The sequence below is a fragment of the Lactuca saligna genome, chromosome 7, assembly GCF_052625555.1.
Source record: "Lactuca saligna cultivar CGN05327 chromosome 7, ASM5262555v1, whole genome shotgun sequence".
Classification (NCBI taxonomy): domain Eukaryota; kingdom Viridiplantae; phylum Streptophyta; class Magnoliopsida; order Asterales; family Asteraceae; genus Lactuca; species Lactuca saligna.
The window spans coordinates 157395838-157453839 of record NC_136423.1 but is presented as its reverse complement, the minus strand read 5'-3'; the positions used below and the strand labels follow the sequence as shown (position 1 = coordinate 157453839).

Sequence of the window (58002 nt, the reverse complement as noted above, 5' to 3'; positions counted from 1 at the left end):
ATTTTTTTACACATCATTTTTTTAGAGGAAACAATATCACTGTTCACCGTATATATACTTTGGTAATGTTGACATCTAATTGCATATTTTTGTTCAGAAAGGGACACGACTTTCGCATATGCAATCCAAATTCATCACTCAACAAATCCCAATCATGAAGGAGTGCATGCACACATGTATGTCGATTTCAGAAATATACATGCTGGTGCGGTCCTCTTTGAATCATGTTGGATAAGATTAAAACATATCTTTAGGTAATTATTTAAAGGATTAAGTATGAACCCATAACACTGTATATGTTTTCGGAGTTGGAAATTTGAAAACTTTTAAAAAATATCAAATGGTTATGTTTTCGACAAAGGAATAATGTAGAATGCTATTTTAAAAGGAGTTCCATTTTTTAATATACTGTCAAAATAACAAACATACTAAAAAATATGTCTAAATACCAAACCAGATACAAAAATCTGTCAAAATAGTAAAGTTTAAAATGATAATCTATCAATACCATGTAGGAAGCATATACCGAGTCTTGTAGTTTTATATTTATTCTGTTTATAGCTTTTATTAGTACATTATATTGATCAATACTCAGATTGCATTGTCCACTTCCCTAATAACTCTCTTATATTTTTGTGGATATGGAAGATGATCCGTGAAGGTTAGTTAAACACTTGTATATTTGTTTCACATTTTTTAAAGGGGTGTATAAAGTTGGAATGCATAAGTAAAATACTATATTATAGGGATCAATTCAAAAGATCATGTAAAAGGTTATATGTGCTCTGTCAGAGGTATTTTTAATGTATTTTAAATTATCGTTACTTGTAATAATTGGCCTATTTTCTTATTGTTGGTTGTAACTTCTGTAAAACAATAAAACTATGATCGATAGATTCTATAGTAAATAACATGAAATAAAGGACAAGAAAAATGATCAAAAGAGTGTCGAATGTTTTAATTATAATAAACCTAGAAGACTTCAATGAGAACTTTTCTGTAAGAGCTAAGTATGGTGACAAAGTGTTAACCTACTAGATACATGCATGCAATATATATATAGGCTAGACGGTAAGCATAAACACAAGAATGGACAGGCCCATATTGGATAAATAAACCTATACAAAAAGCATTTGACATAATACTAATAAGCCCTACAATCTCCTCCTTTGGGTTAAATAAGGAAATAGTTCTTCTATTGTTGTTGTCTTTTCTGTACCTTGAACAATTTCAGCATTAAATTCAGAAGGGTGGTTTGGACAATAATGTACCACTTGATCATATTTGAGAAGCATTTCTGATCACCAACATCATTCACTTTACAAGCTTCGGTTAATTCTGAAACATCCCAAAAATACAGTCCAAAAATTTCATTTTAAATCATTAATAAAACCATAGTAAACCAAACATCATATAAAAAAACCATAAGTTGTGTATCTCAAAATACCATAACATCAATCAAAGTATATATCAGTGTAAATATCCCAGGCTAAATAAATGGTGAGTGCACTGCAATCATCCCGAGCTCTTCCCCTGCCACCAAAAGTACCTAAAACCAAAACTAAAAATTATAAGTACGAAGCTTAGTGAGTCTCCCCAAACTACCACATACCATACACATAATCATGCTACTGAGAGATATGGGCCCCGCCCACACTCTAGGAGATACGGGCCCCGCCCACACTCTGCTCACTAGGAGATACGAGCCCTACCCACACTCTGCTGACTAGCAGATACGGACCTCGCTCACACTCCATTGACTAGGAGACACGAACCCTGACCACACTCTGTTGACTATGAGATACGAGCCCCACCCACACTCCGCTGACTATGAGATAAGGGCCCCGCCCACACTCACATACATAAATTAACACATACAAATATCACACAGACAACAAGTACACAATCTACCAACATAGCAATAACCATTGTCAGGTATTGATGAGATACGGGCCCCACCCACAGTCGAATAATAATGAGATACATGCCCCACACACACTCACATACATAAAAAAACATCAAAGTATCATACAGACAACAAGTATAGCAATCCAATAATCTGACTGATATCTATACTCTAATAATAATGAGATATGAGCCCCGCCCACACTGTGTTCCTATGAAGAACATATAAACTAAACGGGCCGACATTGGTGCCTTAGACCTGTTCATATTAAAGGAAACCTACCTCGCACTGCAGATGATCCCTGGCTACTGGCTGCTGGCTGACAGATTCCTGAACTGTCAACATCAAAGTAAACCCAATTAACAATTGGGTCCCACTGCACAACCATAAATCCATACTTGGGGGTAAAAGACTACTTCACCCCTAACTTAGCTTGATTCAAGCCCAAGGCCCATTCCAAAGGCCCCAAAATCAAACAATGAACCAAAGCTCAACATATGGCCCAATTTTCCAAATTGGGCCTAAACCTCTATAGGGTCTTACCTTAAGGCCTAACATTCTATTCTGGCCCAAACACTTGGCAGCCCATGATCCAATGTCTGATAATCATTAATGCCCAATTATGGTCCATATATGGCCTAATTTTCCCAATTGGACCTAAACCTATTCAATGGGCCTTATTCTAAAGCCCAATTCAATATTCTAGTCTATATACTTGTTCTTGGATGGCACATCAATAACCCAATCACCAAAGCCCAACAAAAGGTCGAAACCAAATTAGGGGTTTTACATAAAATGACAATTATGTTTAATTAGAAACGTTTAACCCATTAAGGACTTGATACATTAAGTCCACCAATCTACTAGGTCAATCATGCAGCGTAATTGGGCATAATCTATACATCAATCCACTAGCCCAAACGTGGGTCCTGACAGTCCAAAACTAACATCTCCCAAAATTAGGGTTTTCTAAACCCTAATTAGGGTTTCCTACCCAAACACAAGCCAACCAAGTCCCAAATTAAGTTTTTAGGTCCATTAGGGTTCTACTAGGCCGAGTACCACCCACTGCCACCTCGGGCAGCAGTGGTCGACGACGGCAGCCACCACCTCACTGTGGTGGTGCCAGTTTCCCTCGATCCATCCACCAAAATGCTTAAACTATTCCCATTTTCTACTAAAAACATTTACACACAACATCATACACGCAAAACCACCACTATACGATGTTGGTGGTGATGAAATGGTGGCAGCCACCACTATGAGGTGGTGGCAGTGGGTTTCTGGCCAAATAAGGCACGTATAATCCTTAAAAAAGCTGCAGCCGACATGTACACTCAATAATACAACATAAAACCACCGCCTAGGAGTCAGGTATCGCTAGAAAATCGCAACAACGACCCCCACGGTCACGGACGATGGCAATGATGATTCCAACGTTACACCCACAAAAGAGAGAGGGGGAGAGATAGAGAGATAGATAGATAGATAGAGAGAGAGAGAGAGAGAGAGAAAGAGAGAGAGAGAGAGAGAGAAAGAGAAAGAGAGAAAGAGAGTGAGAGAGAGAGAGAGGGGAAGGATGGGTTACAGGTGGACTTACAGATGGCTTCTTGTCGCTCTCAACCCACGTACGACAAACCAACTTCAAACTTCAATCTTGGTGGCTCTTCCGGCTGCCCATGACATCTCCGACCGATAACATTGTTGTAGTGGCGTTCCAATGGTGAGGTAGCCACTTGGTAGCCTTGTCTGATCGGAAAAACAAATGAGAAGGAGGGTGGCAGCTAAAATGGAACGCTAGGGTTAGGGTTTGCTCAATGAAATAGTTTCCACCAGGAATAGAGGCACATGTTAAAGTCCAGTGACTCCATTCAAACTATTAAGGATTTTGGCAACTCTAGTCCCTCCCCTTCACAATCTTCTCAATTCAAATCCAAAAATTACCATTTAGTAAATGCCTTGTAAAATCCTTTTCAAATCAAGTCAATACTTACCAAACACCCACTTCCTCTAAAAATCTTTACAAAATACATCCTGAAATTACACTTGAACCCCCAGATAATCCAAATTATAACATTTGGCTCCCTGAAGCCACACCCCACTAAAAATTATGGATTTTAGGACTACTATTCATTCACCCATTTTAATCTATTTATTTATTAAATAAACCAGTTGTTATAAATTCCATGATGTAGTTCAGAGCAGATTTTGAGTGTAAATTTTTTCCTAGCAAAAAGAACATACACCTTTGAACTTTTTGATCAGTCTTCCTTTGGTATACCACGCTCCAATTTTCCTTTTGGATTTTGCCTAGCGTCATATTGTTAAGATCCTTCGATTCCTCCTCAGGTTTTAGAATTGGGTTCTTTTTCAGAACATATGCTATTTCCATATCCATCTTTGTGATCTCATGAATGTAACAAACAAGCATATTCTTTAGATGAGCTATGATTGGATCGTACTTCTGTTCGTCTTTGGAAAAATCAGGAACAAGGAAATATAATCTTACAAATTCATGTAAGGTAACTCAGCAAGTGTAAATTCATCTTTCACACGACTTCTTCCTATAAATCCTTTAAACTTGATATTTATGATGTTTTCAGTCGGAATTAGAGCATAAACCTTCACATCAACAATCTTTTATAAACTCCATGTTTTGAATTGAGGCTTTCCATACTCAAGATAGAAAGAGAAAAACATATGATTAGCATCATTGTTAGGGAGTGGATCTTTCTCAATATTCTTAAAGCACTTGAACGGAAAATCCATAGGAGTGATCAGAAAGTCGAGTTGAGATTCAGCAGTATTATATAGATCGAAGGATACCAAATGCTTTAACCAATGAGTGCTCAGTTCATTGACTGCCTCCTTCTGAATTCTTTTCAATGTCCACGAAGGAAAGAGGGACTTCTGAGTTCTGATTTGCAAGAGTAGCTTTTTCAATCTCAGCTTCAGCCTCCTTAGCTTCTAAGTCTTGTCGAAGATTCAAAAGATTATCAAGTTCTTTATCGAGTTTCTTTCTCACAAGCTTTTCACCTTCTTCTTCTTCTTCTTCTTCTTCTTCTTCTTCTTCTTCTTCTTCTTCTTCTTCTTCTTCTTCTTATTCTTATTCTTCTTCTTCTTCATCAATTACTTTCTCTTTTCTTTTAGATCCAAAATCTTCATTATCCTTTTGATCCTTAGTGTTTGGTTTTGGTTTCGGTTTTTGCTTATTTCGTTAGTTGGTATGGAAGGCTTTTGCTTGGACTTGTTTTTTTTATCTCTCCCCTTATTTCAAAAGAGCATCACTCTCTGAAACACTTTTAATTTTATTGAGCATCAAAAAGATAGATTTGATTTTGTCTATAAGATGTTGTCGTACCAAGACAGTAAGCACTGAACCACATGTCTCTACCAGTCTTCGCAGATATTGATTGGCCTCCGAAACATACCTCTTGATAACAGTCTTCTCCGATTCCAAATTGTCTAAACGCTTGTTGGTGTAGTTCAACTTTCCTGAAAGGACATTAGCTTTTTTAGTCTTCTGAGCCAGTTTATCCATGAGGTTGTTCTCATTAACAAGGTCTTTCTGAAGTTTTTCAATCTTAGACACCAATGATGCATTGAACTCGGAATTATCAACATGGATTTCAGATCGAACTTGTGAAAGCGCCTCTTTTTTCGATTTGTAGGGTGGAGCCAAGTCATGCAATCACATTATTAACATTCTCAGTGTTCTCATCAGAAGAGCATCAAAACTCAGTCATGAACTTGGTCACTTCATCATGTAGTTTTTTTTGACTTTTTTGGTCACTTATGAGATAGTTTTCTCTGATGCTTGGATAATATTTGTAGATTCACCAAGGGCTTTTGTATTCTCCTTCATAAGCATCTCAATTGTGGCTCGGTGGAACTTCAACATAAACTTATAATTGGATGAGGATTTGGAGGACTCCAAAATCAAATCCAACTTTTCATTTAACTATTTGAATTGTCCTTTAGTCGTCGGTGTTTCATCATCATCACTATTTTGATTGGTGGTGAAAGGGCTGAAATTAAAATTTGGAAATTTCGTTGATCATTCCCAAACATAATATCTGGACTGTCATCACAGAATGGTGAAGTGGTAGACATGCCTTGATCTAGAATGACGCCCATATTGACATTAGCTCTCGTATCAGATACGTTAACGTGAATGTTAGAAGTGTGTACCTCCTCTGAAACGGATTTGGTTACATTGACTTCAGGTGCACTGGTAATTGTTGTTGCTGTTGTAGTGGATTCTGTAAAGAGTGGAGTGGAGAATGGAACAAAGATCTGAGGGAGTGAAACTCCAACAAAAAATTATACGGGTAGAGGAGCGATGGTGATCAGAATCGTGGTAGTTGTTAGAGAGGATGGTGGAGTATGCATCTGAAAGAAATTAGAAAATGGAGTAGAAGAAGTGGGTGGAGTGGATACCTTTGGAATATGTGTAGTTGTAGGTGGTTCTGAAGTGGCAGTTGTGTCTTCTAATTCATTATGAACTGGATCCTCTTGAACATCAGTGTGAGTTCTAGATTCCGAAGCCTCCTAAGCTACTGGAGAAAGTGACCTCGGTTTTCGAGTTGTCTTCTTGACTGTCTTCAGAGTTTTAACAACTTTAGAAGGGGTAGCTTTCAATTTTCACTTTCCTCCCCTCTTTGGTTTGTTAGCTTCTTCGAGTATCTTTCAGGATTCTTCTATTATGGGGCGAACACCCGATGAGGACTGTTTGCGATATTCAGTCACAATCACATTATCTTGTGGAACTCTTTCCAACATCACTCCAGGAATAAAACCAACAAGAGATGAATTTGGTTGGATTGGACATCATAAATGAATAAGTTTTCAGAATCGGAATAACAGTAATCACCGAATCTTCCAACAATGGAACCTGGTAGTCATTAAGAACACGCATAACAATAACAAACCAAAAACGAGTACATGAGATCTCAATGTTGCGTGTAAATGAAACTTTTGTCTGAATTAGTTGAATCCATAAAATAGAACCAAAGTTGAGATTTACTCCATGGTAAAGGGCATAAATAATAGTGTAGAACAGCCAACTTGCACTGTCAGAACCTACATCTCTTTCAGAGAAACCCTTAAACAGAAGAGTAAACAAATGATTCCACATGTGAGGTAGAAAAGTCTTCCTGAACTTTGACAATAAGGACAAATGCCCATTGTAACCCATTGTAACCTATCTGGAAAAGTATCTCGATGAGTGCAGATGTGGAAATTGATTCTGGGTCTACGATTTCTTCAGTTGTAGCAAGACCTAAAATTCTACAAAAACGAGATTTATAAATCGAGGTCTTGTGAGAAGCTACCTAAAAGTGAATAACCTGATCCTGTTGATTGTTGGTAGCAGACAAATATGCCTTAGAAAGATGAACCAAAGGAACATTGTCCGCCATGGTTAAGGCTTGAGCCAGTGGCGAGAACCTTAGGCACTCAATCACGGGTCTTAAGGTTTCATTGTAGTGAGATAATTCAAGATCGAGAATGAGATTCTGACTAGGCTTGACGTTCAACATGATGAAAGATATGGATTGATCGGCGAATGAAGTGGTTTCAGGTGATCCAGCCATTGAAACAACAAGGAAGATGATGAATAATAGAGAGAAAAGGGTTTTTGCCTTGGAGAGTTTTGATTATCGAGTGAGCGATGAGAGAAAATAAACCATCGAAAACCATTATATATATCATGAGTGGTGAGAGAAAATCGGCGCTTGACGTTCCTATATCCTATAAAAGTACACTCGGAAAGCATATCAGCTCGTCATGCGTTAGATGACGTGTAACTGACATGCATCATGTCAAGAATTTCAAAACAACACACTTAATTTTAAATCCTTATCTCCAATAAAGCACCTTTTCAGTGTCAATTTCGTAATAATCAGTCAACCAACCATAACTTGTTTTCTGAATAACAATAACCAACTGGAATTAGAACAAAACGTTGAAAAATCATAAAGATTTTTGTGCAAGAATGTGTTAAAGAAAAAGAAATAAGGCAAATTTAATTTTTTGGATTCATTGATGTCAAATAATATTGACATGGAAATTAGATGGATCCCGGGCAACGATCTCTTCCTTCGGAGTGAAGAGAGACTCGGAAGTGCTTGTGTGGTTTCCCGTAAATTACAATCATCTACTTATTAAGAAATAGTCAAAGGCTTCTTTTAAGTAGGCTATAAGGATGGCTTAAGCTTCAACAAAATTTTGAAATTCAACATAATTCTGAAGATCTGAAGACGTACTTGTTTGATCAATGTAGCTATAATAACAAGTAAGGTGTGGATATAATTTTAGTGACAAAATATGATAAAAATCTTAGGAAAAATAAAAACTGGATCTTGTTGGCAAGAAATGTCTTAGGTCTAGAACATTTCATTAAGATCACTAAAAAAGAAAAATGAGATTTCATACTTGTAGTGTCACAAACCAAAATGGTTGTATACATCAATTCATTGGTGAGAAATACTACAACACATGTGCTAGCTAAAAGGGATGAAGTAGAAGACGAGATAATAGGGTAGAGATCACCGAAACTCTCACATCACCGAAGGAAGTCACCTGTTTTAAAAGCCTTTACAGTGAGACCAAATGGGTCAAATGTAACAAAAATAGAATAATCAACAGTAAATTTGTGCATAGAGACGAGAGTTTTGACCATTTTATTTGAGAGTAGAACATCATTTAAAGTAAGACGGTTATGTGAGTGCGGATTTTTTTTTTGACCAATGTGAGTGACACGAAGTATAACACCATTACCAACCATAATAGATTTAGAGTTACAAGGTAGTAGGGAAAGCATGTTACCGGAATTAAAGGAAATATAAGAGCTCGCCCCGAAATCCATGTAAAAGTTGTTGTCAGTAAGTGGTTGAAATGACATAGCTTGAAACACCGATGCTAATTTTGTGAATTTTGGTGGTGTAGCTTGTACATGGTCCCCAAAGGAAGAAGACGAGGGTGATTGCTGTTGGAAATAACCCAAATGTGAAGCGGTAGAGAAGCGTGACGGTTTAACTCAGGTTGCTGGCCAGCAGTAGGCTACAAGGATTGTTGGCTGAGGTGCTATAGTGGTGATGGGCCGAAGCTGGAAGGCTGCTGATGTATAGCAGTCGCTAAAGCAGGTGGCAACGACAGGAAACACTATTGTTGGGGCATAGGTGGTGGAACAGCAGCATAAGAGAGTTGCGCATGTGGCGAAAAATAGCAACAACGAGTCCGAAAAATCCCTGATAAGGCGCTGATGCAGGTGCATTACTCAACACGCCAACAATGGTGTGTGGAGGATCTGGTTGCCAATTTGGATTGGAAGTTTTACTTGCATATTTTTTAGCATTTCGATTCTTGGACCACCTGTTTTTGTTTCTTCCATTTTTGAGGAAAAATACAAGGTAGACTTTGGGACATCATAAAATGAATAGCCGATTATTAGGCAACCTAACGTGATTCATGCAGGATAAGCATATTTTTGGCTTCCAAAAAAGATGGGAATGGCTTGGAATTGGTAATTACATCGATAATTATGTGATATGATGGAGGTAATTTTCTTAGTATTTACATTACCAATTCTATTTCAGTAATATGAGAGTCCACATCTTTAAGGTCATCAACATTATTTTTAAGAGTATAACAATACTCAGTGATAGAGTGAGAACTTTTCTTTGTTCTTCTAAACTAATCTTGGAGCTGCAGCATCCGAGACATTTTGTTGTTACAGAAAAACCCTTCAGTCTTATCCTAAAGTTCTTTGGCAGTGCAGTCATCGCTTTAAATAATTTGAAGTAGGCTGGGATCACATGTGCTGTAGAACCAAGACTTGATTTGGGAATCAACAGATAACCATTCTTCATCATCGTTTCCTGAAGGCTTAGATTTTTTTGAGATATACCCATAACACATAGTACCACGAAACATATTGGAGAAGATTTGTCTCCACAACTTGTATCTTGAACCATCCACATTTAATTTAAAGCTGAAGTGGTAGTACACGTTAGTAAGAGAATAAACCATGGTTAATGTAGATGGAACCGTTGTAGAGGAAGAAGCTGGAATAGTGGACATATATATATATATATATATATATATATATATATATATATATATATATATATATATATATATATATATATATATATATATATATATATGTCTATATATATATAATGATAAGGGACTGTACACAAAGTATCAAAATACATAATAAACTAACACAAACAAATAGATATTGTAGTTTCCTTTCTCTAATTAATGTTTAATTTGTATTACAATTTTAATGCAACCAACAACTCAACATTCCTAAGAAAGTACATTTTTTAATGAGATGGATGTTCCGTTTTGTAATGAACATAAAATATGGATTCTCATGTAGAGCGAGTACTTTTCAAATAGCTTTTCATTTTGTTTTATTCCAATTAGTTTTGTTTTGTCGATCAATAGTTTTGATTTTATTTGCAAGATAGCTTGGTAACCATTGGAATGACAACACTTTCTTTGAGAAAAAGATGTTAGTTTGGATCGTTGTTATGTGGGCTAGAGAGTTTCTGTATAAATATACGAGATACGACCTTCTAAAATGCATATATGGTTAGTTATTTATCTTTCCAACATCATAGTTTTAGTTTAATGATTGTTGACATTTTTCTTTCTTTGCATCGACCAACTTGGCAATCCTTTTCTTATCATTTGACATAGCTTTAACATGCCATTATGATGTAATTTCATGTGGTATAAGAGTACCATGATCTTGAAATTGTTTAAGTTCAAGTCTCTTGTAGTAGAAAAAATTCATTATTTATTGTGTTTGTTTTTTTAGTGATGACATGATAGATGATAGAGCTGCTATACTTGATGTTGGGGACAATATCTTTATAATGGAATCATGTACGTTACTTCTTTAACTCTTGTGCAAGTGTTATGTATTGAAAATTTCCAAACCAAGGGTTTTTTTTATCACTTGTTATTTCTTTGATATTGTTATTATCTATGTATATTATCATTGGGTTACAATAATTCTTATTCATATGTACAATACTTGTGCTTCTTGTTGAATGCAACAAAGATAGGTCTCTAAGAATGGTTATGGTAATGTTACCTAGTTTTTAGATTTAAAAAAAAATATATTTAAAAAAAAATTAATAAAAGGACCTGCTTGCATAATAAAAACATGGCTATATAGTCAAACAAGAATGTACTTAAAGTTGCAAATTAGAACCCAGTTGCATACATCAAAATCGAGATATACAATGGTACAAAAGAGATTGGGCTGAAAAGAAAAAACTCGGTTTTATGAGCTAAAACTGCGCTCTAATCTCCTTAAATGTACTGCTTTTTTTTTTTTAGAAAATGGTGCTCTTGTAAGCCTAAAAGCACCCGGTTTTAGAACCAGATTGTATTTTGTTTTTCACATAAGACTCGTTGGTCACAGGACCCGTTTGAAAACCTGAGTTTTTAATTGATTTATCGGATCCTATATGTCTTTTTGTAAGTATTTCATTACCATTATAAAATCATTTTTATTATAGTATTATGTGTTGGAAATACTGTCCAATTTTTAATATTGTTAAAAAATATGCCCAAATGGAGAAAATTTAATCTCATTTGTGTCTTATTATATGTTTTTGTAATTGCTATAGCTAGCTTGGGACTAATGACGATGGATTTGATAAGCATACTATAAAAAATGTGTGATTGTTTTTAATTCAAACATAATTACACCCCTTTATTCTATAAGCATTGTTCAACAAATGGGGTACATGACCACCCAAAAATTTCATGGAAAAGAAGTGGAACAATAATGAACTAAAACTCAAGTCTTCAAAACAAAGCCCACTCGCCCATGCAAAGCATGGGAAACTACCCTAGTTCCTAGTTAAAATATGTATTTGAAATATATATCTACTTTGGAATATGAACCAAAGACATAAATTTGGATGTATCGTTCTTGGTTTACCATTAAAAAAAGAAACAAAAAAAAAGAAAAAAAAAAAAAAAATCCTTATATAAAAATCGTGAGTCAAGTCAGATCGGTAATTAATGGACCTGCTAATTATGCCAAATGGATGCGTTTGACCCCTATTGAGGTGGCTCATGGCTGCCATATCTAATTGAAAATTATTAGGTTTACAAAATATAATTACTATATAAAATTATAAACGTAACAAACCCCACTTTGAAACTTGTAAGTTGACCCCTTTTGTAATAAAATAAAAGACCTCTCTCTTATCTTTTAAATAATACATTACTTTAAGGCGCGCGGTTTTGTGAAACTTGCTATATGAAAACCAAGATTTAACTTAAGAGGATAGCCATCGAACCCACATATTTATGGAGATACTTTTTTGTGCTTTATTTTATGGTGTTTATCATTTCCTACTTGTTAGGATCGTAAGTCTCATATTTGTGGTTGTAAGTTTTCATTAATTATTATTTAAAACTTGACCCGGCTTGTCATTGAGCCTAGTTTTCTAAAATTTGGTCAAAAATGATCTAATAATACAATATGAAATGCTTTCCAAATATGTTTAGTAAAATAATGAAAAGATAGTCCCGTATATGACCTTGTTACCTACAACTTAGGAAATCATATCTCCTATATATAAATTGTCTCCCTTGACATCTCTCATTACTTCTTTAGAGGACAACCAAAAAATAAAGCCCACAATCAAATAACAAGAGCTTCAATAAAATGTATACAGAAAAGTCGATCCAACAAGCAATATGTTGCTTGTTTCTTATAGCATACATTGCAAGAAGCCATGCTGCTGTTGTCAACATTAAATCCAAAGGCGCTAAGGGCGATGGCATAACCGATGATGGCCAGGTAATAATGATATCCATCAATTAACTTTGTACGTTTCTTATTTGTATATATAGATATAGATCTGCAAATTGTCTTACTTCAAACTTGTGTCGGATAATACCACCGAAAGTTTAGTCCCTGATCATATTCAGTAATAAAGAACAATAAGAAAACGGGGTCAACACCGTTAATCGTTATAATGAGTCAACTCCGGGTAATTTAATCTTTAGAGAGAAACACTTAAATTGGTTATAAGGGATCTGAATATATATTTTTGGAATTTTTACGCCATGAGGTCCTGAAAAAGATCAGTCAAGGATTATCTTTAACGGTCAACGCTGCCGGCAAACTACCACCCGGCCAGCAGCTTTCCAAAAAAGTCGTCCACGATATAGACGACGTTATCATCTACATCATCAAGTTGACTACACTTTAGAAAGTTGAAGATAGTTCCTGTAGCTCTAAAACGTTGCATAATGATACTAATGGTTTTGAAAACTCCATATTGGTCCGTGAAATATTCGAGGTTGCTCATTGTGCTTCTGATTAGTTTCATATTGGTCCATGTACCTTTGAAAGTGTGTAGTTTGGTATCTTTAGATTTAAAGGTTGCATTTTGATCCCAAAACTTCTGAAACCCAGGTATTTTAAATAATTTATGGGTTGGTCTATGTACTTTTGGAAAGTTACAACTAGACCTATCATTTTTCATGAAATGTTTTTTGACCCCTTAAAGGTATCCTACACGTATCCTACCGACTTCAACCCTTCTGGATCCTAGCATATGCTCAATTTTTTTTTTCTAATTCTTCCCCGATTTTTTGTTAACATATGTTTTTCATGGAATCTACTTGTTCATATACGACTGACCACTTATGCCCACAAATTATAATATGTGGAAAACAATGATTGAAGACTTATTGAATCAAAAGATTTAACAGAGATTTTAGAGAAAAAAGTCGTAAAACCTACACAAACATACAAAATGTCCGGAATAGAAATGAACAAGAAAATTGTGGCACAAATCCAAATAAGCAGGAAGGCCTTTCTCACCCTTTCTAATATACTAGGCGAAACAAGTGTAGGTGAAAGACTGAAAGCCTAGTAAATTCTATTTTTTGATCAATCAACATAGTTCACCACTCAACACGTAAGAATCTCTTAGAATGGTAGATATATTTATGGATCTATAAAGCAATTTCATTCTAGTCGGTCTTAATCAAATATTCAATATAAAGTCTGTACTTTGTTTGACCCATCAATCTTTCGTTCTGGATTGAATCAGACACTGAACTCTAAATTAAAGAAACTAGAGTATGCTAAAAAAAGCTCAATCTTTCAATCTGGAGTGACCTTTCATAAGTTGTTTTTTTGGATGACTCAACAACTTACCCTTACAGAATGATAAGAACAAATTAAAGTGAATAGGTTTGGTAGCTCTACATAGATTTTTCTCTTTATCCATTTGTATATGTTCAAAAAGGGGTGTGTATCTCGAAATAAGTGGGGTTATCAGTCAAGAAGAGGCATGTATAATGAAAGTATCTTGGCCAAACAAAAAGTGGTTGAACCACAAACTTCAAATTAATACATTGATTTAAGAAGCAATAGTGAAAAATTTGATTACATAGATCTACAAAAGTACCTTACCCTTAGGCTTACAAAAAAAGAAGTCCATATAACAGTAGTAACTACAACTTTGTCCTTTTGGGATTACTAGCTTAATTTGCACAAAGAGTACCTATGATAGGTTAAAATCAGATACTGAACTCTATTTAGAGCCAATGTTCTCCATTTTTAATGAAAAAAAACCTCAATGCCCCTTTGATCCTTATTACTGTGTTTATATGTTACGTACTTCAATGGCCATCAAGTCTTTTGAAGACAATGAAAGAAATTTTCATTGAGGTGCGTCGCTCCATGCCACAAAAATCTTTTTGTTGGCTTGGAAAAGCATTTTGGAACCTATTAATTTAGGGCTTTGGAATTGGTAGGTTGCACGCCTCCAATCTATTGTTGCTAGACAAATGGTCGGAGATACAAAATGGAAAACAAATCTATTTTGTTTAATGTTTTTATAGCTATTCATGGTAGTGGCGATATATTATCCTTATTAGGTGCTCCTATACATTATGTGAAATAGAACTTTATCTTAAACCAAGTTGATAAAAAAGTTTCATAATATTTATGAAGCTATTGGCGTTCTTGATTACATAAACAAATTATTTGACGTATTATATAGATAAAAAGAAATGTTTTGATTGGGGAAAAATTTATTTTATATAGATAAAAGGAGTTCATCCGTACACAATATTTTGTCTCTATACACAGCAATTTACTTTATATAGATAAAAGAAATGTTTTAAAGCACCAATTGTTGTGTATGGAGAAAAATTATTGTGTACGGATGAACTCCTTTTAGATTGTGGTTTGTAAAGCTGTCGGGGGTGGTTTCATACTTGTCATAACCACCTAAGCTCCACATATGGTATATTTTTATTTAACATTGTAAGGAAAAGAGAAAAGATTGGTTTTATTGCAATGTAGAAGACATGAAAAAGAACGTAAAAGTAGGAAGGATTTGTTTGCACAGCATGTTAAGGTGGAGGGGAAGTGTAACCACAACATGTTGAGCTCCAACTATGTTTTGTGGAAGGCTTTTTTCCATCCACTCCCTAATGATGTCATAAGCCACAAGGGTTAGCACAAAAAAGTTCCAAAGATAGTAATATATATATATATATATATATATATATATATATATATATATATATATATATATATATATATATATATATATATATATATAAAAGGGAGGGTTCATGCGAAAATGCAAATAATTTGCGAAAACGCGAAAACAAGAAAACCATATGATATTATGTCACCTCAACATTATATTTTGGAAAATAATTCATCCAAACTTTGAAATACATGATGATAATCGATGATAGATGATAGACTATTTCATATTAGCAAAGAATGATTTTTAACATTTTTATTATGAAAACATGAATTTAAAAATGATTAAGGACGTGAAAAAAATATAATTATAAAAACCGTCTTTAAATCTATATTATCATAACACCATCTAATGTAAACTTACTATCTTTAATTTATTGCTAATAAAATTATTTTTTTATAGTACATGTATCTAATTTTCATAAGATAAAAGCTGTTTTCGCGTTTTCGCAGGATATTTATATTTTCGCATGAACTTACTTCTATATATATATATATATACATATATATATATATATATATATATATATATATATATATATATATATATATATATATATATATATATATATGGCTTAGGGAATATGTGGCTGTTATGTACCTAATATTAGGTATAAAACCATCAAAAAACAAAATAGTTTTAACTAAATGCAATCAAATCTCTGTAGCATCTTTCTTGTATACTTTATTAGACTAGATGATACGATTTGTACATATTTTTATGGAGTTTCAAATATTTAATTTTGCACTACAAACCATGTATAAGAATACATTATCAACTACCTATAAGCTTTCATATTCAAATTTAATATAGAAAACTATAGTGAAAGATTGAAATTATTCATTAAAAACCCAATAAACTTCTTTCCATAACACATCCAAAAGAACCATGCAAATATACATATGATAGGTGTCAATCAAAGTTATGAAGTTGACTAGAGGTCTAATATAAACAAGACATTCGAAATACATAGATGTTGTGTAACGACCCAATTTTCACATCAAAATTTTTTTTTGTTTAAAAACGTTACTTTAGAAAATATTAATAACTAAAACATCATTCGAACATCCATAATATAAACTGAACCATGTCTGAAAACGAAAACATACAACTAATCAGAATATCAGAGTATCAATCCCAGAAAAGCTCGTAAATGCGGAAACCGGAGAGTGTGTGTGTGACATGCTGCTACCGCGCCGGCTCCTTTCCCCTAGCTGAGGAGGTACCTGAAACCGTAAGCACAAAGCTTAGTGAGTTCCCCCATAATACCCCATACCATGCAAGCATATAACAAACAACATTCAATTAGGAGATACGGGCCACGCCCACACTCGTGAAGATACGGACCCCGCCCACACTTCGCTTTCTGGGAGATACGGGCCTCGCCCACACTCGTGAAGATACGGGCCCTGCCCACACTTCACTATCTGGGAGATACGGGCCTAGCCCACACTCCACTCTCGGAGAGATATGGGCCTTGCCCACACTCAACCGCCAACTCATATCATACAAGTATCACACAGACAACAAGTATAGACAACTATATCATACTAGCATATATCATAATCAACTCAACTAAGAGATACGGGCTCGGCCCACACTCTAATACTAATGTCTCGTCTATACGGGCCGACCTTGGTGCCTTAGACCCGTTACTACTGGAAGGAAACTCACCTACTACTGCTGCTGCTGCTCCGGAAACTCCCCGGCTGTAATTCCCACAATATACTTAATCATACACTGCTAATTGTCCTTTGGGTAAAAAGACCATTTTACCCTTGGTCTAGCCCTAAGTCAAATCGGAGTCAACTTTTAGTTGACCTGACTCGCGGAGTGGATCTCCACTCGCCGAGTCCCTGTCCAGACAATTGTCCCGGGTCCCTGATTCTACTCGTCGAGTTAGGCTATGACTCGACGAGTTCATCTTCTAAACTGACATTCAACTCCTTCATCCTACTCGCTGAGTTGTATGAACAACTCGTCGAGTTCATCTTCATCCGATGAACACTAATGCTAAGACTCGCCGAGTTGTATGAACAACTCGTCGAGTCTGTTCTTGATCTATGAAGATTGCCTTGGACTCGCCGAGTCAGGGCATTGACTCACCGAGTCCCAACATGGGTGAGTTCAGCTCCCAACTCACCGAGTCACCCCCTGTGACTCACGGCTCAACTCGATACATCATAAAGGGACCATTTCGGTGACTCGCGACCAGACTCGCCGAGTCACCTATACGACTCGCCGAGTCGCCGCCATGCATCCACCAAATACACCGATTTGCTCGATTTTAGTCCATGCCATTCATAGATCTGGACTTCTAGGACACAAATCACATGTAAAGTTTCCAAATTTACGTGTGGATATTCACCCATATGAATTTTAGGGCTCAAAATGCCTTAAAAGGGTAGATCTAGGGCTAACAAGCAAAATGGGGCCATAAAGCTAACAGATCTGAGCTCCTGGAGCTCAATCTTTCCTAGATCCAGAGACCAAACATCTTATTACGACATATAATGCACATACAAGCTTGGGGATTTGACCAAGAAAGACCCAAATGAAGTTTTAAGCATGGAATCATGGGGAAAACGAGTTATACCTCAAAGGAACTGCTGGAAGAACACAATAGTTGCTTGGTTCGCTTTCCTTCTTCTGGATCTACTTCTTTCCTCCTTCAAAACCTTCAAAAACACCCACAAAAGTCTCAAACTCTCAAGGAACGACTTAGGACGAGGTATACAGGGCTCTAAGGGTGAATGGGGGCTGGCTTGGGGCAGTTAAGTCGTTTAAATAGGGTGCAAACCCCTGAAACTTAAGGTTTCATCCAACAGCGGCGACTCGCCGAGTCCAGGATATGGACTCGCCGAGTCGCCAACTTAAAACGTGACCTGGGTCGCGTCTCTACTTGGCGAGAAACCAGGTTTACATACCAGAAACCAGGTGCTACAAATCTCCCCCACTTATTTTAGACTTCGTCCTCGAAGTCTGCTGCTCGATCCTGAAACAGCTCGGGGTAATGCTCCATCATCTCATCCATTGGCTCCCAAGTCCATTCTGAACCCTTGCGGTGCTGCCACTGCACCTTCACTAATTCCACTCTCTTGTTCCTCAAATCCCTCGACTTCCTGTCGAGGATTGCGACTGGGCGCTCAATGTAATTTAGGTTGTCATCAACCTGAATATCCTCCGAAGGCACTACTGCTGAATTGTCCACTAAGCACTTCCGCAACTGAGAAACATGGAAAGTGTTGTGGATCTGGCTGAGCTCGGCTGGCAGATCCAACATGTACGCCACCCTGCCCACCCGGGCTACGACCCTGAACAGTCCGATGAATCGCGGGCCCAACTTGCCCCGCTTCCTGAATCGAATGACGCCTTTCCAAGGCGACACCTTCAGGAGAACCATATCCCCGACTTGGAACTCCAAATCGGATCGACGCTTGTCGGCATAACTTTTCTGCCGACTCTGAACAGTCTGAAGCCTACTCTGGACCTGCTGGATCCTCTTGGTCGTCTTGAGCACCACTTCGGTGCTCCCCATGACCCTCTGGCCAACTTCACCCCAGCATATCGGGGTCCTACACCTCCGTCCGTACAGAATCTCGAAGGGAGGGCAGTTAATACTCGCGTGGTAGGTGTTGTTGTAGGAGAACTCGGCCAGGGGAAGATAGGTATCCCAACTACCACCGAAGTCTAGCACGCATGCCCGTAGCATATCCTCCAGAGTCTGGATGGTCCGCTCGCTCTGGCCATCCGTCTGCGGGTGAAAGGCGGTACTAAAATGCAGACGAGTGCCCAACTCGTCATGGAATTTCTTCCAAAATCTGGAAGTAAAACGCACATCTCTATTGAGATCACCGATACTGGCACCCCATGTCGTGCCACAATCTCCCTGATATAGATGTCGGCTAATTTTTCGGCCGATATGCTCTCCTGAATCGGAATAAAGTGAGCACTCTTGGTCAATCTATCCACGATGACCCAAATCGAATCCACTCCACGTGCGGTCCTGGGAAGCTTCGTAATAAAATCCATCGTGATATCTTCCCATTTCCACAGTGGAATATCCAACGGATGCATCTTGCCATGCGGTCTCTGATGTTCGGCCTTGACCTTCCTGCAGGTCAAACACCGCTCGACGTACCATGCCACATCCCGCTTCATGCAGGGCCACCAGTAATCCGGACGAAGATCCCTATATATCTTCGTCGCCCCGGGATGAATAGAGAATCGGTACTTGTGCGCCTCCTCCATCAAAATCTGGCGCACGCCTCTGTGATACGACACCCACACCCTACGGTGTAGTGTCAAAAGTCCTCGGCCATCATAATCAAAGGAGGAAACCTGACCCACCACACGCTCGCTCTTCCGATGCTCCTCCTTGATAGCCTCCTGTTGAGCCTCCCGAATCTGCTCCAACAGGGAAGTCACCACGGTCATCCTCAAGCAGACGTCCCTGATCGGCGCTGCCTTGCGGCTAAGCGCATCGGCCACCACATTGGCCTTCCCCAGGTGGTAAAGGATCTCGCAATCATAATCCTTCACCACGTCCAACCACCGACACTGCCTCATGTTCAGATTCGGCTGGTCCATGAAGTACCTCAAACTCTTGTGGTCCGTGTAGATGGTACACCGAACCCCGTAGAGGTGATGTCGCCAAATCTTGAGGGCAAAGACCACCGCCCCCAACTCCAAATCGTGCGTCGGGTAGTTCGCCTCGTGAGGCTTGAGCTGCCTTGAAGCGTAGGCAATGACATGCCCCCTATGCATCAGTACTGCGCCCAACCCAGAAACGGACGCATCACAATAGACCACAAAATCCTCTACGCCCTCTGGCAGGGCTAAGATCGGCGCCTCACACAATCTCCGTCTCAGTGTCTCAAATGCAGCCTGCTGCTCGGGTCCCCACCGAAAGACCACGACTTTCTTCGTCAGCCGTGTCAGGGGTACGACTATCTTGGAAAAATCCTGGATAAATCTCCGATAGTAGCCCGCCAATCCCAGGAAGCTCCGAATCTCAAATGGAGACTTCGGGACCTCCCATCTCATCACGGCCTCGACCTTGGCCGGATCAACCAGAATCTCGTTCTGGTTGACGAGGTGTCCAAGAAATTGCACCTCGCGCAACCAAAACTCACACTTGGAGAACTTGGCATACAAGCTCTCCCTCCTCAGGGTCTCCAATACCTCCCTCAGATGCTCCTCGTGTTCCTCCCGAGTCTTGGAATAAACCAAGATATCATCGATAAAGACTATCACAGACCGATCCAACATCGGTCTGCATACGCGGTTCATGAGGTCCATGAACGCGGCAGGAGCATTGGTGAGCCCAAACGGCATCACCACGAACTCATAATGACCATAGTGCGTCCGAAACGCGGTCTTCTGCATATCCTCCTCCCTGACCCTCATCTGATGATAACCCGAACACAAATCAATCTTGGAGAACCAAGATGCCCCCTGAAGCTGGTCAAATAGGTCATCAATCCTCGGAAGCGGGTAACGGTTCTTCACCGTTACCTTGTTCAGCTCCCGATAATCTATACACATCCGATGCGACCCGTCCTTCTTCTTTACAAACAGAATCGGGGCTCCCCAGAGTGAACTGCTCAGACGAATAAATCCTTTGTCTAGCAGCTCCTGCAGCTGCGTAGACAACTCCTGCATCTCGGGAGGGGCCAACCGATACGGTGCCTTGGCTACCGGAGCCGCGCCAGGGACAAGGTCAATCCTGAACTCCACCTGTCGCTCCGGAGGTATCCCAGGAAGCTCCTCTGGGAAAACATCTGCAAAGTCTCGAACCACCGGAACCTCGCTCACTGTCGCCTTACCCGCCTCCCGGGTATCCATCACATATGCGACATATCCTGCGCATCCTTGCTAGAGGTAGCGCCTAGCCCTCGCAACTGAACATATAGTGGGTCCACACTGAGGCCTCTCTCCATGAATCACTAGCTCTCCCCCGCTTGGGGTCGTGACCCGCACTAGCTGCTGCGCGCAATCTATCACCGCCCCATTGGGGCTCAGCCAATCCATGCCTATAATCACCTTGTTCCCACGCAACGGAATGGGAACCAAATCTACCAAATAGCGCTCCTCAAACAAACGCAGCACACAATCTCGGAATATCATCGATGCTCACACCGATCGATCGTCAACGATCTCCACTTCCAAAGGGCAATCTAACTCGCCCGATGACTCATGAAACTTCTTGCTAAGTGCAAGGGAAACAAATGATCGGGATGCTCCTGAATCAAATAACACTTGAACTGAGAGGCCGTTCACATGGAACGATCGTAATGCATACATATACATATAGAGCACATATCAATATCATAACATCATAAAAAAAAAGGTAAAGGGAAAGAATCATACCCGTCACCACATCGGGTGCGGCACGTGCCTCCTTGGCAGTCAACTAAAATGCCCGACTCCTCAACACTGGAGCCTCTGCCTTGCCCTGCCGACCATCCGTGATCCGCAGGGTCGTTGGAGCTGGCGCCTTCACTGGCGCTGCAACTGTCAACTGGGGGCAATTGGTCTTCTTGTGGCCCCTCTGGTTGCAGTGAAAACACAGCAACTCGGATGTCTGAATAGCTGGAACTGGAGCAGTACAATCCCTAATAAAGTGCCCCGTCTTGCCGCACTCGTAGCAGCCTCCTGATCCCATCCTACATGCCCCCACGTGCGTCCTGCCTCATTTCCCGCAGCGGCTCGATCCTGACTGGCCTTTCGGCCTACTATCTGACCCCTTGGGCTTCTTCCTCGAAGCCCCTCCTGCCTGACCGTCCTCTAGTTTCCGTTTCCGGATGTGCTCCAAATCTATCTCCCTCTCCCTCTCCCTGGCAATCATAGAGTCCAGGGTAGGGCAAGCCGAAAAGCTAACATGCTCCCGGATGTCCGCTCGTAGCATATCATGGTAACGAGTCCTCCTCATGTCCTCATCACCGGCATACTGGGGCACCAATAAAGCCCTCTCCCGGAACTTGGCGGTGATCTCCGCCACAGTCTCCGTCGTCTGCCTCATGTCTAGAAACTCCCTGGCCAGCTGCTGAAGCTCGACCGCCGGTGCAAACTCTGCCCTGAACCTGGTCACAAAGTCCGACCATGTCATTGCCTCGATAGCTGAGGCTCCCAACGAGTCACCCACTGACTCCCACCAATCCTGGGCTCGGTCTCGTAAACACCCTGCTGCGTATCCCACCTTCGACCCCTCGGGGCAGAAGCTAGTCAACTGGGAAGACTCGATATCTGCAATCCAACGCCTGGCGACAATGGGGTCCTTCACCCCATGGAAATCCGGCGCACCACTGCCCCTGAAGTCCTTGAAGGACAGTGTGCGAGATCCTGACTGGCTAGAGGCTAAATCGCTCCTGAATGCCCGTAGGCGATCCTCCATCAACTCCATGATCCCTTCCTTGATCGACCCAAAGAGAATGGGGGTCGACTCAAGGATGCCCCTGGTGATCTCCGACGTGATGAACTCGCGTAGCCTCTCATCAATCGGCTCGGAGCCTGATCCCGAACCTGACCCCTCTCCTGAATCGCCATCTGTCGGTGTCGATCGAAGTACCACCATTCTGCAATACATCACAATAATCATTAGTGATACTGCTACTTTCTGAGGGATCTCAACTACTTACAGGTTCCCTGGTCTTATCTTGGCCTTCCTTGGTTCGGGTACGGATCCTCTGCTTTCAGTAGTACGGGCCCATACTACCTTCCACATCTATCCGTACCTTCTCCAAGGAATTCCTCGACTCCACCAGATGCCCTTCACTACTGCTGATCACAACTATACTCATCCTAGGCTTGCCCTAGGGAGATCTCTAATTCTACTCTAACCAGTCCTCAGCTGCTGCAGGCCTCATTATAATGCCAATTGGCCATAACCCGAATGCCATCACATGTGACGAGGCTCAGATAATCCTTCGAGTACCAGACTCGTCCCTACAACGGTTGGACTCAAACAAGAGCTGCACAGTCGGATCAAATTCGGCACTCTAAGATTATCCAATCCTGATTACATGTGACGTGACGCATTCGACTAATGGCTAACTCCCATTATTCAGAGTCCCACGAAGCATGAAGCAAGCAGCATTCAGACAAGGGTAACAATCTTAATTAACTCTATCCACTTCCAGGAACTGAGCTAGCATATAGTGCTAAGCTCATACTACCAGGCATAACCTATTCAGGCTATCCTACTTACTGTCTACTTCGTAACTAGCATGCAATTTCTCATACAACTGAAACACGAATGGTAGGCACATAAGGCATCACTCCTAGATCCTTAGTCCTATTCTAGCATGCGGTTCTACGAAAGCTGATAAACATAACATAAACTTGTATGGGTACTATGGGGAATACTTACTTGAGCTCGGCCGGTCGCGCACATCACACACTTCGCTCTTTCTTAAGACTCTTTTCTAAATTTTAGAGAACATTTCTTTTAGAAAATCTTTCAATCCCTCGATTTGAGTTCAGACACTCCCGAAGACGTGTCCGAATCCCTCAAACCAGGGCTCTGATACCAACTTGTAACGACCCGATTTTCACATCAATTTTTTTTTTGTTTAAAAACGTTACTTTAGAAAATATTAATAACTAAAACATCATTCGAACATCCATAATATAAACTGAACCATGTCTAAAAACCAAAACATACAACTAATCAGAATATCAGAGTATCAATCCCAGAAAAGCTCGTAAATGCGGAAACCGGAGAGTGCGTGTGTGACATGCTGTTACTGCACCGACTCCTTTCCCCTAGCTGAGGAGGTACCTGAAACCAAAACTGAAACCGTAAGCACAAAGCTTAGTGAGTTCCCCCATAATACCCCATACCTTGCAAGCATATAACAAACAACGTTCAATTAGGAGATACAGGCCACGCCCATACTCGTGAAGATACGGGCCCCGCCCACACATCGCTTTCTGGGAGATACGGGCCTCGCCCACACTCGTGAAGATACGGGCCCTGCCCACACTTCGCTTTTTGGGAGATACGGGCCACGCCCACACTCGTGAAGATACGGGCCCTGCCCACACTTCACTATCTGGGAGATACGGGCCTAGCCCACACTCCACTCTCGGAGAGATACGGGCCTTGCCCACACTCAACCGCCAACTCATATCATACAAGTATCACACAGACAACAAGTATAGACAACTATATCATACTAGCATATATCATAATCAACTCAACTAAGAGATACGGGCTCGGCCCACACTCTAATACTAATGTCTCGTCTATACGGGCCGACCTTGGTGCCTTAGACCCGTTACTACTGGAAGGAAACTCACCTACTACTGCTGCTGCTGCTCCGGAAACTCCCCGGCTGTAATTCCCACAATATACTTAATCATACACTGCTAATTGTCCTTTGGGTAAAAAGACCATTTTACCCCCGGTCTAGCCCTAAGTCAAATCGGAGTCAACTTTTAGTTGACCCGACTCACCAAGTGGATCTCCACTCGCCGAGTCCCTGTCCAGACAATTGTCCTGGGTCCCTGATTCTACTCGTCGAGTTAGGCTATGACTCGACGAGTTCATCTTCTAAACTTACATTCAACTCCTTCATCCTACTCGCCGAGTTGTATGAACAACTCGTCGAGTTCATCTTCATCCGAAGAACACTAATGCTAAGACTCGCCGAGTTGTATGAACAACTCGTCGAGTCTGTTCTTGATCTATGAAGATTGCCTTGGACTCGCCGAGTCAGGGCATTGACTCACCGAGTCCCAACATGGGTAAGTTCAGCTCCCAACTCACCGAGTCACCCCCTGTGACTCATGGCTCAACTCGATACATCATAAAGGGACCATTTCGGTGACTCGCGACCAGACTTGCCGAGTCACCTATACGACTCGCCGAGTCGCCGCCATGCATCCACCAAATACACCGATTTGCTCGATTTTAGTCGATGCCATTCATAGATCTGGACTTCTAGGACACAAATCACACGTAAAGTTTCCGACTTTACGTGTGGATATTCACCAATATGGATTTTAGGGCTCAAAATGCCTTAAAAGGGTAGATCTAGGGCTAACAAGCAACATGGGGCCATAAAGCTAATAGATCTGAGCTCCTGGAGCTCAATCTTGCCTAGATCCAGAGGCCAAACATCTTATTACGACATATAATGCACATACAAGCTTGGGGATTTGACCAAGAAAGACCCAAATGAAGTTTTAAGCATGGAATCATGGGGAAAACGGGTTATACCTTAAAGGAACTGCTGGAAGAACACAATAGTTGCTTGGTTGGCTTTCCTTCTTCTGGATCTACTTCTTTCCTCCTTCAAAACCTTCAAAAACACCCACAAAAGTCTCAAACTCTCAAGGAACGGCTTAGGACGAGGTATACAGGGATCTAAGGGTGAATGGGGGCTGGCTTGGGGCAGTTAAGTCGTTTAAATAGGGTGCAAACCCCTGAAACTTAGGGTTTCATCCAACAGCGACGACTCGCCGAGTCCAGGATATGGACTCGCTGAGTCTCCAACTTAAAACGTGACCTGGGTCGCGTCTCTACTCGGCGAGTCGGACCTATGACTCGCCGAGTCGGACCAATGACTCGCCGAGTCCAAGGCTAAAATAGGAAATGTTCGAATAAGATTTACATACCAGAAACCAGGTGCTACATGTTGGGGATAAATTATTAAATTATAAATAATATAAGCTCAAAAGCAATAGGAAGAAGTTAACAATGAAAAAAATTGTGTTTTTTCTAATCAAAATGAAGTCAATTTTGATGGTTCTACACCTAGTATTATATACATGACAACTACATATTGACTTTTTTCATATATATATATATATATATATATATATATATATATATATATATATATATATATATATATATATATATATATATATATATATATATATATAATTACGGTTTATTAGATATTACAAACTAACGTAAAATTCATACATTTTAAGGTTGACTTTTCCATTTATCTATTTTTCGAAAGCACCCACTCATTCGATCTATAAGTAGTTCTTTTTTAACGCTACAAATCAAAACATTGTTCAAAACATCATCACCCATTTTATTACTACAATCTGCATACTATATCGTCAATGCGAAAATACATTTTTCAACGGCCGCGGTTGCAACGGACAACACCAAAGTCAAATTTAAAGATTTAAAACTCATTTAAAGATTTAAAAATCATCACATGTTTCCAATGGAACCCTATAAGCACAATTAAAAATTTAAATCTAATTTCACCAACGACATAAAAAACAAACAACAAAAAGTTATCACTTTTAAATAGATAAGATAGTTCCAATAAGGTGAATAAATGATTAAGCTACACTATGTACAAGTTTACACACCCACATATGTGTATATGCATGGTTCTAAAAAGCGCGACGCGTGGTGTAGCCTTTACGAAAACATTCAAGACGGGTTTGTGAAGTGTGACGTCCAAATAACGTGTCAAGGCACACCTTATTGTGTTATCACACGGGTTTTTTTCAATGCGCGTGTTTTTTTTTGTTTTTTTATCGGGCCTAAAATAAATAAGTTTTTGTTAATTTTTTTCTATTAGATATTAATATAACACTTTTAAAAACTTCATATATTTGATAAAATTCAATAAATATATGATTTATATATTTTAATGTATATAATATAATCACTCCTTGAAAAAACTCACCAAGGCTAGACATGACTTAACTTTTACCATGTTACCAAGCCACGCTTTACGTTATTTAGAATATTGTGTATATGTTCTTAATATAACATGACAAAAAATTTTGATAAGTTGACCTTAAATTGTATGTTTATATTTTAGGCAATAGTGAGTGCTTGGAACGAAGCATGTAGAAGAGAAGCACCAAGCTCAGTGTTGATTCCACCAGGGACCTACATGGTATTTCCTCCTATTGATCTCATTGGCCCATGCAAGGGTCCAATTAAGATCAAAGCCACCGAAGCCATCATCAAGGCCCCACCCGAGCTTGAAAAGTTCACAACCACATACTGGATCGCCATAAGGAATGTTAGTAAGTTGACTATGATCGGTGGTACTTACGATGGCCAAGGAGAACAAACTTGGTTGCAAAATTTATGCCCGGATGGGGGGCCAGGACCTTGCCCACTTCCAGTCGTAAGTGTTTTCTTTTCTAATTAAAAACTAGGTTCATTATTTCAATATTATCATATGCCATCTTTAACCATATTCTCCTTTCCCTTTCTCAGAATCTTCAATTCACTAATGTCACAAATTCATTGTTGCAACACATAACATCTACCGATAGCAAATTCTTTCACATGAGGTTATCTTTATGTGACAATACAAGACTTGATCATATCACCATTTTATCACCGGTAAACAGTGTCAACACAGATGGAATTCAAATCGGGCGTTTAAGCGGTGTCAACATCACAAACTCAGTAATGAGAACGAATGACGATTGCATTTCAATAGGTCAAGGATGCAGGAACATCCGTATCAAGAATATTATGTGCGGACCAGGAGATGGCATAGGTATTGGTAGTTTGGGAAGACGCGCAAATGAAGAACCTGTACAAGGAATCTGGATCAAGAATGTCACCATGACAGGCACAGAAAACGGACTCAGGATAAAGACTTGGCCTACATCTTTCCCAGGAAGTGTTAGTGACTTGCATTATGAAGATATCATCATGCACAATGTGTCATTTCCCATATTCTTCGATCAACAATTTTGCCCTTTGAATAACTGCCAGGTATCATACATAAATTAGACAATTTAGTGTTTGAACTTAAGTGAATGAGTACAACTTAGAAAATTTAATATAGTTTCTGTTTACGACTACTAGAATGGAACTGCATCAAACGTGAGCATATCGAATGTGAGCTTTAGGAATATCAGGGGAACATCAGCAACTAAGGTGGCATTGAAGTTTGATTGCAGCGCAGATGTACCATGCAAGAACATAAAGGTGGCTGATATTAATTTGACGTACGAAGGACCTGAAGGAGGACCTGCCACCTCGGAGTGTGCTAACATTAAACCCAAAGTCGTCGGCCATGTTGTTCCTCCAGCTTGTCCAGGTGGGCCAGATTAAAAATAATATGATCTACTCCATCGACCGGAAAAGCACATGCTGCACATGGGTGCGTAATGGTGGAATTCTATGAGGAAATAAGTAAATGAAATTTTTTACACAATTCCGGAGACATTTCTACATAAATGTACATTGTATGTGCTGGAGTATTTCGTATTCTATATTTCTTCTGTTGACTATTCATTGGTTATTAAATGACTGTTAAATGGGTTTGTTAATTCTTCAAAACTTCATTCATAAAAGTTACTTTTATTTATAGAGGATTTTATTTAATGTTTCTTGTTTTATCGTATATGTTTAGGGTGTGGAAAGAAAAAACGAAAACGAAATAAAGGTCCGAACCAAATAAGATTTGGTTCATTTGATTGAACTTAATTGGTTTCTGGCTTGGTTTGGTAGTGGGTATTTGGGTTTAAGGTACCGATTAAATCAAATCTTATTCAGTTCAGCTTTCTTCGAATATAAATTTTTCATAATTTCTATTTCAGTTTTGTTATTATATTGCTAATTGTGATTTCGTTAACGTTCTTAATTATGTCATTTGAGTAACGTTCTTAGTTATACTATTCATTGTTTACGTTTTATTTCAACTTTTGCTAATGCTAATTATTGCTATTTAATAAATGTTTTGGAGTTCTTGCTTTTCTTTGATTAACAATAAAACGTTTTTAATAGTGAACAATTACTTACAATTTGTTGTAGGAAAAAGACCAATCGAAGTGACAGTTGAGAAACTTCAATTCTTGAAAAGAGTTCAAGTATCTCCAAATATTGTTGAATAATATAGGAGTACTCCAAACATCAAGGGCTCAACTCAATAAGAGATTAAAGAGCCACCTAAGCTAGATATGAAGTTTTAGTTCCTAAATTCATCAAAAAAATCTGAGTATTTCATATCCAATTAATAGCAAATATGTACATTACTTATTGTAAACGTCCGTATTAATAGTTTAAAGTGATATAGTCTAAAGGTCAAACAGTCATAGTATAGAATCAGAAGAGTATATTTCGTCCCCAACAACTCTTCTACTTGTATTTACACGATTGATCATTGTTAAATGAAACACATATCAAATTATCTTTATTATATGGTATTAGAACAAATGTTCGATTCACACAAAAATCTATCTGTTTTCGTTTTTTATGATGGCTTTAGGAGCTACCAATCTCCTCAATTTGGTTATCATCATAGCCAAATTACCATTAAATTGGATCAAAAAAACTATTTTTTATGGCACACAACAACTGTATCGTTGCTATAAACGTTTGATTTGGAGGAATTTGTCTTAAACCCTAAACCACCATTGGAGATGATTGACGTTCTCGTCGTTGCAGTGATATCGGCCATTGCCACCGCTCCTGCTGTTGTCATGGTTCATGCCACGACGGCTCCAAATCCGGAATACACCACTTGGAAGGAACGTGATAAATTTGTTTTGCTTTGGTTCAAGTCTACATTTACTGATCATGCGTTAGCTCTAGCCGTCCGCTCCACTTCATCTCGTGCCGCCTGGCAGACAATTGAAAAATTGTTTCAAGCTCAAACTAGGGCATGTTGAATGCAATTGAAGGATCAATGCAAACTCTTGCGAAAGGTTCTACCATGCTTGAGTATATAGAGCGAAAACGCTCTATCTCTGATGCATTAGCCGAAAATCTTCATCCTATTCCTGATGAAGATCTTATAAGCTATATTCTCAGTGGTCTAGATTCATATTATGGAGGTTTAATTATTGCCTTTATGATGAAATCGGAGGCTCTAACCGTTGATCTTGTAGGATATATGTTACTGGAAGAAGCAAGACTTAAGCAAGAACACATGTGTCTTGCTTCAATCAATCCCGCCCCCACTGTTGCTTCCCTAAATGTCAGTTGATCCACCTACAAACATTAAACTCATGTTGTATAGGGCTCAAATTCTTCATATTCTCCTCGCAATACAAACCCTCTAAATAAGTGTACCATGTTTCAATTGTGTGGTAAAACTAGACATGAAGCAATTGATTGATGGTAGAGAGGCAATCTAACAGACTCCCCCCCCCCCCCCCCCCCCCCCCCCCCTAAAACCAAATACTAGAGGCAATACTCGTTAAGCTCACTTGACTAAACAAAGTCAATCTATCATGCTTGATCCGGCTTGGTACATTGACAGTTGAGCGACTGACCATGTCACACCAAACCTCAACAAACTCAATATTGTTGATACCTACATTGAAGATGACAAACTCCAAGTAAGAAATGGTAATAACTTGACTATCTCTCATATTAAATATTCATCTTTGCCTTATCTTAAATTACCTAACGTTGTTCATATTCCTGATCTCACTAAGTCTCTTCTTAGTTTATCAAAAGTCATTGATGATAACCCTGTTTTTATTTTTTTTTTTAAATATTTTTTAATTTTTAAATTTGGCCTAAAAGTTATTATATTAAGACGTTTCAGGGTCGAACTTTAATCGAAGGGGTAAAAAGTAGGGGCTCTATCGGTCGCATCATTAAAATTTTCGTTTATCTAAAAAAGATTTAAATTCCAGTCGAATTTTTTTACATGGATGGCATATGCGGCATGCTCACCCGCATGCACCAATTCTTAGGCGTTTAGTTTCAAGTTTTCAACTTCCTGTTTCCAACAATAAATTTCCTAATATTTGTGACTCATGTCAATTAGGAAAAATTCATAGGATGCATCTTCCAACTTCCCATGTTATTTCTTAAAAACCATTTTAATTGATTTATTTGGATGTTTGGGGGCCTCCTCCTATTTTCTCATTAAATGATGATATATACTTTGTGTTGTTTATGGATGATTGCTCAAAATTTATATGGCTTTATCTTCTATCTCGTAAGTCACAAGTTTATCAAACTTTTCTTGATTTTAGCACAATGGTCAAAGACTTTTCTTGTGACATAAAACATATGCAGATCGATTTGGGGGGGGGGGGGGGGGGGGGAGGGGGAGGTATCAAAATGTTTTCTTCATTCCTTAAAACACATGTCATCATTTGTCGTGTATCCTGTCCACATACACAAGAACAAAATGGGGAAATCGAAAGACGAAATCGGGTTTTTGTTGAAAAGGGTCACACTTTACTAACACAACCTTCATTACCAAAACTTTTTTAGGAGCATGCATTAAAAACTGTAGCATACTCGAATAATGGAACTATTACCCTTATTGTACAACAAAATTCTAGATTATTCACTTCAAAAGACTTTTGATTGTCTTTGTTACCCTTATGTTCGACCCAACAACCCTCACAAAATCGATTCCGATCGAAACTATGTATTTTTATGGGTTATAATGCATCTCACAAAGGGTACATTTACTATCACCAACCTAGCTCACACACACACACACACACACACACACACACACACACACACATATATATATATATATATATATATATATATATATATCACGCCATGTTGTTTCGATGAATAATAATTTCCATATGTTAGTACAAATTCACCAAATCTCACACCCACATCGCCCCATACTGATTTATCTCCGACAATTCTTGCCACTGTTAATCCACCTAAAATTTTGGTGTTTGAAGGCCCAATATTTGGTCAAACTCCTCCAATAACCATGGATCAGAAAACTCCACCAAACAACCCACTATCAAATGATCCCATACCGTCTACCCTAACACCCGAGGCATCTCAATCGTTGGCTCCAACTTATCAAAATTTCAATGTCTAATCATGAGCACGAGTAACAACATCTATTTTTCGACCTGTTGAAAATACTCAGCTTACCATGATAAATAAGGCTCGAACGAATTCTCTAAAACCAAAACGACTCCTTTCTGATACTTCATCTCCTAATTTCGAGCCAACTAATTTCACCCAAGCCAACAAACATTAATGACGGCGTGATGTGATGAGGGCATAGTATGATTCTCTCATGAAAAAACAACACCTGGTCTCTAGTAACGTGTCCCACTAAGTCTAACATTGTTGGTTGCAAATGGATTTACAGGATCAAGAAAAGGGATGATGGAAAAATCGAAGGACATAAAGCATGATTGGTGGCTCAAGGGTTCAGTCAAGAGGCAAGCATCATCTAGTTTGACATGTTAAGTCTAGTAATCAAACCTACCACCATATGTTTAGTACTATCGATTACGCTTTCAAAAAATTGGAGAATTCGACATCTAGACATCAAAAACGCTTTCTTAAATGGTGATTTATCGGAGACCGTTTACATAAAGCAACAAAAGGGATTTAAAGATCCAATACATCCTACTCGTATCTATAAACTACACAAAGAACTTTATGGGCTAAAACAGGGGCCCATAGCCTGGTTCAAACATGGGACTCCAAACATGGGCCCATAGCCTGGTTTAAACATGAAAAGCTATAAAGTAGTAGCATGGAATCATGGGACTCCAAACATGCATATCCATGCAAAGCATTAATGACAATAAGAATTTGGAAGGTATTCCAAGAGCATCACAAAAAGGCTTGCACATTTAATGTACAACATCTTTGATGGGTCCTACCATGGAGGTGGTCTTCGGTATGGCTCGAGACACGTATCAAATTTAGTCCTTGATTGTATGTTTATACCACTTTAAATTTAGAGGGAAAATTAAAATAAAGGGAATATTAGTGTTTGATAGACTTGCTCTAGTTTTGACATTAAAGGGAAATATTTTATGGACTCAAGGAGAACTTAGTACAAACTGAATGTTCACATATATATGATTATCATATATATTTCTTGATTTGGAGGGACACCTATTAGAGGCTAGATTTTAATATGCAAGACTCATTTATTAGTAACGGATACCATATATTAGTGAATATTTAATCGGTCATGAAATGCTATATAGAGGATAACTTATTAAGGAATAAATTTCAATCTTTAATACACATATTTTGTTTTGTTGAAATCATGCTTATCAGATACTAAATTGCTTATCACATTCCAAATATATTATTTGTGATTAGCCATAAATAATATTTGGAGAGAAACATATATGTGGCTAAATTCTAGTTTTTAAAAGATATACATCACTTTTTATTTATAGAGAAATCTATCAAGAACTAGATTTGAGTATACAAGACTAACTAATTAGTCATAGATATCATAAACATAATAGAGACCAACAAATCAATCATATAGACTATTTGGAGGGGGAATCATTGTGGATTGGATTTTAATCTGTAATTGCATATATTACTTTAGATTAGAAAAACACATATCAGGACCAAATGTTTAAGAGTGATTAATTAGTCATATATATTAAACATTAGAGACTGGTGAATTGGTCACATATACTTATTATAAGTGAACATATTAGGGACTAAGTTTTTAACTCTGGTTGACATGTATCATCTTAGATTTGGATGGACACTTATCATAGACTAAATTTTACAATACAAGATTTATTAATTACACTTGGATACAATGGGCATTTTCTGCAAAACAAGCTGGTAGCGGGTAGCTTGTAGCTTGTAGCGTTTTGTTAAACGCTACATGAAGTAACCTTTGGATTTGGAACATTTTGTTTAAACTAAATGCTAGAAGTTTGTAGTGCCAAACAAGGCTTTTTCTTCAAAATAGAACGTTTTTCCAAAGGGCGTGTTCAACATGAAACGTTTGGGAGCGTTTGAGAGTTTCTAGCTTTTAGCGTTTGACAAAACGCTCCGTTTTGAACAAAATGTATTGTTTGGGACTACAAGCTTCTAGCTTATAGTTTAAACAAAATGCTCAAAATCCAAATGCTACTTCATGTAGCGTTTAACAAAACACTACAAGCTATAAGCTAACCGCTAACAACTAATGTTTCTGAACACGCCCAAACGCTAAAAGTAGAAGCTTTCAAACACTCAAAAACGCTTCGTTCCGAACACACCCAATATGTTAGACGCTAATGAATTAATCATGACTATTTTTTGAACTTTTAACTTAAATAGCCCTCCAAATTACAATAATATCACTATTTAGCCAATATAATAAATCATGATAATTAATTTTTTTTCAACCTTTGCTCGAATTCGATTCTCTGCTTATTGTTGCTTTTTACAAGTGGCCGATCATGTCTATCATTCTAATGAGGATTCGAAGGCAGTGTCGGCTCAAACAGAGCATGCCTTGAGAAAGCAAGAGGAGATAAAGGGTAAAAGGTAAAGAGCGTATGTACCTTGAGTGTGTTGGAAAACGACTAATCTTTCTTACATAAAGTAATGTTTAAGATGTATAGCATTCCAGGATCATGGCAGGACATTTCCATCGAGGGTAGTCAACCAATATGCCCCCTTACCTGCTTCGACATCTATAAGATACGAGCCTTCCCATTTAGGTGCCAATTTACCTGCACTAGCATCCTTGGTGTTTTTGAATGTTTTCCTCAATACGAAGTCTCCTATTTTGATTCTTCTGACTTTTATATTTTTCTGTACGCCTTGGTGAATCTTTTTTGATGAGCATCGATGAGAATCTTGAAAAGATCCCTGAGCTTGTCGATAGTATCAAGATCTTGGGTCAGGATCCTGTCATTTTTTTCCTGATTTTAAAGTAGGTATCTTGCTGTTAGGATCACTAGATCAGTGGGGATAATTGCTTTGCTCCGAAAACTAAGGAGAATGGGGTTTGGACTTTGGCTACTTTGGAAGTGGTTCTATCTTCCCACAATACGAAAGCAAGTTCTTTTGTCTATTTTCCGATTTTTTTATGCATCCTTTTCTTCAAGTTATTGACTTTGATTTTGTTGTTAGATTCTGCTTGGCCGTTGGCTTGAGGGTGAACAGGAGTGGACATTACCATCCTGATTCTCCAACTCGACAAAAAGTCTCTAGTCCTCTTGCTTATGAACTGGTATTCATTATCATATATGATTTCGACAGGGATCTCGAACCTGGTCAGGATATTGCATTTAATAAATGAGACAACCTTGTATTAAAGCTTCGACTTCTATCCATTTTGAGAAGTAGTCTATCATCACTAGCATCAAGATCTTTGCTCCATGAGCTACCAACATTTTTCCTACTAAATCCATTCCCCACTTCTTGAATGGCCAAGGGGAGACAATAGGATGGTGGTTTTGTTGGTTGATGTAGGATGTTTCTATGTCTTTGACAAGCATCACGTTTTTTTGCATGATGGAAGGAGTCTTTCTTCATGGTTGGCTAGTAGTATCCTGTCCTTTGTACTTTGGAGTATAAGGATATGCCCCATGTGTGATTACCGTAGTCTCTTTCATGTATATCCCTTAGAATGTATGCAACTTTGTCATCTTTTAAGCATCTAAGGTATGGACCTGCAATAGATTTTTTTATATAATATACCTTGGATTATAACAAACCTTGAGACCCTTGTTCTAAATGCTCTGTCGCTGTTTCCCTCTTTTAGGATCGTGCCATTCTTGAGGTACTCCATAATAGGTTCGATCTAGGATCTTGAGGTTGGGGAAGGATCCTTGGTGTTAGGATCCTGATAAGGAAGTATAGAATTAGGATCTTCGATTGTAGGGACATTAGTAGTTCCCTTGTGATCGTTGGGATCCTTCAGTCTTTTGGAAGGATCCTCGATTGCTCGGATCAACACATGGGTTATGAAGATCCTGGTTTCTGGAGGGATCCTAAGCGAAGATCCTAGATTGGCTAAGGCATCCGCTTTAACATTCTCTTCTCTAGGAACCTAGTTCATGCTAGATGCTTTAAATTTTAAGGCTGTGTTTTTGAGGATCTAGAGATATAGTGCTAATCTTTCTTGTTTTAATGAATAGCATCCATTAAAATGGTTAATCAATAATTAAGAATTGATGAATACCATAAGATATTGGATTCGAAGATCCTTGGCTAACTGTAATCCCATGAGTAATGCATTGTATTATGCTTCGTTGTTGGTTCTATTGAACTCATAGCATATTACTTAGGGTTGGATGTCCCCATGTGGAGATTTTAGTATGATCCTTAGGCTAGTTCCTCTTTGGTTTCATGCTCCATCTGTGAATAGTCTCCATCTTCCCATGTTCTCTTCTTCTAGAATTTGTTTGGCTTATATTTGTACTTCCGCTTATAGATCATCGCTAAAGTCATCCACAAAGTCCGCCAATGCTTAAGACTTTATAGTCGATCTTGGTTGATACTTTATGTCATATGTGCTTAATTTTACGCACCACTTTGCCACCCTTCCTAAAATTTATGGTATTTTCATAACATTTTTATGGGAAAATTGGTTCTTACTTTTATAGGATTTGTTTCAAAATATTGTCTTAATTTAGTAGAAGCAGCTACCAATGCGAGTATAAGTTTTTGAAGGTGGGAGTACCTGGTCTCAAGATCCAAGAGAATTTTAATAACATAGTAGATAAGATGTTGATACCCGTTAAGAACCCTACCCAATACTGCACTCACCGTATTTGAGGATATTGAAAGGTAGAGAAGAAGTGGTTCCCCATCTAATGGTTTTACATATAGTGCTGAACGTTAATATTTTTTAAGGTTCCTGGAAAGCATCTTCATGTTCCTTGGTCCACTCGAATATTTTGTTATTCTTCAATATGTCATAGAAAGGCTTTCATATTTCTGAGGATCTTAAGATGAGCCCGTTAAGGTTTACAACTCTTCCTGTTAGTCTTTTAATATCTTTTGTTGAGGATGATGATCTTACATCAAGGATGGCCTTAATTTTCTTTGTGCTTGCCTTAGTTCTCCTTTTGGCATCCATGTATCCAAGGAATTTGTTTAATTTCATCAAAACGTGATACTTGAGGTATTTAGCTTCATGTTATATTTATCCAGTATGTAGAAAGCTTCTTCAAGATCATTGATATGATCTTCTACTTTCTTGGACTTGACCACCATTTCGTCGATGTAGATTTCCATGGTGTCCCCTAGTTCTGTTGGGTTATGAGCAATCTAACACTCCTAAGTGTACATGCAATCCGAAATACCCTGGATCTATGTTTTCTCTATTATACATGTAAATATGAATATTCCAAGGTATTACCCTATTTGGCATATAATCTTTGATACTTGGGTAATAAAATAGATAGAATACATACCTTTTTTTTATGTAACTTGTCTTCATGAAGCTTGAGTGCCTAGTGCCCCAAGTGTAACACCTCAAATGGTTCACACAACACCATGAACACTTGGAATAACCTTGACAATAAGGATACTTTTCTTCTCTCTAATGAAAACGAAATTTCCCTTTTGTGTACACACACTAGTCCAATTTCACCAACCAAGGACATCTTTATATAGTGTGTAGATTAGGGTTAAACCCATGAACCTTCATTTCATATGATCCATGGGTTAAACTGTCACACCCCAAAACCGAGAACGGCGGAAACGTTTTGGGGCGTAGGACATCATGTAATGTATCACAACAATGTAAAGTATTAAACAAGCAACAACATCATCCATTGCATTAATAGTATAACTTTAGTTACAACCGTGTTCTTTCATAAGATACAACAATAAAATGAATAATCAGAATAAGACGAGTCTGGACTGCTCAGTCTTCACAAACCTGTTCGTCGTACCTGTCTATTTGTGACATGAGAATACAAGTTATTTTGAAAGCGAGTATCAGCCAAAAATCTGGTGAATTTATAAGTATTAATGTGTCTTTGATTTGTAAAACTTGAAATGAAAGTTTTGACATTGTTTTGAAAGAAAGTCGTATAAGTATGAAAATGTTTGTAAGTAATGGAAAGTGTTTGAATAACCCTAGAAATCCCTATGATCCCTATAAAAGAAATCTTCTACCAAGACCCTACTGTTTTGAAAGTATTCTTCTATCAAGACCCTACTGTTTTGAAAGTAACCAAGTAAGTAGTCTTCTCACGAGACCCGCTGTAAGTAAGTAGTCTTCTCACGATGCCCACTGTAAGTAAGTATATACCTAAAAGTTTACTAGGAGTATATGAACGTATACTTTTTCTACCCAAAGGCACTAAACCGACTGACTTGAACTCTTATGTCTATATATGTACACATAATATATAACTGATATTTAGACGACCTTCGGTCGGATACCCAATAACCTACCAGACCACATCCCAACGGGGAAAAGGAAATAAAGTGGGTTAGCCTTCCTAAGTCCTTTAAACATTATTTATATAAATATACATATACAGGCATGCTTTCAACAAGGTATCTATGTAAAGGTCTTCATGTAAGTGTATCCAAGTAAGTGTATCTATGTAAGTGTACCCACGTAAGTGTATCCAAGTAAGTGTATCTAGGTAAGTGTATCCAAGTAAGTGTATCTTTACAAGCAACATGTATTCGTATGGACTCATGAATGAACTGACTCTAGTGTAATTCCTTGTAATAGGAATAGCAAGTAGTATCTCCTAACTATACCTATAATAGTTACTAGAAATGTACAAGTATCAATGAAAGTATACCTTTGCTAGCCAAAGGTACTGAACTGACTGAAGGCACTTTTATGTCTAAATATATATATATATATATATATATATATATATATATATATATATATATATATATATATATATAATATAAAATAGATAACGAATATTTAGACGACATTCGGACGGATACCCGATACCCTACCAGACCACATCCCAACGGGCAAAAGGAAATAAAGCGGGTTAGCCTTCCTAAGTCCTTTAAACATTATTTATATAACTATACATATACAGGCATGGTTACAACAAGGTATCTATGTAAAGGTCTTCATGTAAGTGTATCCAAGTGTTGTAGGGTATGGCTTACGGGTGTAGGGTTCAAGGAAAACTCCCTAAGGGAGTTCACGGCCCTAAGGTCCTCAACAAATGAGTTTACGGTCATAAACTTATGGGTTTACATCCGTAAGCTCATAATTCCATGACCATTTGATGATTTGAGGCTTTACAAGACCCTAAGAAGCATTTCTACTTGATGGATTAGTCCTTGGAAGAGATTAGGGAACCTTTCAACTCCTTTGAGGAGTTCACGGCCCTAGAACAAAATCTCTTAGAGATTACAGCCGAAATCTCTCATGGGTATGGTGTTGTTGGTGTTTTCAAGTCCCTAACTAAACTAGGAATGAATCTAGGCTAGTGTCCAAGGTTTATGAAGAGTTAAAGCACACTTTGGCACTCTTGATTGGGGTTCACGTTCCAAGAACTTCTTGGGCCGTGAACACCTTACTCTTGGTGTTCTTGGGGTGTTTTCTAGTCCTACATACATTAGGGTACGAGTCTAGGCTAATTTCATCGCAAAAGGAAGGGACTAGGGCACTCTTTTGTCCCTTAAAGAAGGGTTTACGGTCCAAGACGTTCTTGGGGCGTAAACTATTTGATCTTGTTTTTTTCATACAATTTCTATGTTATTAGACACATATCAAGCCCTATAATACATTTAGATAGAAGTACTCACGATTTGGGACGAAAGGACGAAGATCCGTGGGAGAGAATTTGGTTTTTCTCTAGTTGGAAATGGAACAAATGAATAAATATGGCTAAGGACCATATATATACCCTTAGGGTTTTGGACCGCAAACTCTATGTTTGGGTCGTATAATTCCAATTTCTTGGAGTATGAAATGTCTTTGTTGCACAAAAGCATCCCCTCTCCTTGCATCTCCTAAAGTGTAAATCATAAAATGTTCAAACTTATCCCAAATCATCTGAAAGTTAACATTAACTGTTCTAACTTCTATTGACTTGATATGTAGTACAGAATGGAAATTTCGGGTTGTCACATAAGCACTCCATGGACTATCCATGAAAGCTTAGCCCAACCTAAGTGAACTTGGCCCATCACACATATATATCTAAGAGTCCATATTTAATTAGTTCCTTTTGATCACTTAATGAATTATAAATTAATTCTTGATCAATACTAATAAATAATATGATTATATATTAATATATTAGAACTTATAATATATTAATATAAATCACTAGTATCCTTTTTCCTCTTCTTTTCTATCCAATTGTCCCGATGCCATGCAACCCACATGGACCATGCCAAGTCGGGTCAAGTATTACCAATTATGGTTATGGACTTAGATATTAATCCAATAGTCTCCTACTTGGATAAGTCTAAAACTATTATTGAGTATGACTTCAAAACCCGACTAGCAATCGTAGCTCTCAAAAGCTTCTATCGAACTCTGACGTGTTAACTGAACTTTGATCTTGTAAATAACTTTTCCATTAGATAAGAGATCATATATTCCTCTATTCTAGATATCGTATGGACTGAGACATGGATTATAAATCATTCTCTCTGTCCATATGTTGTTTCCCGATTTCCGATTTATGACGATTGACTGATCGAACAAATAAAATCACTCCTAGCTTGGCCAAGCACTCACGTGTATCATCATTAAATCATCGAGGGGCCCACATATATCACTTTTATCCCAAAGTTAAAAGGAATGGATAAACTTCAACTCATATGGCTTGTTCTACTACTTGTTGAATCATACGCAAAGGCATGTTATATAACATCGAGTTACCAATGCTTTTTCGTGCGATCAATGTATAACCAACTCATATCTCTAGGTTTGAAGAATATAAGATATTATCATCTCATGATCACTGGTGATAAAATCTATGAAGTGATTCCAATGAGCGCGGGTTGAATCCAATACTCAGAACTTATGAGCACTCATGAGTGTTGTAGCACCATTTTGTCTAACATCTTAGACCTCTACAATCCAACCCATGACAGTCTTGATTCATATCTACTTCCAACATATGACCGACTGTGGATGGTTTGAATAACTTAGTCATTCGGGAAGAATGGCCTAGTTTATTCTGGAAGTCAAAACATGCAAAGTGAAACCCAATAATAATCGAATCCAATATGGTCACAGAACTTATGAATATAAATAGAACACATTTTATTTATCACCATATTGATTACACATTCTTCATCGTATACTATTTCAAACTATCAACTTTATACTTGAATTAAAAACACTAGTTGTCCCATGCTCCAAGCATGTACACTATGTTTTTCTAAACAATAGCTTTGCCATACACCAAGTATGCATTCTATGTTCGTCTATGATCCTTACTTTGTGAACTAGATCGATTGAACATAATTTCAATGATTCTCTTTTCACACTCCCAAATTCTTATTGAAAATTTAAGAATTTCAATTTCCTATTATTTATCGAAATATGTTAGATTTTAAACTTATATGCATTGATCCTCTTGTAATGATTATGCACAAAGTCACAAAGACTTCTCAACAGACATTATAGAGTATTCTAATGGAGATCAAACTCCATGGAAACACCCTTCTTGCATTAAGTTTTTCTAATCTTACACAAATTGAATAACTTCCACCTATGGAAACATTTCCATATTCCCATTTTAAGTATGACTTCTGAACACAAGTTGCCTCTTTTGAGAATATGTCAATATGATCCTTCCAAAATTAACACTATACTTCCAACTGTCCCTAAGTAGCCAATCTTTGGAAAACCTTAGATTGTCCTCGACAATTGCTTAATCATTTTAGTCATATCCAATTTTAGAATTTTCCCCACTTAATGCCCTGAGCATTTTGAAAATTTAGAAAGGATGAATATTAGAGTGCATGCAATCGATCCTATATCCGAAGCATATGGGACACGATTCATGATGTCTCACATAAAGACATGATTCTAAACCAGTCTTTTGCTACAATATTTCTATTTTCCAAGTTCTCATAATTCAAATTATGAAAAGGGATGCCGTAATCATAATCGAATTTTAGAACGCAAATATGTACCCACATATAGAATTTCCTTATGTTGAGATATTCCAACATAACATTCATATATATACTTGACTAAATCTGATTAAAATCTCACGATCTAGGCGTATAGATTTGAGAGTAAATATAGTTTCTTCTCCCTTAATTACATCAAAACAACTTTTTCCCAATTGAAACCTTTTATTTTCTATAATTAACATTGCTAACTTGCAGCACTGACAATAACTATCATGCTCCCACTAAAATGATGATTATTAGCATAACACATATTCTCCCACTAGCTTTGACATGTACTCATAAATCAGTTGGACTTCTAGAAATCAATACTGTATTGACTTGCATACCAGAAATATGAAAAGGGATGTCGTAATCATAGTCTCAATTGTTTAGATGTTTGCTATCTGCTTCAAATCTACTTGGTGGAAGTGTTTCCTCACCTTCATTTTCATGAATCGGAGAGAAACCTTATGACCCTTAGATTTTAGGGTTTATGTGCTCTTATCCATGTGAATTCTCAAAACCATAGTCACAAGACAAGGATAATGACAAATCCAAACTCATATGGACTGAACTCAATCTTAATTTCTTGCCACCTGGCAGCTCAAGGGCCTGCTATTTCTTCCATGTTGTTATGCAACCAATTGAGAGCTCTAAGAGCTTATATGCAAAGCCAACTTTAACTGGAATGGGCATAGAAATAGAAATATGTCAACACGATAGGTTATAAACCTCACATCGTGTGCTAGTGCTAAACTACAACTTTTTATTCTTGATTATCCTTTCAGGATCTTTAAGGCTCCCACTATCCTCTTGACATATAAGACTATCTTTCCAAATATTCAAGAGATAGTTTGGATTCTTTATCAAGAAAAACACTTTACACAATTGGTCTTAGTTGGTCTTTGTTTTATCCAAAACATCACAACTTACCAATTTCAAATGTACAAGAGTATGATACTTTTACTCTTACATTTGACTAGTGTTAAGAAACCATCCTTTAAGATATGTTACTTAAGTTACAATCTTGGTATATGACTCTAAGAATTGTTTTTGGAACAAGGTATGAATCATCTTCTTGATTTGACCACTTCAATAATTTCTTAGCTCCTCTTCTTAGCTATTAGAATGCAATTAGAAGATGAATTGTGAAAAGGTCTCTTAATCATTAATATGATCATATAACATGATACTAAAGTACTCTCCCATCTTTTTAGATTTGAGAAACTTTTATCATTCTGCCTAATTTGATTCTTCTCATTCTTTCTGCCATACATCGAATTTTTTCAATGCATCAGAATTACACTTAAACATGTAAGTGTAACCATATTTACTAAACTTTAGTAAAACATGACGAATAATTTTATCGATCTTTTGTGGTGGACTTTGACTAGTGCACAAGAATGTGTACTTGATCCCTTAGTCCTTCACTTGACTCACATATACATGTGAACAAGGAACTAGTATTAATTTTCAAAAACTGAAAGTTCTCATTCATCATACTGTACAACTTGTATGATTCCAAGTTTCTATCCAATTAAAAACTTCGGTGATGAGAAGCTTTCCTTATTTAGTTAATTTAGACACTACCACAAAAGAAAGAATCAAATTCATATTTCCAATATTGCTATAAACATACAAACATCACGTTTTCATAAATGTCATTGCAAGGAGATATAACATAAAACAAAACAAAGTTTTATTTATTTATAAAATGCAGAAAAAACTCTTCCTTAGAATGCAACTTTAAATGAAAACTATACTATTACATTTTTCCTAGCAATCTTTCATAACTCTTAAGAGTAGTTCAAGAATCTGATCTTCAATCAAGCGATCGAAATCCATCTTCGCGATCAGATTCAACATACTCTTTCTTTAAGTTTTATTCACTTTTCATTTAATTCTTAAAACATCAACATGTAACCCAGTCACATCATGTAATAAGAATCTCAATATTAAAATTTAATCGAGTTAATAGTCGACTTTACCTGAAGTATAGTCAAACTTATTGACTTTACCAGCCTTATGATCTTTCAGGTAAATTTGGCAGCTTCGCAACCAATACCCTTTCCTTTTGGCAATAGAACCATATTGACACTTTGGGAATGCTATATGGGACAATCTCAGTCTTAACCTTTCTCTTTACCATTTGGTCAACCGAGTTGACTATGTCCAATCCCCTTCCACTGGTAAGAGAAATCTTTTACTGGGTATCCAATGCAACCATTGTCAATGTCCATTGAAGGTTTGGAATGTTGATCTACTAATAAAATTTGCTTTACCATAGCTCCAAATCATTGTTGATTTAGCAGTACCAAGCAAATAGATAAGATCAATAAGGGTCATGTCATAGTCTATTTCATAGCATTCCCAAAGGTAACTCTTTATGTGACTTAGAAAGTGATTGAACATCCAACTTTATTAAGACTTTAACACCCAACTATCCCGGCTTGTCAATATGTGACTTCATCTCCAAGATGCGATCACACATAGACCTTGCTTGCCAATAGGGCTTGAGTGACCTTGAACTTGTGGGCTAGGGAGAATAATTGGAGGAGGTGGAGGAAGTGAAGTTCCAAGATATTTGGGAAGATCATAGATGTCTGAACTAGACATCTTTTGGGAGATATTCAAGATAGTTGATCTAAAGTCCTTAATATAACACCAAATATGAAATATTAAGGCTAAGACCCAACACAACATTTTGTAAATTGGAAGAGGGATGTCGTAATCCAAGCTATAAAATATTTGAATGTATGTGAATGACGATTCACCAATTTCCACCATGAAAAAACGAAATAATTCATTAGGTTTTCTAATTGGATTTGAAACTCCTAGATCTTTTAAGATTCATTGAACTGTTCAATGACATGTTTCAATCTCGAGTGTGCCCTTCAGGTTTTGTGACTGGGATGTCGAGGATCACAAAATAAGGTGAGAATAACCATTCAAATATACTTGGTACCATTAATTTTTACCCCTCAATCGATGTGCTGGTTAACCACACACGCTCCACTGATACTATGATAAACATTAAGTTACCATTTGCCTACGTTGTTAAATCAACCTAGTGTGCCAGTTAACTACACACGCTCCACTAACTGACTTAAGCAAAGTGCACAGTGTAATTTCATGGGTTAGCACCAAATTCACATTTTACTAAGTAACTAAGATTGGGTATTACTAAGAGTTTAGTTACTTAGTATTTATCATTAATACTTTTAATGAAGGGAGAATTATAGTCCTTGTCCTACCCGTTCGGTTAACAACCCTCCACCAGTTAAGGAACCGGTGGGTGAGAGTGGACACCCATTAAACTACCATTTTATAGGCAGTAACCTTATACCCCCCCTTATAGACCGGCTTCGTGAATGAGGCCTACTAATGGTAAGACGACTTGCTCTTATACATACACACACACACACACACACACACACATATATATATATATATATATATATATATATATATATATATATATATAAACTTATAATATTATAAAGTATAAGGGTTGAATTTTAACTTTTAAAATTTTAAGGGCTTAACTTCGAATTAAAGTATTCTTGGGAAAAATTTACAAATTCCAAAACTTGAGGGAAAGTTTTGAAACTATTCAAAACTTGTGGATTTTCATAACTTATGAGTTTAATTAAAGTTTTAATATTTTTAATGAAGAGACTCTTGGACATCCATAACTTGAGGACAAGTTATGGAGCCATAAATACTATTTAAAAGAAAAAGTCTTTTCATTTTTTGTAACCTAAGGCATGTTTTATAAGTTTTAAGATTCATAAATGTGACTTTTCATATAAATTAAAGACAAGTTACAAAAACACATTTTATGAACAATTTTTAGATTAATTTGGCGAAAACAACTCACACATATTTTTTTCCATTAATCTAAAAGAACTCATAAAACAAGGTAATGCAAAAAAAAACTTTTGGTAATCCATAACTTGAGGACAAATTATGAACTCCATTAAAATACATTTAGATCAAGAATTAACTAACAAACACTTTTGTAATAATTCCTATGATCTACCAAAACTCATAAGCATGAACAATCCATATCACCAATTTCAAGAATTACATCAACATAAATAAAACTTGAAATTTTGATTTTAACCTTGAAATTGGTTTACTATAATCATTAACACTTTAAAAATAGGTTTTATAAGTCCAAAATAGCTTAAGGTAATGATTCTAGATCAATTCCATCTTTAAAACTCGAAGATATGCTGTCTGGTGGTCCAACTCGTCGAGTGCATGAACCAACTCGGCGAGTTGGATGATTTTTGTCTTGGACTCGTCGAGTCCCTTCATGGACTCATCGAGTCCCCTATCTAGACAGCACAAATCTTCGATTTTCAATCAATTTTGCAAGTATAACAAGAAAACAAGCCTAGGCTCTGATATCACTATTGGGTTATGAGAAATCTAACACTCCTAAGTGTACATGCAACCCTAAATATCTTGGATCTATGATTTCTCTATTATACATGCAAATATGAATATTCCAAGGTATTACTCTATATAGCATACAATATTTGATACTTGGGGTAATAAAATAGATCTAATACATAACTTTTTTAATGTAACTTGTCTTCATGAAGCTTGAGTGCGTAGTGCCCCAAGTGTGACACCTCAAATGGTTCAAACAACACCATGAACACTTGGAATAACGTTGAGAATTAGGATACTTTGGTTCTCTCTAGTGAAATCAACATTTCCCTTTTGTGTACATACACTAGTCCAATTTTGTGTACACACACTAGTCCAATTTCACCAACCAAGGACATATTTATATAGTGTGAAGATTAGGTTAAACCCATGCCCCTTCATTTCATATGATCCATGGGTTAAACACTCCATGGACTATCCATGAAAGCTTAGCCCAACCTAAATGAACTTAGCCCATCATACATATATATCTAAGAGTCCATATTTAATTAGTTCCTTTTGATCACTTAATTAATTATAAATTAATTCTTGATCAATACTAATTAAATAATATGATTATATATTAATATATTAGAATTTATAATATATTAATATTAATCACTAGTATCCTTTTTCCTCATCTTGTCTATCCAGTTGTCCCGATGCCATGCAACCCAAATGGACCATGTCGGGTCGGGTCAAGTCTTACCACTTATAGCTATGGACTTAGACATTAATCCAACAAGTTTATCTTTGAGCATTTTGTTGGCTAGCCTTTTGTATGTTGCACCTGCATTTTTAAGACCAAATGACACAGTAGTATAACAATAGATACCGGTTAGAGTTATAAATGTCTTATCCTCTTAGTCAGATGGTTCCATCTTGATCTGTTGGAATCCCACGGATGCATTAATGAATGATAATAATTCATGACTTGTTGTCGCATCTATCATGGAGTTCATGTGTGGTAGAGGGAAAGGATCCTTGAGAAAAGCGTTGTTAAGATCCATATAATCTACACACATACTCTCCACTAATCATTCTTCTTTTTTACCATGACCACATTAGCTAGCCACCTTGGGAATTTCACCTCATTGATCATCCCTGTTTTGAGAAGTTTTCTACTTCTTCCTGTATAACTTGGTTTATCTCCGGTGCGAACTTCCTTCTTTTTTGGTGTATTGGTCTGCAAGATGGATAAATGTTAACTTTATGGGTTATTATATTTTTTCTATGCATGTCACATCCTCATGCTTCCATGAATACGTGTTGCTTCTAGCTTTAAGGAACTATATTAGATCATGTTCGATTTGTTCAGACATTAAGGATCCTATGAGAATTTTGGCTTCAGGATCCTGAAGGTTCAGAGGCACTTCTTTTATATATTGTTCTCTTGTTTATAGTACGTCTTGTGACCCTAATTTAATTTCTATGCTTGTCGTAGTATCCTCGAGGATTTCATCGAAGTCTTGTAGCATTCTTTAGATTCTTATTGATCCCCTACGATATTCACTGTCCCACATGGGTTAGCATCTTCATATACTGATGATATGTCAATGGAATAAGCTTTATGTCGTGGATCTATGATCTACCTAATATAACATTATCAGAGGATAATGTATCAATTACACAAAAACGTTGTATAGAGTTTACCCTCTCTATGTAGATAGGTAGCTTTATCTCACCAACGATGTGTTTGGTTTCATCGCTGAATCCGATCAGCACTGAGGATCTTTTAATTATTTCATACTCCGGGATGTTCATTCTTTTTAATGCGTCTAGGAGTATAATGTTAATTGAGGATCCTTTATCGATAAGGATCCTTCCAACAAAATGGTTGGCGATGTAAAGAGTGATCACCAATCTGTCATGGTGGAGATCCTAGATGTCTTGTCTATCTGTTTCGTCGAAGGTGATCTCCTTCTTGTTTGTGATTGACGTGTTCTTCTTTGTACCTTTTTCGTTCTCTGTTTTTGACACCTTGGCATACCTCTTTGCTGCAGAATATGAGTTACCAAAAATGTAAAATCCTCTAGAGATCACATAGGTTTCCTTGGCATGAGCAGGAAGGGATCCTAGTCTATCGAGGGTCTTCTGAGGATCCTGATCTTTCTCTTTAGCTATCTTGTTTCTTTTTCCAAGGATTTCTTTGAGGTATCCTTTGCCTAATAGGTTTGCAATCCTCTGTAATATGACTACAATCTTCATGGTATGCACACCATTTAGACATGTTTTTCCAAGTGGTGGATTTTTCTCTTATTTTCTTTGCCACCTTGCTTTGTCTCCAAGATCTTTCATAGCAAATATTACGCAAGAAATATCCATAAAAAATAATTGTCAGTAATTTTAGGAAAGTCTTCTTCTTCTCCTTCATCTTCAAGGGAATTAACTCTATAATGGTAAGGTTTGGAATATAGTTTTGACTTATTATCTTTAGGCTAAGGCGTCGACCTTTCTATTGAGGTGATCGTAATAACTTGGTGGGTTGCTCCTCCTTGAATCTCTTTTTCTTCTTCGAGCCTTATGAACCTTAATGCTCTGCTCCTGACTTCGTCCCTCCTTTTGCATGGAGTTCTTACAAGATCTTCATAGAAAGGAGAGTCCTTCTTTAAGCCCATTTTAAAGGCTTCAACCACAGTTGCGATGTCGATGTTGGGGATACACAACACTTCTCTACCAAACCTCTTCATAAAAGTCCTAAGGGATTCCTTAGGATCTTGGACCACCCGATAGATATTACTAGTGATCTTTTAGAATGCTCTGCTACAAGAAAATTGATTGTTAAATAAATTAACAAAATAAGCTAACTATGTTATAGTGTAGGGAAGGACTTTAAGAAGCCATATGAAAGCTGATCCTATCAGGGTTGAACCAAAACCCTTGCACATGCAAACTTCTTTCAAGTAATTAGGGGATATTAATGATCTCTATCTTTTCCCTGTGTTGTGCCATGTGGTCCTCATGATATGTAGTCCTGTCATAAGGCTTCATGTTAGGGGTTTGGAAGCGCTTTGGGACTTCAGTATCATCTATTTATAGAACAAATCTTAAGATCACGTGGCTTGTGGGGGATACTTCATGTACATGTTAAACTACTCCAAGCATGCTTAAGATCGTTTGTCTTAATTGCTGAAACTTCTTAACCATGATCGACTTAAACTTGCATCAAGGTCCATAGAGTTAGTGCTAAAGATATTGTTATTGACGGTGTTACCATGATCCTTGTTATTGGGATTAATGAAGGTTTCGTTAGGATCTTGGGTTGTATGGGCTTTCTCTTTTGGAGTTGCGTCGCAGATGAGAATAGAGGCCGGTATTGAGTATCCTATCTCACGGTGAATCGCTGAGGATCCTATGCTATTGAAGCTCAGGATCTTGGGCTATAAGATCGAGGGTGTTGCTTCTTGAAGCTTATGGATTTCATCCCTCATTCTCTCCACTTCCTTGAGAATTGTCCTGTTATCCTCTGGTTGTTGGGTGGCTTGTCATTCTATTCTCTTCATCATAGTGAGGATTTCATTGTTGGAAATCAACACAGGAGGATCCTAGAGTCCTTGGGTACGGATCGGAGGGGTGTTTTTTATGGGTGATTCTGAAGTTTTCTTCGGAGCTCCAGCTGGAGGTGGTGGAAGGTTTTTTTTTTGAAGAAATGTGAGGATTTGAGGAAGAGGATAAGGTGGATTGTGTAGACATGATTTTTCAAAAGATTTTGAACACTACCGGCCTACAGAGGGCTCCAAATTGTTTTGGTTAAAAATTACACAAGTGAAACTCAAGCAAATTGAATGAGATATTATGATGTTTAGAATAAACCAATACAAAAAGATGATCAAAGTGACATGAGTCTTTTACAAGGGAAGGGCTTGATCCTTGCTAGGATCTTCGGTACAAAAACTTTGGAGGTGATAATGATCACCTGCATTGATGATTTTATTGATAAAAAATGTTGATTACGAAGATGAAGGTAAAAATCGAAGTACAAGTATCGTATATAAGCTAAGTGTCTTGGTTTTATCTGTAATACAACTGTTATTTATAGTCTATAGTAAATAACAAGAAATCCAATAATTATGGGATCCTCCAAGATAAGCTTATAGAAGTTAGCTGACTTGGTATTCCTAGTCTTTTGCATGGTCAAAATGATACTTCATTGAGAATTAGTCTTTAGTTGACTATTTCTGCACATGTGGGAAAAATAAAGAAGCATGTAATCGATATTTACATTAGGATAGTAAATGATAATAATCAGGATCCTAGAGTATGTTTAAGGATCTCGAGGCTTTGAGAATCCTAAATGTAATTTTGTGATCCTACCCTAACAATTACATTCTCCTAATTTCATAGTTATAAAGAATGTATAAAACGGATATCGTATGAGGAAGTTATTTCTCTTCAAAATTATAAAAATTAATATTTATCTGGTTTTCCTGAAACGAACTGTGCATTGGTTTGTTTGAAATAGCTACGAGTCTCGTAAATTGCTTCTGAGCATGTTTTGACCAAATTAATATTATTTTATTTCATTTTATCACATTTTTAATTTTGACCAAATTCAGATTCGTGTAATCTATCAAATTTGAATCAATTAATCACAAAACTTTAAATGTTAATTCACAGAGCTCTCTATATCATAATTGAATTCCGCATGTGTTTTTGGAATCACCATTACTAAGACAATAAGCATGCACATTTCAAAAAAATTCAAGTATCGGGATCTATCAGCACGTGAACCAAGAAACAAAACGACATTACTAAAATACTTGACATGCATTAATTGTCAATAATTTCTTCTAAAAGTTATCTTGACTTTCAAAATGTAGTCATACCTTAAAGATAAAGCTACCTTGATCTTCCCCCACTACCATTATCTATAAACCTCTCATCTCTCTCTCTCTCTCTCTCTCTCTCTCACGCGCGCGCACACGTTGGAAGAAGACACCCACCGAAAATGGAGTTTTATTGCCACCATAGGAGCAATAGCCCCTTTTTCTTGTCGTAATTCACCACCCAAAATACCTTGAGCATGATTCCTGAGCAGGAGCAGCTGAACAACCCCCTTTCCTTTACGTTTAGCTGGATTAGAAAATAAGAAACAACAAGTAGCTATCGTTGCAGCTCCTCTCACCACTGAAGACAAAAGCACCAGCCGCCAACTGCTACCTTTGCCTCCCGATTTCCTTCATGAATCGCTAACAGATACCCACCATTTTCTTCTTCCTCATTCACCAATATTATTCAAACTCCCTCCCATCATTACACAACTCCATAGCCGGAAAAAAATAGGAAAGCAACCGAGAGGAGCACCAGATCAGTCCTCTCAGCCCTACTTCTGATGTTTCAACCACCACCGGGCCTGTCACCGTCATTGCTTCCTTTCCCATCCTCGTGAATGCGTAAACACCAGAGATGAACAACTATCAGACAATGTTTCTTTGTTTCCTTCATGTTTCCTTTCTGCTTTCATTCTAGTTCTTTCTACTCTGATCAAATTTGATTTAGAGATGCCCCTTTCCATCTCTCTACGATTGACTTACAAACACTAGACTAGCACCTGACTTCCTTCGATTGTTTATTCCTATTCTTGATCAGATGAAGACAAAAAAACTATTGAAGTCCCTTTCTTAGCCCCTATTTTCATAACCGTTAATCCACAAAGAACGAAAAACGATGAGTATAAGTGTCATACTATTGATCTTATACAATTTGATTGCCCGCCTGGAGTTGCTAGCTACAACAAACATATGCCAAGACGAATTTAGATGTTGACATTTACTTTGCATGAACATTACCACTTGCAATAATGAGGTGAAAGAGTTTAGCATGCCCTACTGTGGAGTCGATGCAAAAAAGTGTTGTGACACAGTTCGGTTATGAGTTCGCTATAGATCCTGAATTTGTTTAGTTACCGTATAGTATCGATATTGGATTTATACAGAGTTTTTGTTCACTTACACAAGCTGAAAGAAACTGTATGTAGTGGGATAGTTTGGGAATTAAAAATGATAAATGTGAGTACCACAAATTTATTTTATATCACTTAATTAATAATGTAATTCCAAAAAAATAAGTTATATCACTTATTTAATAATGTGACACAACTGATTTAGGTTTAATAGCTTACATTTAATAAGTTGTTTATATAAACCATTTGTTTTTATTAAAATACTGTAACATCGTAAATTTCCAAAACACTTTTTTTCATTTATAAAAACATAATTCATTTGTAAATCATAAAAACATCATTGTTTGAAACGTAATGTATAACATATAACAATATCCCAAGATCTCGTATCATAAAATCCTGTGTGTGTACTGATCAAGTCGGCACCTTCCCGCGATCCTCACTAGTACCTGAAACACATAACACAAAACACTGTAAGCACAAAGCTTAGTGAGTTCCCCAAAATACCACATATAACACATATTAGCCACTCAAGGCTGTAACTCTGTGGGTCCGTGCAGCCAAACTCTGTGAACCCTCAAGTTCTAACTCTACAAGCATGCACAACATAAATCACATAGAAGAATGCAGTATAGTGAGAAGACTCACCCCGCATATCTCGGTAACTCACAAATCCCTGAAATCACTAATGCTCGATCTCCCGAGCTATAGTCCTCCTATAACACAATACATCTCTAATTAACACTTCCTAATTAAGGTTGACTAACTCTATCAAGTCAACACCGGTCAACTTTAGTCAATGGTCAATGGTCAACTCCGACTCGCCGAGTCCCTACGAGGACCCCATTTCCTTTGAGTCCCTTCCGACTCATCGAGTCACTCACCCAACTCGGTTACTGAACCTCTGGTTCGAAATCTATGAACAACCCGCACCAACTCGTCGAGTCTGCCAATGGACTCGGCGAGTGCATTCCATGCACAACCCCAAATGACCTTCTGAGGTCAGATCTACTCCACTAACTCATAGATCCATTCCTTCCAAGCTTATTTACCACGTAAAGTTCAGGTCTTAGCTCTCATATCACACCTAATGACTCATAAATGGTGTTTTGTCCTCAAACACAAAGATCCGAACCCAATACCTCCATGGATTCATAAAATGCTTGGACAAAGGGACACTCTGGACCTCCAAGGGTCCAAATCCAGAACCTAACTCACTTATGGGACCAAAAGGGCACCAGATGTAGCCACAAAAGGGCTCAACAAACCCTAAATCAACATGAACATTACCTCAACAAAAAATGGGTCGAAAATGGTACCTCAAATGTGATGTTCTAGACCTCAAATCTTCAGAAAGTTGTTCCTCTTACTTCCTCTTGGCTAAAACTTCCTTTCCCTTGCTAAATAACACCTCCAATAGTTGATAACGACTCCTCCTCTCACTCCACACACTAAAATGCACTAGGGTTTCGCTCTGGGGGCTGGTGAGCACAAATGACGGCCATAAGGCCCTTTAAATAGGCCCCAAACCCGAAAAATTAGGGTTTCATTAAACAGTGCTGACTCGCCGAGTCCACCATTGCAACTCGTCGAGTCCGATCATTAATCTGGATGAGAAATCGCGTCTCTACTCGGCGATTCTATGCACCAACTCGCCGAGTTCCTCCTCAAAACTCAAAATAAAAGAATAAATATAATACCTGAAATTTCCGGATGTTACAATTCTCCCCCACTTGAATCCGACTTCGCCCTCGAAGTCTCAACCCTGAAATAGCTCCGGATGTTGCACCTGCATCTCACGCTCCGGTTCCCAAGTAAGCTCTGACCCTTTCTGATGCTGCCATTGGACCTGAACCAGAGGCACCTCCTTGTTTCGCAGAACCTTGATCTTTCGATCCATCATTGCAACTGGTCTATCCACGTAGTTCAGGCTCGCATCCACCTGAATGTCCTCTAACGGCACCACTGTCGACTCATCGACTATACACTTCCTCAACTGAGACACATGGAAGGTATTATGAATCCGCTCTAATTCTGCAGGTAGCTCCAAGCGATACGCTACCTTGCCCACCCTCACGATTACTCTGAACGGCCCGATATACCGGGGCCCTAGCTTGCCCCTCTTCCTGAATCGAATCACTCCTTTCTAAGGAGATACCTTTAGGAGAACATAGTCACCGACCTGGAACTCAAGCTCGGATCGTCGTCTATCCGCATAACTCTTCTGGCGGCTCTGAGCGGTCAACAATCTCTGTCTGACTCGTTGTATCTACTATGTTGTCTACAACACAATATCTGTACTTCCCATCACACGCTGCCCTACTTCTCCCCAGCAAATGGGGGTCCGACACCTCCTGCCATACAACAGCTCAAAAGGCGGCATACCAATGCTCGAATGATGGTTGTTGTTGTAGGAAAACTCCGCTAAGGGCAAATACGTACCCCAACTTCCGTCGAAATCTAGCACACATGCTTGAAGCATGTCCTCAAGCGTCTGAATCGTCCGCTCACTCTGTCCGTTACTCTGCGGGTGGTATGTGGTACTAAAATGCAACCTCGTACCCAACTCTTCATGGAATTTCTTCCAAAATCTGGAAGTGAAACGCACATCTCGATCTGAAACAATCGAGATTGGCACCCCATGTCACGATACCACCTCTCTCACGTACAATTCTTCCAACCTCTCAGCAGAAGAGCTCTCACTAATGGCAAGGAAGTGAGCGCTCTTCGTCAACCTGTCCACAATCACCCAAATTGCATCGACTCCCCTAGCAGTCCTCTGCAACTTGGTGATAAAATCCATGGTGATCTGTTCCCACTTCCATTCGGGAACCTCCAGCGGCTGCAACTTACCATGCGGTCTCTGGTGCTCGGCCTTAACCCTACGGCAGGTTAAGCACCTCTCAACAAACCACGCAACACCCCTCCTCATACAGGGCCACCAATACTCTCTTCTCAAGTCTAAATACATCTTAGTGTCCCCAGGATGGATCGAGAATTTCGACCGATGAGCCTCTTCCATCAAAATGGTACGCGTCCCTCCCACAAACGCACCCATATACGCCCCTGAAATGACATAAGCCCCTGACCATCGGTAATGAACTCTGATACCACCCCAACAACTCGCTCTCTCTTCTGGTTCTCCGACCTCACGGCCTCAACCTGTGCTCCACGAATGGTATCTAACACCGGAGCCATCATGGTCAATCACAAACATACATCTCACAATGGGGCGCTCTCCGCCCTGCGACTCAGTGCATCGGCTACGACATTGGCCTTGCCCGGATGGTACAGGATCTCACAATCATAACCCTTGACCACATCAAACCACCTCCTCTACCACATATTCAGGTTAGGCTGATCCATCAAATACTTCAGGCTCTTATGGTTCGTGTATATCGTACACCGAACCCCGTACAAATAGTGACGCCAAATTTTGAGGGCGAACACCACTGCCCCCAACTCTAGATCATGGGTGGGATACCTCGTCTCATGAGGCTTCATCTACCTCGATGCGTATGCTATCACATGCCCTCTCTGCATCAGCACCGCTCCCAACCGCAAGATCGACGCATCATAGTATTCCACAAAGTCCTCCATTCCCTCCGGGAGGGCTAACACCGGGGTTTCACATAATATATGGCGAAGAGTCTCAAATGAGGCCTGCTGCTCGGGGCCCCAACTGAACACCACACCCTTCCGGGTTAATCTGGTGAGAGGAACAACAATCTTGGAGAAACCCCTGATGAACCTCCAATAATAACCGGCTAACCCTAGAAAACTCCTGATCTCAGAAGGAGATTTCGACACGTCCCAACTCATCACTGCCTCAACTTTGGCCGGGTCAACCAATATCCCTTTCTGGTTAACGAGATGCCCAAGGAACTAGACCTCTCGCAACCAGAAATCATACTTGGAGAATTTGGCATAAAGCCTCTCCGATCTCAGAACTCCGAGGATCTCCCTCAAATGCTCCTCATGCTGCTCTCTAGATCTCGAATATACCAAGATTTCGTCGATGAATACGATCACCAACCAATCCAACATCGGCCTGCACACTCTATTCATGAGATCTATGAATACTGTCGGGGCATTGGTGAGCACGAATGACATCACCACAAACTCGTAATGCCCATAACACGTCCTGAACGATGTCTTCTGGATGTCCTCATCTCGCACCCTTACCTGATGATATCCAGACCTCAAATCGATCTTGGAGAACCAAGATGCTCCATGTAACTGATCGAACAAATCGTCGATCCTCGGCAACGGGTAACGGTTCTTGACCGTCAGCTTGTTCAACTCCCGGTAATCAATGCACATCCGGTGTGAACCATCTTTCTTCTTGATAAAAAGAATAGGCGCTCCCCACGGCGAGCTGCTCGGCCGAATAAATCCCTATCCCAGCAGCTCCAGAAGCTGCGAGGATAACTCTTGCATCTCTGGAGGTGCAAGGCGATAAGGCACCTTGGCGATACGCGCGGCCCCGGGAACCAAATCGATACTGAACTCTAATTGCCTCACGGGAGGCACAGCCGGCAACTCCTCTGGAAATACATCCGGGAACTCACGCACTATCGGAACCTCCTCAACTGACCTCGGCCTCTCTGAATCAATCCGCGTATCCATGACGTACGCCACAAATCCCTTACAGCCCTGCTGTAGACACTGCCTCGCTCTAGCGGCCGAACAAAATGCTGACCCAGAACGTGTATACTCGCCGTACACCATAAGAACTCCTCCACTAGGGTCTCGTATGATCACCAGTTGCCGCTCGCAGTCAATAACCGCTCCAAATATGCTGAACCAATCCATGCCTACGATGACACAAACGTCCCCCATCGCAATCGGGACCAAATCAATAGGAAACTCTACACCGAAAATCTCAAGTACACATCCTCGAATCACCTCTGTGGCATATACTTCTCTCTCGTCGGCGATGGAAACTCTTAGAGGTCGACTCAACGCCTCTCGACTAATGCTGATGTGCCGACTGAAAGCCAACAATACAAAAGATCGACTCGCACCCGAGTCAAATAGCACCAAAGCAGGTACATAATTCACAAGAAAAGTACCTACGCATATCATAATATAAGCATAAAATCTTAAACATTAAATAATTACATGAAAGAATACATATCAGCCACGACATCGGGTGCTGCGCGGACCTCCTCCACGGTCAAATGGAAGGATCTCCCTCGTGCCTTCGGCGCCTCGGCCTTCACTGGCCAACTCTCGGTAGCTCTGATGGCGGGAGGGGCAGATCCCTGAGGTGCTCCCTGAGCTGATCCCCAAAACTGCGGACACTCTGCCTTTTGGTGTCCGGTCTGATTGCAGTGGAAGCACACTGCAAACCCCTTGGGACAGTCCTTTGCTATATGCCCCTCCTTGCCACACTTGTAGCAAGATCCAGCTCTACAAACTCCATCATGACCCTTGCGGCACTTCC

The 58002-nt window shown here is 38.5% G+C and overlaps 1 protein-coding gene across 1 annotated transcript; it reads left to right on the top strand.

Annotated features, from left to right (window-relative positions):
* The first annotated feature begins 12526 nt into the window (after positions 1-12526).
* LOC145004013 (exopolygalacturonase-like) lies at positions 12527-28746 on the top strand. The gene is made up of 4 exons (XM_078962918.1): positions 12527-12746; positions 27270-27584; positions 27677-28186; positions 28280-28746. The coding sequence occupies exons 1-4, from the start codon at positions 12612-12614 to the stop codon at positions 28526-28528; spliced, it is 1209 nt and encodes a 402-aa protein (XP_078819044.1). The 5' UTR covers positions 12527-12611; the 3' UTR covers positions 28529-28746.
* Positions 28747-58002: the final 29256 nt, after the last annotated feature.

What these genes read in the sequence shown, in the direction of transcription:
- LOC145004013 (XM_078962918.1), top strand. Translation starts at nt 12,612, where the DNA reads ATGTATACAGAAAAGTCGATCCAACAAGCAATATGTTGCTTGTTTCTT. An exon ending in GCATAACCGATGATGGCCAG is followed by an intron (nt 12,747 to 27,269) that starts GTAATAATGATA and finishes TTTATATTTTAG; the next exon opens with GCAATAGTGAGTGCTTGGAA. An exon ending in GACCTTGCCCACTTCCAGTC is followed by an intron (nt 27,585 to 27,676) that starts GTAAGTGTTTTC and finishes TCCCTTTCTCAG; the next exon opens with AATCTTCAATTCACTAATGT.